This window comes from Callithrix jacchus, chromosome 3 (genome assembly GCF_049354715.1).
Source record: "Callithrix jacchus isolate 240 chromosome 3, calJac240_pri, whole genome shotgun sequence".
Lineage (NCBI taxonomy): Eukaryota > Metazoa > Chordata > Mammalia > Primates > Cebidae > Callithrix > Callithrix jacchus.
The window spans coordinates 120,788,100-120,858,322 of record NC_133504.1 but is presented as its reverse complement, the minus strand read 5'-3'; the positions used below and the strand labels follow the sequence as shown (position 1 = coordinate 120,858,322).

The 70,223-nt window shown below is 47.2% G+C and overlaps 2 protein-coding genes and 3 non-coding genes across 34 annotated transcripts; 1 reads left to right on the top strand and 4 right to left on the bottom strand.

Moving 5' to 3' along the window:
- Nucleotides 1-47,626: 47,626 nt before the first annotated feature.
- On the bottom strand, nt 47,627-51,006 carry LOC100392033 (large ribosomal subunit protein eL8). The gene is made up of 7 exons (XM_078367029.1): nt 50,072-51,006; nt 49,413-49,562; nt 48,989-49,129; nt 48,726-48,805; nt 48,311-48,441; nt 47,963-48,032; nt 47,627-47,775 (listed from the first exon to the last, which is right to left on the bottom strand). Exons 5-7 carry the CDS (start codon nt 48,406-48,408, stop codon nt 47,671-47,673), a joined length of 273 nt encoding a protein of 90 aa, XP_078223155.1. The 5' UTR covers nt 48,409-48,441; nt 48,726-48,805; nt 48,989-49,129; nt 49,413-49,562; nt 50,072-51,006; the 3' UTR covers nt 47,627-47,670.
- Nucleotides 48,518-48,590, bottom strand: LOC118152567 (small nucleolar RNA SNORD36). Its single transcript, XR_004741314.1, has one exon. It is a non-coding gene; the product is annotated as a small nucleolar RNA SNORD36 (small nucleolar RNA).
- Nucleotides 48,875-48,946, bottom strand: LOC118152568 (small nucleolar RNA SNORD36). Its single transcript, XR_004741315.1, has one exon. It is a non-coding gene; the product is annotated as a small nucleolar RNA SNORD36 (small nucleolar RNA).
- Nucleotides 49,643-49,715, bottom strand: LOC118152582 (small nucleolar RNA SNORD24). Its single transcript, XR_004741327.1, has one exon. It is a non-coding gene; the product is annotated as a small nucleolar RNA SNORD24 (small nucleolar RNA).
- A 207-nt stretch (nt 51,007-51,213) lies between the features above and the next one.
- Nucleotides 51,214-69,704, top strand: LOC100391669 (surfeit locus protein 4). 30 transcript variants are annotated; one of them, XM_078367022.1, is made up of 10 exons: nt 51,214-51,330; nt 52,588-52,748; nt 55,017-55,222; nt 57,549-57,665; nt 63,844-64,030; nt 64,406-64,482; nt 65,054-65,097; nt 65,686-65,780; nt 65,902-65,977; nt 67,620-69,704. In XM_078367022.1, exons 5-10 carry the CDS (start codon nt 63,877-63,879, stop codon nt 67,768-67,770), a joined length of 597 nt encoding a protein of 198 aa, XP_078223148.1. In that variant the 5' UTR covers nt 51,214-51,330; nt 52,588-52,748; nt 55,017-55,222; nt 57,549-57,665; nt 63,844-63,876; the 3' UTR covers nt 67,771-69,704. The 30 variants fall into 30 exon arrangements, with proteins under 30 accessions (XP_078223148.1, XP_078223146.1, XP_078223149.1 ...); XM_078367020.1 differs by having other exon boundaries at nt 63,744-64,030; XM_078367023.1 differs by lacking the exon at nt 57,549-57,665.
- Nucleotides 69,705-70,223: the final 519 nt, after the last annotated feature.

Genomic DNA, 70,223 nt, shown 5'->3' with positions numbered 1-70,223 from the left:
GAAAGCTTAAAATCTTTAGGTTAGAGAAAGGGTCTGATGAGTGATGCACTTCTCTTTTGGCTTGAATCTCACCTCTTCTGCCTTTTTTTTTTGAGTCGGAGTTTCACTCTTGTTGGCCAGGCTTGAGTGCAATGGCGCTATCTTGGCTCACTGCAACCTCTGCCTCCTGGGTTCAAGCAGTTCTGCCTCAGCCTCCGGGTAGCTGAAATTATGAGATTATAGGCACACACCACCAGGTCCAGCTAATTTGTATTTTTAACCCAGGGTTCATCATGTTGGCCGAGCTGGTCTCAAATTCCTGACCTCAAGTGATCCGCTCATCTCGGCCTCCCAAAGTGCTGGGATTATAGGCATGAGCCACCATGCCCGGCCTCTTCTGCCTTTTCATGATAATTTCGTTTAACTTAAAAACAGCTGTGAGGTTCTTAGGAGCGTGCCTATGTCTTGTTCATTGTTGTTATGGCCAGCTCCTAGTAAAGAGCTTGTCACAGATAGGTGCTCAATAAATAAAGTTTGAAATAACAAACACATGAAGCTACCCAAGGGTTCCCCAGAGGAAATTATGCTCTAGAATGGATGCTATTTTAAAAGACAGTATAGAATGGAAAGGGGTGGCAGTGATGCTCCATTAGAACTCTGAGAATTGAAATTATAAAGTCAACACACTACAGAAGAAAGCAGATATTTGGAGTATTCTCCTTAAAGCAAAACAAAACAAGCAAATAACTGACCAAAAAGGAAACAGAATGTCTTCTGGGCCCAAGGTGGGAAAAACAGGGCTTGATTGTAGTGTACTCTGTGGAATCAACATGGCTAAGAAGGCACAGGCCAACAGAACTGGGATGATTTGACCAGAAACAGAAAAATGAGTCAGAGAATCCAAGACCAACTCTGCCAGTGTGCACAAGTGTGAGGCTGGGGGCATGGATGTCCTTTCTGAAGTAAGAGAGAAGAGAGAGCAAATTAGGAGACCCTTATGGTAAGACTGGATTACTTATTCTCACTTGTTTTGATTCTATGTGTGTGTGTGTGTGTGTGAGACAGAATCTTGTTCTGTTGCCCAGGCCGGAGTACAGTGGCACAATCACAGTTCACAGCTGCAGCCTCCACCTCCTGGGCTAAAGTGACCCGCCTGCCTCAGTCTCCCAAATAGCTGGGACTACAGGCTTGTGGTGCCACCATGATTGGCTAATTTTTCTTTTTTAGCTTTTTTTTTTTTTTTTTTTTTTTGAGACAGAGTCTTGCTTGGTCGCCAGGCTGGAGTACAGTGGCGCGATCTCGGCTCACTGCAACCTCCGCCTCTCAGATTCAAGAGATTCTCCTGCCTCAGCCTCCCAAGTAGCTGGACTGCAGGTGCATGCCACCACACCCAGCTAATTTTTTGTATTTTAAGTAGAGACAGGGTTTCACCATGTTGGCTAGGATGGTCTCAATCGCTTAACCTCGTGATCCTCCTGCCTGGGCCTCCAAAAGTGTTGCGATGACAGGTGTGAGCCACCACACTCAGCCCTTTCTTAGTGATATTTTGTAGATACAGGATCTCATTATTTTGTCCAGGATGGTCTCACACTCCTGGCTTCAAGTGATCCCTCCACCTCTGCCTCCTAAATCCCAGTTTGTGCTGGAATTACAAGCATGAGCTTGTAATCAAACAATGCTCTTGCTAAGAGAATATAGGATCAGAAGGCCTGCACCGGACTGTCTGATCCTATATTCTCTTAGCACGGGCATTGTTTGATTTCTGTGTTATAGGTAACTAACATGTTGATGTTTCCCTTTACTGTCAGTTCAACTCCTCTAGGAAGCAGATGCTGAAATGGAATTAAGAGTACAAGAAATTTATTGGGAGCTAACAGCCATGACAGAAGAAGGGAGAGGAAACAGGATTGGGCAATGAAAGCCTTTGAAACTGTGTTGGATATTTTCCATTTGCTCTTCCAGATCTGACCCCCTCCTCTCACCCCACACTCATCCTCACCCTGCTGCGTACCCAGGGAGGATGACCCACGCTGACTGCATCATTGGCTCCTTGCCTTTTGGTTTCTTGTTGGTTTGGCCAGTGAGTGTCCGTAGCAGGAGACTGCAGGATAGAGAGTGAGTTCAGGATATTTATCACCTCAGATCCCATCTTGCCAGGTCACAGCAGGTTGGACACATCCTCTACTGAAGGCCACATCTCCTGTCAGTGGGTCCTCCCCTGAAGTTACCCTCTCTCTTTCTAAGAGTGACTCTTTCTCCTTGTACTTTCAGGCCTAGAGGTGGTCATAGCTCCTACCGTAGCTGGCCCAGGGATGCTATATTACTTCTTACATGTTTTCCTTACTTGTCTGCACCTTCATAAATAGTCCCTTTATTAAACTCTCCTCAATTACACCATTTAAGTGTACTGTCTATTTCTAGTTACAGCAACCTAGCCATTTATTTAACTCTTCTTCATTCCTTTAAAAACCATGATTGAGTTACCATTTCTAGCCTGGAACTATTGTGGGTACTGGGGATACAAAGGCGAATAATACATTCTATTTTCCTTGAGCTCACTGCTGGCGAAGGACACAGACAAATGAACAGATGGTGACAATGGAGCTGTAATAAGAGCAGTGTTAGCATTTTGCTGTGAAAGGACATGAGGGAGGTCCTTAATTCTCTTTAAGGGCTAGTTATGGTCTGAATGTTTGTGCCCCGACCCACCTCCCAAATTCACATGTTGAAATCGTTACCCCCAAGGTGATGGTATTAGGAGGTGTGTCTTTGGGGGGTGATGAGGTCACTGTGGGAAGCCCTCCTGAATGGGATTAAGGGCCAGAGACCTCACTCGCTCCTTTTACCATGTGAGCACACTGCAGGAAGGTGTCATCTATGAGCCAGAAAGTGGGCCCTCTCCAGATACTGAATTGTCACAATGATCTTGGACTTCTCAGCTTCCAGAACTGTGAGACAGAAATGTATCATTTATAAGCTATCCTATCTATGTTATTTTGTTATAGCAGTCAGAATGGACTAAAACAGGGATCTAGCAGAGAAATGGTTTCTAAAGAAGAAAAAAACTTGGCTGGTTGCAGTGGTTCACACCTGTAATTCCAGCATTTTGGGAGGCTGAGGTGGGAAGATTTCTTGAGGCCAGGAGTTTCAAACGAGCCTGGGCAATGTGGTGAAACCCCATCTGTATGAAAAAAAATTTTTTTTAATTAGCCAGGTGTAGTGGTGCATGCCTGTGGTCCTAGCTACTCTGGTAGCTAAGTCAGAAGGCTCACTTGAGCCCAGGAGGGCTGCAGAGCTGTGATTGTGCCACTGCACTCCCATCTGGGCTATGGAGTGAGACCCTGTCTCCAAAAAAACGACAACAGAAAACTTTGCTTTTGCTTTGATCTTTGGAATTCAAAGTGGAAAAGTGGGAATTAGCCAGGGTGGGGAGGATGACAGAGATGAGAGTGTACTAAAAGCGGGAATAGCACTGGAAACATACTAGGAGGTGGAACAACTGGGGGTCCGAGCAGGGATGGAATTTGAAGACTGGTAGAAGACAGGCTCACGCAGTACATGGCCTTTTTCTCTGCTATTTTTGCAGGAAATTTGTCTTTACCCTGGACCTGATGGGGAGCCAGGGAAGGCTTTTGTGTTTTAGAAATGTCTCTCTGGATGCAGTGTGCAGAAGGATCTAGAGTGGGCTCTGAAGGTAGTGAAAACAGTTGGAGGGCAGAGCAAGGCAGTAGGTGAGAAACAAGGGCTTAAGCTAGGCTGCTGCAGGGTGGACACTGATGAGGCAGAACTCGGGAGAAGGTCTACATGGGTAGCCTTTTTCCCACAGTACTTGCAGCTGCTTTCTCATTTTAAACTGGGGATATATAAATATAGCCGTGGCAGAGAATTGGAAAGTTCTAGCTCAGTATTTATTCTAAATTAGGCTTTTACATTTTGGAGTTCAATATCATATTAATGTTGTAAAAGACCAAATACATACTATTACATGCCTGTCTACACAGTACCACCAGCTCCATGCAAATAATGAGTTAGACAATAACAAATCCCACATTCCAAAGGGCAGAGCACCAACACAGGGGGTTCTTCCTGCTGTGCTGGCATGGAGTGGCCACCTTTCACCACCTGTTCCCCTGGATGCTTTTGTTGTTCTGTGCTGGCAGACCTAGGATCCAGGCAGGCTTCACAATGCAGCTAGCGTGGCTGATAGTTTTGGCAAATAACCTACTGGAATTAATCCAGCTCAGAATATGAGTTCAGGAAACTGGAACTAGAATTGTTCTTTGCACAAACCTCATTACCCCTCCCTGTGTCCACCTCCACAGACTCAGGTTGTGGTTGTGGGGAATCAAGAGACAGAAAAGAAAAGGGATGGGTGGGTTCGGATTCGGAAGCAGTTTGTCTTGGCTCAGAAGTGATATAATTGAAATAAAGCTGTTGAAAAGAAAAATTGGAGTGTTTTCACCACATCTCTTCTCTCCCTGCCTCCACCCCTAAGGATAGCGCGTGTGGCAGGAGGAGCATTTTATATTTCTTCTCTGGTGGGTTTCAGGGATGTGTCACTGGAAAAGGATATGAGGGTTTGTCAGTGGCCCAAATTTTTCATCTTCCTGTGGCTCAGATTCCTCACATGGAACATAAAGGCCAATAACAGGATTGTCATGAGAACCCTACCAGCCCAATACATGCCTCTAAACTCACTTTTCAGACCCTCCTAGCTGTAGCACTTATCGCTCAAGAGCAGAGCCTTGGAATCCAAACAACCTGGTTTTAAATCTTGACTCTGACTATTCCTCTTGCCAGCTGCGTATCTTGGGGAAAGTTGCTTCATCCCCTTGTAGATAAGTTTTCTCATTGATAATATGGGATTATTAAAGCTATCTCATAGAAGTGAATGGGGGATTAAGTAATCCAAAGTATGTAGAGTACCTGGCTCAGAGTAGGCAAAAAGTGATAACTTTTTTTTTCTTCCTTTTCTGAGACAGAGTTTCCCTGTGTTGCCCAGGCTAGAGTGCAGTGACACAGACTCGACTCACTGTAACCTCTGCCTCCGTTCAAGCAATTCTCCTGCCTCATCTTCCCGAGTAGATGGCATTATAGGCATGTGCCATCATGCCTGACTAATTTTTGTATTTTTAATAGAGATGGGGTTTCACCATGTTGGCCAAGCTGGTCTCAAACTCCTGACCTCAAGTGATCTGCCTACCCGGACCTCCCAAAGTGCTGGGATTATAGGCATGGGCCACTGTGCCCAGCCAAAGGGTGGTAAATTTTAATATTTGGGCCATAAATTAGAGATGGGATGGCCAAATTAGGAGTCTAAGCTGGGCCTCCGCTTTTGTATTTGCCAGCTACTTAGGTTGGGGAGCAGTGGGAGCCTGAAGATCACAGCCTCAGGCACGGTCCAGGGCCCCATCAGCTGGCCTTGAAGAATGATGACTAACTGTGGAATGTTGCCTGGCTTCTCTGAAATGAGGATTGTTATGTGTCTAGTTTTGAACTGGACTATCAGGTATTTGAGCTTTCTGTCCAGGAAGTCAACTGAGAAAACACTGGGATAAGCATGTGGGGAGTGGGTTTCGCTTATTCATTAAGCTTTATTTTTAGTGTTATTGTATGACTTGTAGATAAAGATTCTCACTGACTTTTGGGCCTGCAGAAGCAGGTACTTCCCTTGGGGGAAGATGACAAAAATACCAGAACATGAACTTGTTCATGAACCCACTTGAGGCCCATAGTTAACTAGGGGCGTTACCTTGGAAGCTCCTGTGCTCTTCCCCTCGCTGTGCTTTCTCTATATAACAGATTATTTGTGACTGATATGGAGGGTAATGAAGAATCTCAGATACTGTTTGGCTTTGTTGTGCATGACTTAAGTGAGCCAAATACTTGAGCCCTTCTGGCAAGTGCTTTGCTTTATGCAATTAGCTTGTATAATAGACTTGGCTATCTTGTCACTTGGATTTAAATCTGGAAGAGTTGTTCCCCTCACCTTGTGAGCCTCCTCCAGCAGTTTGCCTTCTGGGGAAGCAACTAACACTTCATGATAACTGGAACGGTGCTTCCTACGACTCATCTTGGTCTCAATGTTACTGTTAAGCAGAACTTGCTCTTTGTTTCACTCACCAAGGAATATTTGGAAAATTTGTCTCGGAATAAAAACCAATGGTTCCTTCAACCCAGCAGCAAAGATGACCAATGTTTTACCCACACTAAAGTTTGGCCGTTACTCCAGCATAAATAGCACTTGTGCAAGATGAGTCTGCATACCAGTCTGGTCTTGAGCTAACGCAACATCAACACGACCAAAGATGAGATTGAGACTGGCCAGATGTGTGACCTAATGGAAGACAGTTAGTATGCTGGGGTGCCTGACTCCCTATCCCAAAAGCTGAAATGGCCATGACTCCCCTTCCTATTCAACTTAAAGCAGGCTGGAGTATGCTTTAAGTCTATTGAAATAGTCTTGGCGGAAATAAAGCCTAGCAACAAAGGACCCAATGCATGGGAAAACTCACTGGTTTCCATTTGGATTGACTCAGGCTGGAAGAAACAACATGCTGAACTCCCAGCTGTCATGTCACCTGCCATGTCATAGTTGGGTGACTATCTTGCTTGTCCAAGACTCCATAGTCTCTGCACAGGTGAAGACCCTCCCTGGTAATGGAAGCTTCTTCCAGTAGACAATTGTAACCATGATTCAGAGGGCTTTTGCTTGATGTCCTAAATGTCAACATGTGGAATTGCATTTTAAAAGTGTTTTGCTTATGACCAGGTACTAAGTGGATTGACTGCATTTTTCAGCTTGACTGGTGGTAGGCATGCCCTCAGTTCTATGGGGACACGTACAACTTGAACTAATGGATCTGTTCAACTGGAGTTCTCACAAGTGCTGGCTGTTGCTTGCTGTTCTGTTCTCCACCCAGGCCAGCTATTGGTGGGAACTGGGCATTCAGAATGTCTCTCAAAGGTTTCTGTACATCTCACAAGGTTAAAGACTTGTCGGATCAACAGATGACACACGTTCCCAGATGAACTTGGAAGTAGAACTTCAAACAATGTCATGGGTACCTGCAAATCTATGCCGTGTAAATGTTTTGAACCAACACAGCCTCTTTAGATTGAGGAAGCCACACTTAGCAGTGTACTTCATAGCGAATTCCCCAGTGCTGTGAAGTTTCTGTTCAAATTTCTACAGGATGGTTTCACACCACTTGGTTACCATGCTTCTGGTCAACTCAAGGCTTTTTAAGAACACCCTGGTTCCCTATATGGCCGTCTCCTTGGGTTCTCAGTATTACGGTTCCATTCTCTTGTTCATACTAGTTACTCCTACCTAATGATACACCATTTCCCACCCACCACTTGTCTTTCTGCTAGGGTTATATTCCCTACCCTTAATTCTTACCACTTTAAGTTCTGTTGGGTAGTGATCCGATTCCCTCTTAATGTTGAGGGCATTTAAGTCCATATACATTTTCATGAATATGTGGGACCATGGTGACCATGAACAGACCAGTCATAACTCATCTTGGAAAATACCTGTAAATGTGGACAAGGAATAGTATGTAAGTCACCCAGACTTCATGCCATTGTTCCTTATAGAGTAACTACCTCACAGGGTTTCATTATATAGAGGGGAAAAAAATCTGAGGCCAGAGTGTCACCCTTGAAATTTCTCAATCTCGGAAATTATCCATTTTAGGTTGTTTTGAAGTCTTTGCATATACATTTTCTCTTAGAGTGACTTGCTATAGCTTGCCTTGAGAACAAATGTCTCAATGGTTTGTGGTTAAGGGTCAGGTATAACTCAGATCAATAAGCTAAGCCTCTAAATTAAAATCAAACAGTGGGGTGGGTGTCATTCTCACTTTGCTCAACAGAAAGCTAGATGTCTTAAGACCAAGCATGCTCCAGGAAATGATTGTTCCACTGTGCTTACCTGGCTCTTGAGTACACTGACTCAAATGTCAACGTATGTAACATGGAGCCTGTATGAAAAGCTTTTGGTGTGGCAAGGTGTAATGGGTTAAATGTCATGAGCTTAGTCATGTACGTGATTGTCTGACTAAATCAAATAGACATAAAAGGGTGGAGTAAATCTGTCAAAACTTGGAGCATATCTTGGACAAAGTAGACAGTCGGTATTCAAGAAGGGTTGTCTTTTTCTCCTTTTTTCCTTGGCCTGTGGCTTACTGCACCTAACAGATTTCTCTGGAGTGCCTTAAAATCAGTTAAGGACTGCATGTTGTATACAAGCAATGCATTCATATACCGTCCTGTTAACAGTGAAAATCTAGACTAGCATGACATTTGTCTAATTAGGCAATTAACATGTACCAGACAAACCAGAAATGATGGAAATCTTGGAGTTGTTACCATAATTGGTTTCTATTTAAACTGATGTATCTGAGAAAGCATTTACGGGCCTGATCTGCCGGGAACAGGACCTCTCAACTATGCTGTCCTTGGTGGTTATCAGCTGTATAATGCTCTGAAGCTGATCTGCACAAGGTCTTCCTTATACAAATTGTATTGGGATCTGAACTCCAGGTTTGGGTCCACAACCAGATACTAGTTCTGCAAGAAGAGGTGATGGTATGGTTGGGAAAACCTTCCCCATCCCCTGACGCACCTTGCTGTCACCGGCTTCCTACTCTAATTCCTCATGAATAGGTGGTTGACACCTTGTACTCTGTCCTAAACAACCCAGTTGTCTCACTCACTGCCCCGTCTTCCTCTCCAGACTGTTCAAGTCATTCCACTTCTAGGCCTACTAAAACTAGCCTTGATACAAATCTCCAACCCACAGACGGCCCTGCTTTCTCATTCCAGCTATTGCCTTTATTTCCTTGTTATCATCTTTAAAGACCTCGATGTTTCTGGTAAATCTCAACCATTCATGAACGCCAAGTGTCTACTTTGTTCCAATTATAGAAAGGTAAGGCTTGGCTGAGTTAGACTATAGTAGAACCATGTCTCTAACATTGACTTCTGATATTTTTCTAACTCCCAAAGATGGGAGAGAAACCAGAAAATATGTTGGGCATTCTTAGTGAACTTGGACCCTTCTAAACATGTAGCTTTTGCTTCATTCTTACAAGTTTCCCCTTTCAGATAACTAGAGTAAAACATGTGTTATATCCACTGTTACAAAATACTGAGCATATGATAGAATATATTTGCTGGGAAGAACAATGGCAAGGAAAGCCTAGCTGCCCCCCTCCGCCCCCAGTAGAAAACTATCTGGGGTATTCTAAAGTGGCAGGACAATATAAATATACAGCGTAGGATATCTGACTGTCCCCATGGCTCCCTCGTGGAGAAGACTTGTTTGATCAGTGGTAAGTGGGCACCAGTTGCCTACCTGGTATATTTTTGTGTTCTGAGAAAATGCCAAATATTAACAATAACCTGTTGAGAGAATACGTGGGTCAGTCTGTTCCAGGCCTTCACTCTGGAATGCTGTCGGCCCTTGAGTGCTCAGCTCGGAAGGCTGTGGGGGCCCTCCCCATAGACTCAGTTTGCTGTTCTATCTGGGTGTCTGCTTTTCAATTCCTTCAATGCCGCCTGGTTGTGTAGAACCATCTCTATGGCCGAGTGGGTTCTCAGTATCCTACAACTCTGCATAGCAGGAGAGTTGATGAATTTGCTTTGGTGTCTTGTGCTCACCAACTCCTCCATATTACGCCCAGCAACTTCAGTAGCTGTCCTGCTCTAAAATGGCTCCACCCACTGACTCCTTTCTGAAACAGTCCTTCTGTTGCCTCTGATTGCTAGAGGCTAAGTCCTGTGACTGTGTCCCTAGCAGCAGCAGGGACTCTGGGAGAGGGCCCTTGGGGTAAATGGGAGAAACTCCTCAAACTGGGGACGTGAGGTCTTTGAATGTGACAAAGTTCCACAACTATGCTGAACTGGTTCTAAGAAAAACTTACACGTCTACATATCTAATCGGGGCAGCAGATAGCCTTGGCTCACCTGTGCTTTTGAAGACAGTATGAAATTGAGACCAAGTAGCTTATCTGCTTGACTAAATGTCTCAACCGTGTCTATGCCACTGTGGTAAACCATTCACTCTCCAAACAGGGAGCATCCTTACTTGCAGCTCAATTTTCAAAAGTTAGCACAAAGTCATGGCTTCACAACTGTCAAGGTTTTTTTATGGTTACTAAGCGCCCCTGTTGGCAGATGTGTTTAAAACTGGTTGTGCCCTGTAATGCTTCAAAGCGGTAAGACTGTATCTAATCTCTGAACAAGTCCCAGGCTCCAAACATGAGGGTAGGCCCCGTTAGCTCCTCTCATGGCAGCTTTTGCCTTCACCTTTGCTTCATTGTTTGGGCCTCTTGCCTCTTCTCCTAGGATGCTTCTAGGGTTGGCATTGATGATCAACACAATCCCTCCATCCCTTCCACCCAAGACTAACTGCTTTCTTGTCATTTGCTCAAGGTATTTTAGAAGATGCATAGTTGGAAATGTTGAGCTGGTTTTGAGAAACCTTTTTCCCTAATAACACTTTCTTGTGCTTGGATGGAAGGCTTAGGACCTGGGCCCTGGTCCCTAGAAATGACTGATCTTCTAGTCAATAGCTCTCAACTACAGTTAAGGTTGAAAAGGACCCTGGCTAGCTTTTGAGACTACTTAAAGACCAATGTGGTGTTCTGATCTGCCACGGACCAAGATGTTATAAAATGCAATAAAAAGAAAATGCCAAATCTTGTTAAATCCACATTCTAGCAAACAAAGTGGAAGAAATACATGGTTTGTTGGACGAACATACAGGTGACAGGTCACTACAAATGTACAGTGAGTTATCTAGAGGTAACTGAAGTACATCTTAATGTTCTTACACAGAATGACTATTGTACATACAGAATTTAAAGTACTGAGGTCTTGTGACAAATGAGCTTGTTTCACCTGAATCCTGGTTGGAGTGATAGCAATGCTACTCGTAGAGGAAAACAACCAAAAGGCTTTGTTCTAATAGCTTTCACAGTAGAGGCCAATCTCATACCCCTCAAAAGTATGTTGACCAGAATGGAAGAATTTAAAGCCATGGTAGGAGACTCAGGGTATATTTACCTTAAAATGAAGTAATGCTTCATTTTAAACTCATTTCTAATCCTTCATCACCAGCTAGTTACAATGGCTTATCTTAGAAGGCTACAGTTAACTTACTGAAAGATTCCAGATGGGAATTTTTCCTATACATAGATCTTTTGATGGAAAGCAAAATCCAGTGTTTTAATTCAAAAGGGTAGTCTTGTAAATGTGTAATATCAAAACTCACTGATACTTTGTGAACTTATGTAACTTTGTATTTTTGAAACACTGAAGTTCTTTAGCCTCTGCTTCTCTCCCTTCAATTTTACCCAAGGGAAAGGAACTTGGATGGGTGAATGAGACTAGGAACAACTCACAGGGCCTATGTAGTTAACCCTTCTAGAGAGATCTGCCATCAGGACTTTTATGGTACTTTGAATTTTTTAGCTCATGAATGTGTATGGAAGGGTTACTTTGATGGTAGACTTGCTGAGCCTAGTGCAGGGGCCCACTTCCAACTTTGGTTCTGTGATCCAGCATAACAAAGCTGGTCCGATTGATTTCAGGTGTAGTTCCGAGGACTTTCAGAACCCCATGGGGAAAGTGAATGAGTGTGGTACTTTAAATATCTAAGCTCTGAATTTGTGGCTCCTTCCTAGGTGGTCTTGCTCTGGCACACGAGCTACATATTGCTGCTGGTTCTGTATCCAGGGCCCCCCACTGGCATTTAAGAGGTACAGGTAAGTCTAAGGGTCCTCAAAGGCTTATATGTTCCCTGACTGCCATTAGGAGCAAAAGGATCAGAGTTTCCCTGGCCACCCTTTCAACCCCCCCCCCACCCCCGACACACACACTATGGAGAGGAAAACCAGTATCTGCTGTGAGACAGAAGTGAAACTCCTCGGCCAGGTCCTACTGTGTATGGAAGTGAGTGTCTTGAGCGATGGGCTCTCAGAAGCCATTTGACAGAATCTCTGGGTAAGCATCTCCTCCCACACATGCCAGTTTGGCCCACAATGGTCCTGACTTCCCGAGACAGATGAGTGACCATAATTTTGGTCTAAGCAGAAGGACTGGGACATTAAGTACCTTCAGGTTTCGTAGAATGTTGAGAAAGGCTGAGTGTATAAAACAAGAACAGTGGCAAGGAAAACCTAGCCACCCCTCTGCCCCACCAAGTAGAAAACTACTTGGGGCATTCTAAAGTGGCAGGACAATACATAAATATTATACACCTGTTAAAACAAGCGCAGGACATCTGACCCTGCCCCCCACCCATGGCTCCCTCGTGAAGAACACTTTTCAGTTTGATCAGTAGTAAGTGGGCATCAGCTGCCTCTTTGGTATGTTTTTGTATTATGAGAAAATACCACACACTTGTTAACAGTCTGTTCAAAGCCCTTGAGCCCAGAATGCTGTCAGCCCCCTGAGGATCTCTGCTCGGGAGGCTGTTGGCCCCCCGATAGTCCCACTTTGCTGTATATCTGAGGTGTCTGCTTCTCAGTTGCTTCAGCGCTGCCTTGGTGGGGGTCTCTACGGCTGAGCTAGTTCTTGGTAATAGAATTGCAGATGGTGTTCACAGCTTTCCCATACGATACTTAAGGCATCTGTCTAGACGTACCCACAGAGTCCAAACTAGGGATCATTTGAGGGAAAGACCTTCTCTAAGATATTCGTTTGGTGGGAATGTCAGATTGGGTGGCTTACACTGTGGGAAGAAAGGAACTGATTCTAGCAATACCTCTGTGGCCCAGTGTGGGGAGGAGAAATTAGAGTGGGATGATAGCAGTTGGAAGTCTCTTGCTGCTTTCCTGGAAGTAGCAAATGTTGGGGGTTTAGAGGAAGCTCCCAGCACAGGGTTAGAGGAATTCTTAAACATGGGTGAATTTCGGGAAGCTTTGTGAGAATCTGACTATGGATTGTGGCTGGATTCTTGCTCAGCCCCAATATTAAACACAAGGTAACCCTTTACCAGTAGGGCCTAGGGAATATTGGCCAAATTCGTTTATCATTCTGACCTGGAGCATAATTGTGTGTGGGGTTTTCCAAGGTATGTGGATGAGTCTGCCTTGGATTAGATTCTGCATCTCAGCCTGTGGTTAGGGGAGTACTGAACGTAGGCCCAGGGAATGCATTTAAAGGCAATTGGTACTAGCAGGGCTGTAGGAAGAACAACGTCCGTGGTGTCAGTTTGGATCTTCTGCAGCGGTAGCGTTAAGACTTAACGGGGGTAATATTAATACTTGGGGTTGGGGTCGGAGGGAGATAGGACAGGAGCAGCAAGGGAGAATTACACGTGCAAGGAACCACGAAAGGGGAAGAACAGGTAGAGCCCCGGCCTGCAATATGGGTCTGCAATACAGTCTGAGTCGGGACAAGAAAGTACCTATTCCATGATGGACCCTTCCTGGTGGGTGTTCATGTGAGACAGCTCCACACTTCATAACATCCTTACTACGTCCATCCACATTCCTCTACCCGAATCTCGCCTGACTGGTCAGTCCTTTGTTCCAGGCTGCTGACCGGAAAGCTACGCCACTGAACCACCTATGTATGTGCATTCTCACCCTGGGCCATTTATCTGACACAAAGTAGATGACCAGGTATACTGCTTGTAAAAACCCTACCCACTGGGAACCAGGCCAGATACTTGGTTGACCACTTGCAGGTACTTTAACCCTCCTGTGTCTAATTTCTTCATGGCTGGAATGCAGAATAGAACAGATGAGGACCACCAACCCTATTTGCTTGATACTTAAGCATGGCACTAATCTTCATCCTCCACGGGGGTGCGATACTTGTGATTTAATATCTTGGCTGGGGTAGGGACAGTTTAAGAAACCTGCAGCTGGCCTTACTTGCTGGGATGCTCTTGACTTACATGCCATGGACCCAACTTGGAGATTATTCCAAACAGGCACATCAATCTCAACTGTATACTCAGAGGACACACTTCTGGGCAGGTCTTCAGACCTAGTAGACCGTCAGCCAAACAGCTGCAAGAACTCCATTTCCCCAGTCTCTACTGGGGTATAGTATTTTCAAGTTTGAATCTACCTCGCAAATGAAGGGATAGTTATAACCCCTGTTATGTCTGTACTTTAACTTGTGGCCATAATGCTTTGGGTGTCTAGATAGCAATGTCAACTCAGATTCTATGCCCAGTGGTTAATTTCCTTAGTTCAGTGTATGTTGACGTGAATGTCTAGAGATAGACTTGCTAAGGACCCTTGTCTGCTGAGCTAACTGGATCCTCCAGGTATATCTCAAGGTCTTGACACTAGAACCCCTGCTTCTGGGAGCACTGAAAGGTAGAACTGTATCTGAGTAACTTCAGTGCGGCAATAACAATGTGGTTAACACTAACGGTGTTACCAAAGTCGGTAATGGGAGTAGAGTCAGGGAAGGAAAGTGTAACGCAAATTTCACTGCTGCTCAATGGGAAAGGGGAAGGTTTAGAAAAAGTGTCTTCTGTACAGATGGAAAAAAGCTTAAGAAAAGTCGCAGCTTGGTTTTTCCCAGTACCAAGCTGAGGGAGGGGAACAGATTCTACAAGAGCGTCAGCACATACCTAATGTGTTGGGAAGACACTGGGTAGTGTCATACAAGACAATAACATGGTCAGACTTGCATGTTAAACATAGCAACATCTCAAGCCGGAAAACTGACTTTGGGCTTGGAATATGTTTCCTGCTTGAGATAGTCATAGTAATAGACATTAGCTTCCAGGTTTCTGGTATGGGCACTGCTGTGTGTGGTGGTGCTGCCACCTATTGAGGATACAACGGAAGAACAAATCTGGGAAGGGGAAAAGTGACTGGTTACTGTCCTACCTAATGTGAGGATTTGGATTCGGTAAAACTTAGCTTACGATGGAGAGCTCCAGTTGGGATATTACTTGATGTGAAATGTTCAGGACTGTCTCCCTTGGTCTGATAGTTCTAAGTCATGATCTATGTCTCAAATGGAGGCTAGTTCCATCAGATGACTTGCTGTAGAAACCGTGTTTGCCAGAGATGTTATGGCATCTTCATGCATCACAAGCACTTCCAGCACCGTGTGTTAGATCACCTAGCCCAAGCAGTAGGGCACCTCTACTGAAGATACGCTTTTCTCCTGGACTTAAGGATCAGTAAGCTCACTAAATGCTTTGGGAACCATGGCACTTCTCAAGGCCTGGACAGCATTCTCAGGATGAACCCTTTGCATGGTGCCCCGATCCTCATGAAGAAAATTCTTAAGAATCCATGATTTTTCCCAGAATGTTACTTTGGCAGTAGATGCTTCCAGGCATCTGCCTCTCTTCCAAACATAAGGGATCTGAATAATTCATTCTTTAACACGCTGAGGGCCATGGAGTCCCTGCTTTGGGTTGGCGCTTGCCCTGGTGTGCCCTTTCAGGTGGGTGATCCATGTTGAGCTACTGATAACATGGAACCCTTCAGAGGCTGTCAGGGTGTGGTGCTTCCTCCTAGAATGGAAGGAAGAACCTAGAGAATGTGTACAGGATTGGGAGATTTTGGGTTGGAACCATGCAGGCATGTAGAAGGATAATAGCTCCAATGTGTCTGAGCAAGTGGTTGGAGTGCCCAGGAGCAGTGAGGTTGAACATCTGAGCCAGGGGCACGCAAGCTGTAGAACTGCAAGACTATAGTGATCCTACCTGTAGCTTCATAGCTATCTCGGACTTGAGTGCCATGTCATAGGAAGTAGTGAGACGTAGCCCTAGAGTTCCCCTAGAACTTGGAGGTAACTGACAACAGTAGGATTTGCAACTGGCAGGCTTGCCGAGTACCTAATATACCTCCAGGCATCTGTCCTGTACACGTATTCTGACTTCTTTGCCTCTAGAACTCAAGTCAGCTTTTAACCAGCTACCCTCTTCAACTGTCAAGATTAGTCGAGTCACTAAAATGTAAGCAGATTGCTTGTGGAATTCTTGACAAGGCTGTTATTTGTTAGTGGTGGGATAGGCACTTAGTCTTAGGCTCACCAAAAACGGTTCTGAAGTTCATTCGACCTAGTTTTAAACACTACGAGCTTTCTTACTGAGGCTTTTCCTATTAACTATTTCTACTGTTGGCCAACATGGTAAAACAGCCTGGAGATGAGATAGATTGAGGCAACTAAAAGGATCCTCTGCCCTGAGAGCCTACCATCCTTGACTACCCATTTGAATAACCCATCAACTTGCCAGTTTCTCCAATATGAAATTGGAGGCTGGATATTGACATATTGGGATGGATAATTCTTGTGAAGCGGGATGATCTGTCCTGTGCGTTGTGGAATGTTTAGCAGCACCCATGGTCTCTACCCACTAGTTACCAAGTAGCAGCCCCTTTTCTCTGCTGACAACCAAAAATGTCTACGGACATTACCAAATGTGCTGTAGGGTGGGGGTTGGGAAAGATGGTCCCTGTCTGAAATACTGCCTTAGACGGTTAGTGCCAACTATCTGCACCATAATTCACTTGGATTTAATCCTTGTCCTTCTAAATGTCCTTAAACACCTAGGCCTCTGACCTCTAGGCCTTGGCTATTTCTCCCCCTCCAATCCCTGCCTTCTGACTCCACTCACTTTCCCTTGAGTTTTCTTGACCTCCAGTTTTAACTTCTCCACATCTTGGCTGACTACACATTGTGAAGTATCCTGATAAAGCAAACCGCTACTGCAAACCTGGTGGTAACACTGAAGCCAATACAGGGAATCTACACTACTACGTATGTGCACTGTGTCCTGCCCAGATACCCCTGCTAAACGCTGAGCACCCAACCAGAAACTTGGCTGTAAGCAAACCGACCCAGCACACCGTATCCTGACTGTCAATGCTTTCAGCTAGCACTGTGGAAATGTGCTTTCGACTGTGAAGATCCCAGTGAGCCCCTGAGACGGGCTCTTCCTGGAGAGGGAAAAAGGCTTCTTTCATAGTCCAAGGGAACCTTTTGCTAAATTACCATTCCCAAGGCAATATCAGCCTGCTTTAGAGCCCAAGTAGTCATTGCCTAGGTTGTAAGTGTCTGCTAACTGAGGTCTGGTATGATTACTTAGTCTCTACCCCAGTGCTTGCCGGCAGAGTATCCCCCAGATTGTATGGGGCGCCTCATGTGCTGCTAGTCTTTGTGCAGTAGACCTGTTTCTAGAGCCACCTGGGTTCTTAAACCTTAACTTCTAGATCACAAAACCTGCAATGCCAGCTGTGAACTTACCTCTCACTTGAGACTTGTAGGCTAGTGACTCTGGGGACAGCTGTACTGCAGGAAAAAGATAGGCATTACTAATCACTTTCTATCATGTTGTAGTTGGGTTCTACTAGCTTCAACTGGCGTAAGCATATTGGGGCATAGTACATGGAACTGCTGAAGGAATGGCCATGTCCATGACCTTGAGGCATCAGGTTGTCCCATCAAGGGAATGCCAGACCAGAGAAGACTAAGATGACAGCCAAGAGTGAGATTTCACTTCCCAAATGCCTTTGTAGCCAGAGTCAAAAAGGGAGTGCCCTTAAGTCCCTCAGTCTGTAAGAGGCAAGCTCCTTGTATCCTCAAAGCGAGTGTTCTTTCCCAGTTAGGGTAGGTGCTGTTCGTCGTGCGTGATGCTGCTTCCTGACCGTGGGTTTCAAGACTGCATGTCAGGTAGGATCCAGCAAGGCAGAGGGGGAAATGCAGCCCATCCAAGTATTAATAGGCATGACTGATGGATTCCTTCTAATATCCAAAGGTGTCAAAAGTTGAACTGGTTGATAAGGTCCTCTAAAGAGCCCTGAAAATTAAGGTGGACTCAGCATGTCCAATTACTCCATGAAGCCACACATGAATACCAGTAGTTTTGCTGACAGTCTTTTATTTTACTAGTATTTCTATGCCAAGCCAGGACACTCCTCTGCTAAACATAGAAAAATCTGAAGATGTGTAGCTTGCTTGTTTTGCGTTATGCATTTTGTTCTCGTCTCTACCACTCCTCATTCTTTAACCAGATCTGAACACACTTGGATATTCTGAAACCACAAGCTAGTCTTTGCTTCTGCTGACAAGGTCCTTGTGGAAAAAATGGCTTATTTATCATACTTGTATAACTTCTGCCAATCACATGTATAGAGAAAAAAAGAACCCGCAAATCTTGCTGGGAAGTGCCCAATGTGTAAGGCTCCTCCTCAGACATCCAGATTTACTGAAGTATAATAGGCAAATAAAAGTGGCATTTAAGATGCCCAGAATCACTTTGGGAGGCTAAGGCAGGTGGATCTTTCGAGGTCAGGAGTTTGAGACCAGCCTGACCAACACTGTGAAAATGTCTACTTAAAAATTAGCTGGGTGTGGTGGCACGCACCTGTAATCCCAGCTACCCAGGAGGCGGAAGTAGGAGAATCCAATTGAAGCAGAGGTTGCAGTGAGCCGAGATGACTTCAGCTTGGGCAACGAGAGAAACTTTGTCTCAAAGTACAAAGTGTTTCAATATATGCTGAGGTGTTTACCATGACTGAACTAACCTGCCCATCACCTCGCATAGTTTTTGTGGGGGACACGATCTATTCACAGACATCAAGTATAAGACACAGCTAACCACAATCACCATGTCAAGTCTCCAGAACTTATTTGAGCCCGCCTTTACTAGGGAAGGTGACTCTGAACTGGAGCCTATAAAATCTTAGGAGTTGAATCCTTAGTTGTGCAAGCAAACCAAGCTGGACCTGCTGGGAGGCTCTCTCTCGGGTCTCAAAGCTTTTTGGGTTAGCTGACAAACTGAAATAGCATGTCCAACTGCATGTTGCCTTTAAAGCAGAAGAGATTGGCCTAACATTGTTCCCTTAGCAGTAAGCCACGTTTGGTGGCTGAGTAATGAGAAATGCTTCACCCTAATCAAAGCTCTCCCTTGAGTGTTTGTTACCAAGAGATGTGCGGCTTCTGGCTCCATTTGGGCCTGCACTTAAGGAGGCAAGTTCATCCCACTTGTCTTCCTACAATTTGTGTAGGACCTAGGCTGATGCTTGCTCCTCTTTAATATTTTATCCCTCCATTCTTCATGCAAGCTTGACTGCCTTTGAAACAGACAGGAACATGACATGCCCTAAGAGCTAGGTCAAGTGGTTTGAGCCTTAGAATCTGATGCCTGTTACTTCATGAATACCCTAAAAGCAATTAAATGGTTTCATGACAGACTCCTTAGTCACTCAGGAAGCTAGTGTGAAATGGCCTGCAGTGGCTCCTCACAAGCCTCTTAAAGCTCTTGTGTTCTAGGAGGTTGACAAGGGTGTTCAGCCAAGTCTGAGGTCATCTGTGCTTCAAATCATGCCTGTGGCCAGGGCGTTAGGTGCCACAAAACTATTAGTCTGTGTAGTAACATAACTCATGTACAATGCTGAGAGCTGTAGTTTATTAAACTCAATGTTTAGTGTTCATATCTTAAAGCTTTAAGGCTCTTCCATGTTTCTTCTACACTTAATTTTTCAGGAGGGATTCGATAGAACATCACTTTACATGAACTACCAAGGTGGATGATTTATCAAATGCAACAGTAATGGACAGGACTGAAGGAAATCCAGGTCTGATTTCATAAAACCTGTGCTTTCTCGCACTTTGTCCACCTTCCGTTTGCATGGTTCTGCTTCCAAATCATTCCCTTACTGGTCCCATCATTAAGGCAACTTTTGAAAGAGTGACTTGGCAAATGGTAGAGTGACTTGGCAAGTGGTAGCAGCCATGGCCTAGTCAAGGTGAAGTAGCCAGGGGTTTAGAACTCTCGGGGATGAAGGGTTTAATTTACTACCCTGGGCAGGATAATACCTAGACCAGAAGTACTGCCCCAGGGTAAGCAAAATCTGAGTGTGAGAACAGAAATGTCAACAGCATCTTAAAAATTATGAGACTTCAGGCCAGGCATGGTGGCTTACGCCTGTAATCCTAGCACTTTGGGAGGCCGAGGTGTGTGGATCACCTGAGGTCAGGAGTTCAACACCAGCCTGGCCATCATGGTGAAACCCCAACTAAAAAAAAAAAAAAAAAAGAAAGAAAGAAAGAAAGAAAGAAAAAAGAATTATGAGACCTCTGTGCTGCAATTTTGACTTTTAGCTTTGGTTTCTCCACAGACAGTTCTGGAGACAGGACTAGAATAATTTGGGATGATCACAGTGAACATGAGTTGAAGGAGTTGAAAGTGAGACAGTGGACTAAAAGGAGCTAATAAGGGTACTCTAATGAACTCCTATAAGCACCTGGGGCACAATCCCATTGGGGACTAAAACAGTGAATGTTGTACGCGTGGACTTGTTCCACTGTGGAATGGAAGAAAGGGCACTAATCACTGATTGCTACTTCCTGTTCACTGGTTGTCTCTGCAAGCAGGCTGTCCAGCTAGCAGACTGAGGAAGCTCTTCATGGTGGTGGAGAAAGCCCGTAAATACACGATCAGACATAAGTGCCTGAAGTGAAGCTTGCACACGCTGGAACTGTACTGCAGCTGTAGGTGAATTTTGTCGAGGAGACTTGAGATGAAAACATGCCAATGGATTGATCATCCATGTCCTGCCTTGACTTTGAGTAAACTTATGCACTGTCAAAGTGGTTCCCAGCCACAAACCCTAGAGTGACAATGATACGGTTGGTTCCAAGTTATACTCTGCTGTTGGGCCAATAGATGTAATTGACATGTCTGTTCTCATACTCGTAGGTCTTGGTTATCTGTGGCTAGCACTTTTGATCTAGATGATTTCCCCAGTGGAATACATTAAATCTTCATCCCTGAGAGGTCTGAGCCCTTGGCTACTTCACCTGGAATAGGCCATGGCTGCTGCAGTTTGCCAATTCAGTGAGCACCAAGACACTCTCCTTTAAATCCTGAGTTGTAGACACGTTATTTCCTGCTGCCACTCAGTAACAGCAACTCAGACTCATGATGGGGCTAATTACTGTGGGTAGATTTCTTATAGATTCTTAAACTTGTGTCATGTGGGTTTGTACAGATCTTGGCACCCAGGTACTAAGCCTAGTACCCATTAGCTTTCCCACTCCTCTCCCTTCTCCACTTCTGTAGGCCCCAGTGTCTGTTCCCCTGTGCCACGTGTTCTCATCACTTAGCTCCCACCTAAGTGCAAGCCTGTATTCGTGTATTTGGTAATCTGTTCCTGCCTCAGTTTTCTAAGAATAATGGCCTCCAGAGCTCCATCCATGTTCCTGGAAAGGACATGATCTCATTCTTTGTGGCTGCACAGTATTCTATGACCTGTGTACCACATTCTTTATCCAGTCTACCACTGAGCATGTAGGTTGATTTCCTATCTTTATAAATCATATTTTTATCAATACCATTCTCACAAACAGCATACTTGAAGACACTTGAAGTGAACAGCCTGCTAATGTAGTATGTTCAGATACTGTTGCATAGTTGGACATCTTCAGTTAATGATACAGCTTTTCAGAAACTCTCAAACTCCAAGTGGATTCTCATATGTTAGCACCTTTCAAGTGACTTTTGTCTCTCAAACTACAACTCACCAGATGTGATGGCGTTTTTGGTATGTTGAAGTAGACGGATTAGTGTCTGTATAACTGGGCACTAGCCTGTGTTGCTTTGAAAGGATTTTACAGTGTAGCTGTATCTTGCAGATGTAGCTAAAGCCCCAGTAATCTAGCTTTTACTAAGAGTATCCTGGACAGCCAGAACCCAATGCAATCATCTGAGTCACTGTGTAGCAAGTCACTGTCTAGCAAGCAGGTGTGATTAACTCAGATGTGTCAAGGCTGCCTTTATGCTCCACCTTTGGCCAGTGGCATCACCTGCATCTGGATTCTATTCTGCTTAGAAACAATAGCTTTTTTGAGTTGATGAGTTTGTTTGCTCATGATTGATAAGCATGTGGATGTGTCTGCAGGTGAGCTCTGGATGCACTTAGCAAATATGCAAGAGAAACTGCTCAGCCTACCTTGTACACATCTGGACCCACTGGGATCCAATGTTGAGTTCACTGTCTCCTCTTGACACATCAGTATCTGAAGAACCCCCCTTTCCAAACACTACAATAACAGTATGAGAAGGTACTCTCCCCACAGCTGCCACTAATCCTGTGACTAATGGATATTCATCTCTAACAGTGTGTTCTATACTCCCTTCCACCCTCAGCCAGCATTTCTGCTGGTTGAGATTCCTTACTCAGTAGGTCACTCAGCCTTATTCAAGAGATCTGGGCACCTGCTCATCTCTGATCATACCATATCTTATGTTGCTGCAATAACTGTTTTTGTCACCACTAATGCTGGCACTAAGGGGCATCCAGGTGTATTTCCCTCACTTTGTAGCAGAGACTGATTTCATCATAACCAGGATTGCTGACCCCTACCAGTAGAGTAACTTCTGTCTGCCTTCTGGTCTTTGGTACAAAAACCCTAAGTGACCAATTAAAGCTTTTGATTCTATGAAACCCACTCTATCTTCAGAGGACGTGTTTCTCTTGAGGGGATCAGAAGCTCTAATTCTGAAGATGCCAAAGCTGTGGGACACTCACTTCAAGTAGGTCACAGGTACTGGCAAGGGGCCATGTTACATCTACAACTTGGTTACTGGATCCTGTATCTTAACTTTTGGGGACAGCAGTATATAGGAAGCTTCTTCAACTTGAAGTATAATTGGATGATATTCAAGTTCAGGACTTACCTGAAAGCACCTAAAACATACCCTTAATCACTTTGAGGCATAAAAGCAGCAGGACTCTGGGTAATGGCTAAAGATGGAAAAACTGGTGTTGAAAGCGTGTGAGCTCAGGTGGCTTTCACTTGTGCCTGAGGTAGAGTTTTTCTGAAAAGGTACCTTCTAACCAGGGGCCACTTGTCTGCATTGTAAGGTGATCACTTTCCTAAGGCCTCTCAAATCCAGGAAGTTGATCACAGCGATGGATAGCTGCATAGTTCACTGAACCCAGAACATGTGCCTCAGTAGCATCTGGTTCAGATCTTCTTAGCACTGAACCCACATTTATTCTTGGAAGAGAGTACAGCTAGATAGTAACTCTGGGATGCCTTTGGATGTTGACAAGCTTTTCCGTCAGATCTAGAAAAGTTCATGCTTTCTAGGGCCACATCCTTGTGGCCAAAACTAGAAGCAAGCAGGTGATAAGATATAGATATTCAGATGAAAGTTGGCCAGGCCAGATATGACACCATCCTCTACCTGGATGGAATGAGTCTGCTGTATATAGAAACTTGGTCAGAAGCAGGGTGGCGGTCACAGAAAATGTGGCTTGGTCAGGAATTTGGAGTGGTTCATACTTTTTCTAGAAGCAGACCTTAAGATGAGAGTTTGAGTTGCTACCATATGACCAAGTAAAACACCATGGAGTGACAGAAGGGTGGATGAGGTGGTGACTCGAAGGTGTGATACCACAGTCTGATAGAGGGGAATACAGCTTACCTTGGCAGAGGCCCTCTGGAGACAGTACAGGTCACACTTCAGCTTTTAATCTGCTGTGGAGCCAGAGGTATTTAAACCTCCTTACCCCATCTGACACGGGCTAAAGCCAGCCATGGCAGGGATATAAATTTCCATGCCCAATCATAGGGCAGCCTCAAAAGACCACAGGCACTGGCAGTTGCATTCCTGTTCCTTTACCGAGAAGGGAGTAAGTTCGAGTGGGGAGAGGGGCCTAGGAAGATGCTGGCAGAGCACTGAAGGCCTCTGATGGAGGGTCCCCCAGAAGCCTGGAGCTCACAGGGAAAAGCCCAGTCAGTTCCTTTCACTGAAACCAACGAGCATATCCACAAAATGAAGTGCCTTGAGTCATGAAGTGCAAGTGAGACCAAGTACCATATTGGGGCGCTTCAGAACAGTCATGTGGAAGTAATGAAGGAAATACTTCTAAGAGACCAGTAAAGGAGTGAGGAGGCACAACTGGGGCTGGTAAGAAGCCAAGCAAGGCTGTGACGGCAGGAAAAATCCTGGGCTTGGCAGGCCCCTTGCATTCCAAAGGGAGACTATAGGCTGAGTTGCACCTTGGTCGTGTGCATCCTTGCAGCTGACAGTCACTTGTTAATAGTGGCACTGGTTCTGAGGGGGGTGTGTGTAAACCTGCAGGTACTTCTGGCTCCTTGTGAGTGTGGGAAGGATGGGTCCAACATTCAAAGGACAGTCCAACAGCAAAAGTGTAGGTGCCGGCACTTGTAGACATGTGAGGACCAGGAGGTGAGGGGGTAGAGTGGTAAAAAGGAATTTGCAGGATATGGTGGTAACCTCCATATGGTTCCCTAATGACTTCAGTGGCTGGAGGAGGAAGAGTAGGTCAAATAGGGCGCTTGTGCTATTTTTTTCAAGTAATACCTTTGCTACAGGCATGTCTTTGGAATGTGACCCCTCACAGCTTGCAGGCTTGCCTCTTGGCTTTATCCCAGCAAAAGTTCTTTCAAAGCAGCCTTGCATGCTTTCCTCCCAAGACCCAGTCCAGCATCTTCTGGAAAGTTCTCCCAAGTTTTGCCCAAATAACTGCAGGCTGAGAATTTCCAAGAACCCATAGCTGGATCAGCCACTACCGGGAGGAAAAAACTTCAAGGTTTGGCCAGGTCATGAGGGTGAGGTAGATGGACCGGCATGGAAAACACTTTGTCTTGTTTCCTAACACATGTTGCTGATTCCTAGCACTGTCTTCTGGCAGGGATGCAGTTTAGTCTCACCTCTGATGTTCCTTCTGAAACCTGTTCTCTAGTGAATTCCATGAGGCTCACTGGAGCAGTATTGAGTCTCACATGAGGGACCATTTGGCTGAACATAAAACATATGGGTCACACTTTCTTCACTGTTTTGTGGCTTAGGGCTGTTATTGAAATTGGTTACAAATGATTTGGTCTTTGCATTAAATACTCAGAGGATTTTTAACTTTGAAGTTCGGTATATACATGCATTAGCCGTTATGAGTAAACCTTCTCTGGCTTAGGGTTTTCCTTGAGTTGAGCAAGAAAATGGTGTCACCCTGGTTCTGTCCAGGTGTGTGGACCATATCAGGCAGGGGATCCATAATAGATTAATACAATAGAGACAAAACCAGTGTGTGACGCTCCTATATTTGAATATTACTTCAAGCACATCTCTTAGATCAGGTGGCTCAGGAAATGTAACCTTGCTAAGAAACAAACATAAGCAATTGCTACACCTCTTAAAATTCTTGTGTCAGAATCTAAAAGGAATTGGGCAGACCATTGTCTGCTATAACATGATAGGACCCTCTGCGGCCCCCTCCGCTCTGCATTTATATGGGCACAGGATAGGGGTGTGGCAGACCAGGGTGGTGTTGGAAAAGGCAACAATTGGGCGTGAAAACAGGAATGCCTGTTCCCATTTAGCACCATGGGTTTTCAGGCGTGAGGGTGGAGCCTTTGCCAGGGAACCACCCTCTTCTCTATTTCTTTGCTTTCTGTCTGTATCAACATCACTTGAGATGAGAATCTCATCCATCATCATGATGGGTGATGTGGGATGTGGATCCACCTGGTGATCAGTGAGAAGTTTGCCTTTGTGTTCTGTGTGGATAACAATCTGACTGAGTGTAACTCTATGCTCTGCCATCGGCAGGTCTAGGAGACCCTCCTGGTATCAAAGGGAGGAAGAGGCTTTGACTAAGTGATTCATTCTAGTTCCCTTCATTCTGAGTGGATACTGCTGCCAACTCTCATTTAGTCCTTTTCTGTATGCTGATCACCAGGAACTCCTTGTGGACATGGATCTGCAGACTTCTGAGCAAGACAGGAAACAAAATTGTTGGTGTCTTTGTGACTTTGATCTCATATCTGAAACTGATTGAAGCCTCATTCCAATAATCTGGACAATCCTGTGCACCCAAGAGTGGGCTCTTGGGCTAGGTCAGCTTGGGTTGTATTTGGTGTAAGGCAGGGACTTGGTGAAAACTGAAAGCTACAAAAAAGCTCTCAGAGGGGAGCACCTAAATGTGGACATTAGGGGAAGTTTAAGGGCCTTGCTATGTTCTAGGGCCTTGATCCAGGGTTGGGGAAAACTAAGTTCTTGGGTTGTGTCCTGTGAGATGCAAGTGACTACACTGGACTGGACATGTGGGAACTCGCCCCATATCTTACTGAAATGGGCTTGCCTCAGTATTCCTGTAATGGCACCTCAGTTAGGCATGGCAGTCAATTACAATTCCCACTGCAGGTATCTAAATGCAGCTGCAATTCCATGGCCAGCAGAGTTGTACCGGAGAAGCTGTACAATTAGAATTTGAGTTATCTCAACCTCTCAATGTCTGTAACCTCACTTATGTGTGAGCCAGGGTATGGATACTCATTAGCAACTATAGATCTCACCTGCTTAAGTGGTTTTTTGATCCCGGGTGCAAAAGCATTGGGACACTTTATTACCTGTATGTCTGAGTTCCACAAGTTATAGTTCACCCAGCAGGTCTTTCGTGAAGCTGGTCAAGTGGCCTGACTGGGTTGGAAAACTCACTGTGGAAATGTTAAAACTACCTTTTGCTTGGATGTGTTGCAGAATCTGTCACCAGGGCAGCTCCTGTGGTACAGAGAATGAAAAGGGGTATCCTCAGGTAATTCTTGACTATATCCATAACCTTCTAAATAGCTCTAATGAGCTGTTAAGATCACTGATGTCTGAAATGGATCGGGAGCAGAACTTCACATTACGTCACTCAACACTAAATTGTTATGTAACTTTTGTAGTTACCAGATTTCTATCAGGTAGGCCAAAATCGCAGATCTCAGAGGGTAACAGCTGAAGTCGGAGCTGGACCTGGGACACTTTGGGTAGATTCTTAAACTTCAAAGGCCTATTGATGACACTGAATTTTTCTTGCAGAAGACACTTGATGCTTCCTTGACATCTGTTCCCACACTGTCAGCACACATGTTCCAAGGCTGCTTCAGCTTATTGCAGATTGGGTGGCTGACAGATTGAAGTGGAGTTGACGTGAAGACGACTTAGAGAAACTGTTCAAGGGATGGGAAAGAACTACATCAGGAGTTAACTGGTGCAGGTACAAAAATGCTTTGGCCAGTCCCAAGAGCATTGGTATGCATGTGGCCCATCAGTTACTCCACGGTCGCTTAAACCAGAGACCTTCATACAGCCACTGTGATCAGTAACTAGATGAGGTCTGCTGGGAGAAGGGAATACCCTTGGAGGTGATGAACTCAGAGGTGACTGCTGACGGTGCTCCCAGCAGCCAGGGCAACAAGCCCTAATTAAAGAGGGATCTGAAAGTAATCCCATGACTTCCAAACCCAGTGATCTGGTGAACTTGACTATGCTTTCTAGTCCCTGGCCTGTTCACACACATGAATGGTCTTGGCATAGCTTTCCTAGTAGGGCCACTGCCTTTCCTGAGCATGCCCCTGGCCACCCCCTACCCAAAATAGAACTGAGCTTACCTGGCAGCAGAAAGAAGCCATGACGACTAGTTTTCTGACAAATTTAAGTTGGTTGAAGTTTCCTTTCAGAGTTTAATTGAACAACGAATGACTCACAAATCGAGCAGCCTCCTGAGCCAAAGTATGCTCCAACTCCAGTGCAGCCACAGGGTAGACTTAGACAGAAAAAATGATGTAAAGAAAACAAGTGAGGTACAGAAACTGCCAATCAGTTGCAGCTTGGCATTTGCTTATTTGAGTAGTTTGAAGAGTTGGAGGAGGCTACGTTTGATTGGCCAACTCTGATTGGCCCAAGTGTAGGCTGTGGTCAGCTTATACCTCCACTTACTGCAATTAACAATATACAGAGAAAACCTTTATGCTGAACTCAAGGAGGCAGCTTTAGGCTAAACAACTGCAAGTTGGATACAGTGTGCAGAGGCTACTACACTACCAACATCTGTTAAATATAATATAAGAATCAAACTTTTCAGAACCATCATAGAACACCTACCAGTAAGCTCAAATCAGTGGGGCTGGGTGCAGTGGCTCATGTCTATAATCCCAGCACTTTGGGAAGCTGAGGCGGGCAGATCACTTGAGGCCAAGAGTTTCAGACCAGCCCGGCCAACATGGCAAAACTGTCCCTACTGAAAATACAAAAAGTAGCCGGATACAGTGGTGTGCTTCCAGCTACTTGGGAGGCTGAGGCCTGAGAATTGCTTGATCCGGGGAGGTAGAGGTTAGTGAGCTGAGATCACCCCACTGCACTCCAGCCTAGGCAACAAAGTGAGACCATCCCAAATTGGTGTACAACGTAACTATAGCTCGCTCTCATGTTACACATTAGATCTCCAGACTTACCCCGCATGACTGCACTTTATACCCTTTGACCTACATCTTCTCACCTCCCCTGTTCTCTGTAAGCACTGTTTCAGTGTTTCTATGTATTCAACTTTTGGTTTCCTTAGATTTCACAATAAGTGAGATCATGAGTTGTCTTTCTGTGCCAGGTTTATTTCACTTAATATCTTCGAGGTTCGTCCATGTCACAAATTAAAGGATTGCCTTCTAAGGCTGAATGATGCTGTAATGAACATTAGAGCATAGGCACCATTACAAGGCGGTGATTCACTTCCTTCGGGTATAGGTAGTTCTTCTTTTGAGGAGCCTCCATATTGTTTGCCATAACACTTGAACCAATGTAATTCCCACCAACAGTAGACAAGAGTTTCTTCCCTTCTCTACATGCTTGCCAACACCTTGTTTCCTGTCCTTAAAGTCATCCTGACGTGAGATGCTTTATTATGGTTTTGACTTACATTTTTGACCAAAGATGTGGAGCACCTCATATATATTTGGTCACTTGTCATCTCTGGAGAAACATCTATTGAGGTCCTACCAACTTTTAAAACTGGGTTATTGCCGGGCGCGGTGGCTATGCCTGTAATCCCAGTACTTTGGGAGGCCGAGGCGGGTGGATCATGAGGTCAAGAGATCGAGACCATTCTGGTCAACATGGTAAAACCCCGTCTCTACTAAAAAATACAAAAAATTAGCTGGTGGCGCATGCCTGTAATCCCAGGTACTCAGGAGGCTGAGGCAGGAGAATTGCCTGAACCCAGGAGGCGGAGGTTGCGGTGAGCCGAGTTCGCCCCATTGCACTCCAGCCTGGGTAACAAGAGCAAAACTCCGTCTCAAAAAAAATAAAAATAAAAAAAATAAAACTGGATTATTTTATGGATATGTGAATTGACTAAACCTTAACACCTTGGTGTTATGGCTTGCACTGTATGTTTTGCAAACCATACACATGGTGAACTTGACTGTGAGTATATGGTTTGCAAATACTCTGACAAATCCATAGTCTGCTTTTCATTTTGTTTTCCTTGCTGCGTAGAAGGTCTTCAGTTTGCAGTCCCACTTAAATTTGCTTTTGTTGCCTATACTTTTTGGTATCCTATGGAAGAAATAATTGCCAAGACCAATGTCAAACTTTTACATGTTTTCTTGCAGAGGTATTAGTTGCAAGACTTGAATTTAGGGCTGCAATCCATTAGTCACTTGTGTATGATATAAATGTTCAACTTCTTTGCATGTAGAAATCATTTTCCTAAAGCCACTTATTTGAAACATCTCACCTTTCTCTTTGATGTCATCTTGGTACCACTGAACCAGTTGACTACATATGCTTGAGCTTATTTTTGGACTTTCTGTCCTGTTGCCTATTGGTATGTTTTTATATGATTATCTCACTGCTATGATAACTAAATTGGCAGTAGACTAAGACCAGGTAGTGTAATGCCTCCAGGTTTGGTCTAGCAGAAGTTCCCTTTGGCTATCCTGTGAATTTTAAGACTCTTCTTCCCTATTTCTTTTCTTTCTTTCTTTTTTTTTTTTTTTGAGAGAAGGAAAGAAAAGAAAAAAAAAAAAAAGAAGTGAAGGAGAGGAAGAAAGAGGAAGAAAAAGAGGGAGAGAGAAGGGAAATGTTGCTTTATCAAAAAAAAAAATGGGTATTAATAATGGCCAATCAATGTTTCATTTAAACCTATGAGTGGGTGTGATGTGGTATTGACAAGAATGTGTATTTCGTATATTTAAAGTGGAGAGCTCTATAAATATTTATTAAGTTTACTTGTTCCAGATCTGAGTTCGAGTCCTTGATATCCTTATTAATTTTCTGTCTAATTGAGTCTAAGTCTCTTTATAGGTCTTATGTATCTGGGTGTTAGGATCATTAGCTCTTCTTGTTACATTGATCCTTTTACCACTATTATCTTTGTTGCTTTAAGATCTATTTTATCAGATACGAGAATTTCAACTCCTGCTTTTTATTTATTCATTTATTTTTGCTCTCCATTTGGTTGGTAAATCTTTCTCCATCCCTTTGTTTTGAGTCTTTGTGTATCCTTGCAAGTGAAATGAGTCTGGATGTAACATGCCGTTGGGTTTTGGCTGTATCTTTTGATTGGGGGATTTAGTCGATTTAAATTTAGGATTACTGCCATTTGATGTTAACTGGCTGTTTTATCCATTCATTTATGTAAATTCTTCTTTATGTTGATGCTCTTTACTTTTTGGTATATTTTTAGAAAGGCTAATACTGGTTGTTTCTTTCTATGTGTAATGCTTCTTTCAGAAGCTCTTGTAAAGCAGGCCTGGTGGTAATAAAATATCTGAGTACTTGCTTGTTCATAAAAGATTTTATTTTTCACAGATCTCTCAGCAGAAACTCTACAAGCCAGAAGACAGTGGGGGCCAATATTCAACATCCTCAAAGAACAGAACTTTCAGCGCAGAATTTCATATCCAGCCAAACTAAGCTTCACAACTGAAGGAAAAATAAAATCTTCCCTATTTCTATGAAAAAAATTTGCATCTATAGGTTGCTTTGGGTAGTGTGGACATTTTAATGTGTTTTATGAGCTTGGGATATAATCACATTTGTCTCAAGTGTCAAAAGATCTTGATTCTACAGAAAGTAAATACTATCTCTCCAGTTAACTTACTCCCAAGTCTTTTGATTAAGGGGGATTGTTCTTATTGGGGCAGTGTAGTGCCCCATAGAAATGTTACATTCATGTATGTTTGTATCCTGCAACACGACTGAACTTCTTAGTTCTAACTGTGGAAATTCAGGGTTTTCTACATGATGTCTGCAAGCAGTGGCAGTGTTAGTTTGTCTGATTTGGATGCCTTTGATCCTTCTTGCCTACTTGCTCTAGCTAGGACTTCCACTACTGCATTGAACAGAAGTAGTGAAGCAACTCTCCTGTTGCTGATCCTAGAGGAAGTGTTCAGCTTTCTACTGTTGAGTATGATGTCTGTTGTGGGCTTGCAATACATGGCCTTTTTTTGTGTTCAGGAACACTTCTATACCTAATTCCCTTTTATTCCATGAAAAGATGTTGAACTGTAAAATGCCTTTTCTGCATCTGATGATTGGGGCTTGGAGGTCAATATAAGTCTAAATGGTTTGGACCACATGAAAGACTTTTCTCTGCCTTGGTCAAAGGTAGCCTGAGGCTTCAAGACCTCTTGTCCTAAGGCCATTCCGTCTTTACCCTCTGCACTCTGCCACTCTGAAAAGCCTATCCAAGGAAGAACAACCAAGCCAGAACTTGTCTATCACCCAGAGCAAGGCTTTTCTAGGTACCTGTTGCAGGTTGCTCGAGACTTCTCAGTCAGGAGCAGTCCTGTCCCAGTCTTCTCACACATAAGGAGATCAAATGTGCCTCTACCCATGACGGGGGTTGGGAATTTTAACTTGTTTTTGCTTGCCTGATGTGTCGTCACCTTTGACCATGTTGCTTTTAGAAGAGTCGACAAGAGCTGCCTGGAACAGGTGCTAGTATAAACACGGAGGCCATGGAGAAGCAACATGAGCTGTGTGGAGGTATACCAAAGGGATACGTTAGAGCATGGATCTTGTAGGTATAGCCTTTATTAGTAGTAACAGTCTAAAATGGCTGAATCGGTTATTTAGTTTATGATGGACCCTGGAGTTCTAGGAACTGCCTGTTACTGCAATGTGGAAAAACCAGCTCCTGGCCTCAATCCCAAGTGGTGTCCTCCCCTTTGTTTTGAGCAGGACCTCCATTATGCCTTGACTTCAGAAGAAAACTTTTATGCCCCTCAATAGCAGATGTCAAAACTAAGAGGCATCCAAAAACAACTGAGCCATGAGGCAAAGTACAAGATTACTGAGTGATAGGACACAGATGGCATGGCCCATGTGGTGCGGTGCGCAACCTGTGAGAGCCCCAGTGATCCTCGCATGTGGTAAGCACCCTACTTTCAGAGTGGATGTAGTGACGTGACCTTGTGATGAATTGTTAATGGAAGAAATGCTGGTACGTTACTTCCGGGGTTGGGCTATAGACTGGCTTCTATTTCTCTTTGATAAATTGAGCAGATGCAAGCTGGTATGTTGTGAGCCACCCCATGGAGGATGTAAGTGTCACATTAAGTAGCCGAAACATTCAGTCTAACTGGCTGTAGGCTAAAGCTCACCACCTGTGAGTGAGTTTGGAAGTGGACATTCTGAGGTGGGATAGCTACCATGAGTACACATGGAGGCAGATCCCCCTGGCACTGAGCCTTCAAATGGAAACCTAACAGCTGGACTGCAACTTCATCAGAAAACACAAACCAGAGGAAGTTATCTAGGCTGTGCTTGTATTCCTGACCCTTGGAAACTGTCTTAAGCTGCTAATTTGGGATCATTTGTTTGGCAGCAACAGACAAGCAATAGCTTATGTGAGTTAGGCAACTGCCACTTAGCTCGACCCAACTATTTTCTCTGGTAGAATAACTCTGGCTAATAAGAAACAATGAATTAGAAGTTTAGATTTCTAAATCATAGGGCAGAGGCTACAAGATACTCTATGTAGTCTTGTTTGATCAACATGACATTTTTAACAAAGTAATGCCACTTTCTGAGTCCCCCTGTGGGAGGCCAAGTGGTAAAACTGAGGCTGTAAATCTCAAGTGAACCTGCTGAGATGCTACGAAAGTCTGTCTCCTACCATCCTCTTACAATTACCCAACCCATCTTCTGGTTGATGAATAGAGTAAGGCTGTGGATCAAGATATTGACAGCCTGAATGAGTTGAGAAGTTTGGTGCATTCTTTAAAAATGGTAATGGAGTAGGTATAATCGGAGAGCCTTCCAGGATCAGACCAGAATGGCAGTTAGCAGAGACGGCCATGCTGAGGGCTTAGAGCATCTGCACCCTTAGATGGCTGCCCTTGCGTGCCACACTAGATATCATCCTTCTGAGATTGCCTCTTCTCACTGAGCACAGGGACCTACCTACTGATAGCCTGGGGGCCAGCGCTGTCCAACAGAAATAGTGTGAGCCACCTGTGTAACTGGAACTTTCAGTAGCTGCATTAAGAAACAAAGCAAGTGAATCTTAAAATGAAATCTAGTTGTGCTTGTAGTCAATCAAAACTAAGTTGTATCTGGATCCTAACAATTTTCCTGCCCACATACAATTCCTTGCCTGTTAACAAGGGGGAATGTATTAAATGACAAGCGATTCATGTTTCCCTAAAATGTTCTGGCTCTCTGAGAATGTGTTTTAAAACGAACCATGAACTCTAAGCATACCAGTAGTATACCACTAAAGGCTTTTTGGTGCCTGCAAAGTTCTAAAATGCAGTCTGTTTTCACTTTTCTCTGGTACCTCCTTGAGTAGCTTAATAATCCTTCTGAATTCTCTTTTCTGGCAAGTCAAAGATTGCTTGGTTTCGATCCATTGCTAGAGAGCTAGTGTGATATTTTGAGAGTGTTATAGAACCTTTAGTCATTTCTCCAGAAGTACTTTTCTGGTTCATTCTCATTTGGGTAGACTGTTGCAGTGGGAAACCTTGGAACTCAAGGGCTGATGTTCAGATTCCTTTGTCCCACAGGGTGATCCCTTGATGTAGCACTCTCCCCCTTCTAGGGATGGGGCTTCTGAGAGCTAGACTGAAGTGATTGTTATGGTCCTTCTGGGAGTAGCAACCAAGCAAGGCCTGTGGACTCTGGGCTGGTGCTGGGGAATGTTTACAGAGTCCTATGATAGCTGTTTTCAGATCTGCCAGCTGTGGGTACCAGCACCTGCTCCCATGGATGTAGCAGGGGAGTGAAGTAAGAACTCTGGAAGTCCTTGGTTAGTTTGTTTAGTAAGCTGGTTTTCTTAATGCTGGTTCTGCAAGCAGTGAAGTTGTCACGTGGACAGACTTGGGACCTCTGGTCAGCCAGGGTGTTGAAGTAATGGAATGACTGTTTTCTCTTCCTTTTGGAGCAGGGTGGATCAGTATGAGTTTCTGTAATGGGTTGTTGAGTAGCCTCTAGCCAGGAGGTAGCACTTTGAAGAGGGCCAGCTGCAGTGGTATAAGGGGGATATAATGTTGCCCTGCACTGGCCAGGATGAGACTTGGGTTTCTCTGGTGTTGGATGAGGCCATAGAGCTCCCAAGAGTTTGTCTTTGGCTATCAGGGCAGGTAGAAAAGACATCAGGTGGGGTCACAGCTAGGTGAGTTTGAGCTTGGACTTGGGGTAGTGCTTCCTGCAGCCACCGTGGGAGGGAATGGGGGGTGGTTCTCAGGCCAATGGATTTGCTTCCAGGGGAATTATGGCCATTCATGCTGTGTCATATAGGCTTCCAGGGAAGTGGGAGGAAAGCTGGCAGCAACAGGCCTTACCCAGCCACCGTGTAGCCAGCACAGCCAGTCTTGCTCCTCTTGCTGTGCCCCACCAACAGCATTGAGTTTGTATCCAGGGAGTGGGTGTGCAGGGCTGAGAACTTGCCCCAGGCTACAAGCCTCCCCCCAGACAAAGCAAGATAAGCCTCTTGGGCACTTCATGAACCATTAACTGTGGCTTATACTTGTATCTGCACTGCCTGTTCACCTCTCTGGATTCTGCTCAGGAAAATTTGTGCTCAGGTACTAAAAACTTCAGCTAGAACTTCCTTCACCCTGTGGCCCCTCTCCAATTTCACTGGCTGCTTTCCCCCAGGACTGAGGACCAGGAATGCTTCCCTGAGTTTGAGCTGGGGACTGGTGGTGCCTACAGGATTATTCCAGCTGCCTCTTCTATTTTCATATTTCACTCCACTCCCTAGACCAGTTTTGGCTCTAGGAAAAGTTAAATCCTTCTACTGTAATCTGGATTTTTGGATTCCCCAGCGGGGATGTGTGTTCCCCTCACACTTGGGAAACTCGTTTTTTTGGCTGCCTTTGTGAGTGTGCAGCAGCAAGCTGCTTCTTTCAAAGGGTCTGAATTGTGTTCCTGGTATGTTCCTGCCATGGCTCTTGGGGTAAAAACTCATGAGTCTCCACTCTGTTCTGCCTGTTGGAGTGGGCGCTAGACATTAGTGCTGTCTCCTATCTGCCATTTTCCTCTAAAATCCTACAGTATGGTTCTTAGATTGGCTGAAAGTGAACCATTGATTCTTATACTATCTGGAGGAAACTAGTCTCATGCATGATCCAGAGGGGATGGCAGAGTAAAATCAGCTGTGGGAGTAGACAGCCTCAGAATAGGTATCCCAGCCAGAACTGGGGCAGCTGCCATGGATGTGCAACCTTTCGGTCCCCAGAGTAGGAAGGACTCTGGGATGGCAGGCTCGACTGTCCACCTCCCTCTGAGGAAGACTCAAGCTGAGCAACCTTAGGGGATGAAGGTTGAAGTGTTCCCTGTGAAGTACCCATCAACCATGGGCAGTGTCTGCTGAAGGTATTCAGGATGGCATCTGATTCTCTGATCTTGGATGTAGAATGCCTGAACTGCTTGTTTAAAATGGAGGTATATTTGACTAATTGCCAGATGACTTGAAACCTTATTTTCTACTTCATATTGGGGACTTTGAAGACATGATTCAGAGTTGAAAGCTCAGTTGAAAAACATGGTAGACTGCCCCCACACCCTAGGTATCTCCCTCTTCATGTCAGGTGTTAAATGAGGCTTGTATACTTGTATGCTTATGAGACAGAAGCTGTGATTTTCTCCTGACTCTCATTGCTAAAGACTTGGTTGGAGAAACGCTAATAAGCTTGTAGGACATTCTTGTTCCCTTTCCTTGGAAAAGGCAGCTAGACCTTGAAGCAACAGGCCAGGATGGCATCATCCCAGTGGAGTGTAAGCAGAAGTATAAAAGCACTTAAAGTACATTCCTGAGAAGTATTCACTGTTCACTGCTCAAAGAATCTTAGGACCTTCGGAGCCCCATGTCCTGCCTGGGCCCATCTGTGAGTTGATCAGTCTCCACTGGATGAAGGGCACAGCTAGATTTAGAATCTTGGCTTTTCTTCAGAGTATATGCTCCAAGTTTCCTGACGTACCTTGGAGCCAAGACTTTGATAGCTGGGAATTCCAGTCCAATCCATACCATAGACTAAGTATCTCTGAGGCAATTCTGTGTACTGCATACAGACTGCAGAGCTGCGTCTCATTTACCTCTTCACCTGCCCCCGCCCATTACCCGATGATCCTCTCCTGACACTTCTGTAGACCACTGCCACCCATGCCTCTGGGCTTGGTCAGTCATCCTCAGATCTGCTATACTGGGCCACCAGAGCTGCTGGCCAATTTGGGAATTTCTAGACATGGTTCATGTTTTACAGCCTACCTTGCTTTAGGGTTGAGGTTTCTTGCTACCCCTTAGGTTTAAGCTCAGCTGTTAATGTTTCAGTCTTTATTTCATCTTCCCTCATGGCTGGTCACCCCTTGCGCTATCCCTACTTCATGACAATTCATGACCATGTGTTCATATGTTACCTTCATCTCACTAGACTTGGCATCATGAAGATAATGTCTCCAAGATGCGCAGAATCTTCACTTCTAGCTCCAGGTTTGAGCTAGTAACTTGTACTTGCTGAGCCTAGCAGAGGGGAAGGGGAAGCTGGGCACTAGGTGACATTCTTGCTGGTCCTGCCAAGGATTTTAGATGTGACCTGACCTGTAATAGGGAAGCTCTTAAGGAGTTACAGGTGATTTGCAGGTGTCCCTGATCAGACTTAATTTTATAAACTTGCCATTCTGTAGAAAAAAAGATGTTAGGAATCGTGGGCAGGGGAAGCCATTTTGAGTGTCCAAGTCTTAGTGAGAAATGGAATAGAGTGGCAGGATTGGAAACGCAAATCAAGTTAGAGCGGCACAAGAGGTATAATCAACAGGATTTGGTGGTTTCTGAAATTCTTACCAGGAATACAGGTAAACATAAAGACAGCATAATGGAGGGGATCCGGTCTTCGGGTCCAAAGATGGCCATACTCAGAAGTACCCAATGATGGACACCTGTGTAGGGGACGTGAGTAGCCATGGTAGGACTCGGCCAAATGAGTCATAAGGTAACTCGGCTCTCACTGGCTAATGCTTCAAGGTTCCTTTGGCTTCAGTTTTAACATTAGGCCCTCTTTTGTGCTGGACTAGCTCTCTGGCATTGAGGGGTTTTACTTCACCATTGCAGCAGTGTGACTGGGATATAACTACCCAAACCTGAGTTGCAGAGTAAAACTGTTACCAAAACCATAAAATACATATTTTTCCAAATGCAAGGTTTTCAAAAATGGTGGTTTAACATAATGTAATACAACATAGGCATGTAGCTGGAAGTATAGCTTATAAAACTATATCTGGATATTGGACTAAAACAAGATGGAATTCTGAAAGGAAATCATAAAGGTGAGAACTAAAATGTGATACTGCTAATACTTAAGTCTTGTAACCTTGTACAGATTGTAACCCTGGCCCTACCTACCATAATAGGATGTATATGTTGGCAGGTTAGCTTCTACCAACCTCAAGTGTCTTACAAGTTGAGCTCGTGTCTACTTGTGTTCTGGCTAATTGTGGGGCAAGAGCTCAGTACTTGCAAGAGGGATCTTGGCCATCACCAGTAGTCTGTACCACCTAGTATTTACCGGGAGCCCTTCTGATGTGATGCCAAATTCAACTACACCTGTAATACGCTAGCTTACCTGATCAGATTTCCTCTGCCTCACCCACTGTGGGGTGAGCCCACCATACCTAACCCTTCTAAAGTTGACCAGCTGGCTTAGACCTCAGTCTGGCTTTGGCGTAGTGGTCAGATGTCAGCTACTGGCAGGTTCAGCTGGAGTTCTGTTGAGGAAACTCGTGTGAGCACATCACCAAGAACATGTAGGCCCATGAAGCGCTTACCACATTGTGAAGGGTCTGGCCCCCCAGGCTGGTATATTCAGTACCTCACCAGAATCCAGGTAAAGTAGCAGCTTGTTATCCAGCTGCTTGGCCTGGGCGAGATTAACAAAGCCGTTTGTATTGTCTTGGATCTTTGGGCTAGAGATGTAAATACAGGGCTTGTGTATGAGGTTACTTGAGCCGCCCTGGTAAAGGGTGTAAAAGTAGCAGGAAGTAACTAGCTCTTGTTTCAATGACCTGGGTTGGCCTCGGGTCCCTGGGGTAGACTCAGTAGTTGCACACCTGATCCTCAGGCAATATTACATGGACACGAAGCTTGCCACTTGAGGTCCCAGTTGCATGATGTGTCTGAGATCAGTCAAGACAAAGCAGGGGTACAATAGCACGAAAAGATCAGGTTCCTACCTGGTGTCTTCTGGGCAAGCATTTCAAAACCGATCTGAGTGGGGAACTGTCGCTTGTGAGTAGGTAGGTGTGCGGTTTTTGCCTTAAAAAGTGACAAAGCCATGACAGTAAGACTGGGCCCTAGGAGAAGTGAAGCTCTACTTTAAGACCTGGCTTTTCATATTAGATTCAGAAACTATGGGTGTACATTGGTTACCTGACCCAGTACCCACATGTAACCCCGTGGCCGTCACCAAAGTAGCTGTGGAACAAATACATTGCTAAATCTAGCCTCTGGAGAGGGTGAGTGTAAGAGATAAGATACGAGGCTGGGTGTGGTGGCTGATGCCTGAAATCCTAGCACTTTGGGAGGCTGAGGCTTGAGGAATCACCTGAGGTCAGGAATTTTGGACCGGCTTGGCCAATATGGTGAAACCCCATCTCTACTAAAAAATACAAAAAATTTAGCTGGCTATGGTGGTGGGTGCCTGTGATCCAAGCTACTCAGGAGGTTGAGGCAGGAGAATTGCTTGAACCCAGGAGGAGGTTGCAGTGAGCCAAGAACATGCCACTACACTCCAGCCTGGGAGACAGAGCAAAACTGTCTCGAAGAAAAGCCCTACAAATGTAAGTCTGCTAGTGAGCTTCTGGGAAAGCTATTTCTGTGACTAAAAACAGCATAGCAGATACTGCTCTACACTGTATTCGTACCTGAAGTATCCATGATATCTGGAGCTTAGCCATGTTAGGCCTCAGGTGCAAACATGCTGACAAATATCCTGAAGATCACAGGGTATAAAAAGGACCCGGTGACATCACTGTACAGTACCAATACCAGTAATTGCCTATCTTCAGACTTGACACATATGGAAAACAATTCTTGATCAAGCCAACAGTTACTGTGTGAGACAAAATACGCAGCTGAAACGCTGGATAACTCTAAATTTCAAATCCTGATTCATTCTCTTTCAAAGTTTTTGTAGTCCAGAAAAGGAAGGAGGCCAAGCTTCCTGCTTGTGCCGTAACAGTTCTCCAGACTGGTCATTGAGACATGAGGCTAGAGCAATAGTCCTAAATACCCTTAGTCTAAAAAGCACAACGATGTACTCCCTTTATTTCTTTACCTAAAGTGACTTCAGTTAACCAAAAAAATAATTCAGGTTTGTTGAATTTCAGAATTTTCAGGTAAAACCAGTTGACTCACTCTTCACATGTGCTTAGCTTTTCTTCTTCTGAAAGCAGATGCTGAGACAAGGGCTTGGGTGTAACTAATCATGGGGGTGATGCCAGAGCACACTGGGGGAGTTACAGAAGTAAGACAAGGCAAATAAAACCTTGGTGAGGTGAGTCCAGAGGGCAACTGGCCCAATCCTGCCAAGGACACTCTGGGACAATCCTGAGAAACGGTCGAGGTGGACTGGTAGCAGTGGAAGCTACCCATCCTGCCCCTCGCTGGCTGAAGGTCCTTTCCAAGGACTAACTGCAAGTTCTCTTGTCCTGTCCTGCATGCAGGCATGTGAGGTCCTATGGCAGGAGAGCTCAGGCAGACAGATGGCTATCGGCATGTGTCTGTAGGTGAACTCTGGGAGGCTGGAGCAAATACACAAGAGGAACTGAGTGTTTGGTGTAACTTGCATCCAGATGCACTTGTGCCTCATGCTGAGTTCACTTATTCTCAGCTTGAATGGTCACCGTCTTGAAGAACCACCCATTAGAAAGAAAGTGCAGTAAAAGTGGCAAGCTATACTCATCCTGAGATGGTGAGGATGCCTATCTCTTCTGACCACACAATCTAGATTCTTTCCCATGCTCTGCCAATATTTATGCTAATTTAGATTGCTTACTCAGTAAAGTGACCTTGACAGTGACTCATGAAGGGTCTGAGCACCTTGCACTTCTCAGGTCATCGTAACTGCATACTCTGGTTCCTCCCCTCATGGTGGCAACAAAGTACTGTGGTGAACCCTGGGTATCTAGATATAATCTTTCTTTACACAGCACCTGCTTGAGCACATACAACCTACTTGAGCATGATTGGGGTCAACAACCCCTGCCAATAGAGTAACTCCTCTCTGCTTGCTGGTCTGCTGGGATGAAATGCATAACCCATTCTCCCGCTCCTAAAGGATGTGTCTGCCTGTAGGGAATCAGCAGTTCTGATCCTGTGGGGGTAAGTTTGTGAGGTAGGAAGCATTCCATCTCCATGTGGTCAGTAGTATGTGACAGAGGTCATACGTCTGTCTATTCCTTGGCTATTGGATACTGTACCATAGTTTTGGAGGCCAAAATACTGTTATGGCTGTTGATTCAACTTACAGTACAACTTCATATGATACTGGGATATTTGGGGGTTGATACAAAAAGGGGGGAAACATCTCCTTAATGGAGGTGCAAAAAGCACTAGGTCTCTGGGTAAAGAGCCAAAATGGGAAAACTAGTATGGAAGGCTTCTGAGATCAGATAGCTCCATCTGTGCTCGAGCTTCTCATGTTTTTTGGCTCATCTGGGACTTACTGTCTGAACCATCTACTGGGTGGTCACTCATTTTCTTGGTGCTTTATATGTCTCAGGAAGTGATTATCCATGTTCTCACAGGGACGAAGATTTGCTTGCTTGTGAAGCCCAGTACATGTGGACTCGGCAGAGTGGTTTGATTTCTATGGTTGGCCTACTGAGAGTGAACCCCTGTCACTCTGGGAAGAGGGTGCTGCTGATTCAGGATGTCTTTGGTCCTTTCACAACTTTTCATTGCCAGATAGTGGCTCATGCTTTCCGGGAATAGGGTAAGTGCAGCTAACAGCAGTAACTTAAGCATATCCTAAAAGTGACAGAGTGTGGCAGAAGCACCTGAATGTGTTCAGATCTAGGGAATCCAGGAGAGGCCAACTTTGGGATTTGTTCTTGTCTTTGAGGAACATCAGAGCCCCTGGCCTTTGGAGCATGGGCTATATGAAGTTATGGAGGCCCTGAGTTTTGGGTTAAATGAAAGTTGCCAGGTGGAAGTCCTTAAGGGGAGGATGCTACATGAAAGTGCTCCATAAACTGCATGCTGCTGGCGAGTGGTTGTGGCTTTCTTAACCAGGTCGCCATCACTTGGCTGTGTTAACTTGTCCAGCCTCCTGCCACTGGACTACAGGAAGGTGGATCTCTTGTCCAGCTCACCATCACTGGACTGTCTGTAAGGCAGTTCTGTGCAGCCTGCAGCTGCTTGTTCTCCTTGTGTGTAAGCCCCCAGTGTAACCGTGTCTTGTCAGCCGGTTCTGCTTCTCTTACGCCGCTTGAACATGGCATCTTCCCTAGCGAACATGTTAATAGAAGTTCAGCACAATACAAAGGCCACATCCTGGTGGCCAGAATGGAAGCCCAGAAACCTCATAGGGAAAGGGGGTACTCAGACACAAATGGGCCAAGGGGCTGACAGCATCTTTGATCTGTGTGGACTGATGCTGGGTGCATGGAAACTTGTGATCAGATGCGTGTTATGAAAGACTGTCAACAATTTGGGGTGGGTTTTTAGTCTGGGCTCTCAAAGTAGACTCTAGGATGAGAATGTGAGGGATAAAGACATATGGTCAAGTAATGTCCATGTAAAAATCCTTAAGTTGGTAGAGAAGGATGAGGGTCAAGAGGTGACCAAAGTGATACTAAGCACAGTCCCATGGGTGGTAACTCTAGTTCATCATGGCTGAAGAACCCTGGAGCCAGAACAGCTCATACCTCACATGTAAGTGGCAAGGGAGCAGCAGTACTTACACCCCCTCTCCCTGTCAGTGGACAAAGCTGCTCACCAGGGGGATGCACCCCAGGCTCATCAAATTCTTTTTGGGCTGGCTTCCCGAGAGGTGAAACTGTGCTAGCTGTCGGCAGTAAAATCACCAGGAGCTATTGTCCCCGAGATGGGAGAGGGACCTCCAGAGGTGTTGGGAGAACACTGGCAGCCTCTCTGGGGGGTCTTGAAGCCAGGAGATTGAAGGGAGAAACCCTAGTCTGTTCCTTCCAAATGCTAAGAAATCAAACCAGTTCTCAGAATGAGATGCCATGGTTGTTATAAGTTTATAAGTTCTGGGATACATTGGCAGAACATGTAGGTTTGTTACCTAGGTACACATGTGCCATGGTGGTTTGCTGCACCCATCAACCCATCATCCACAGGAGATGTTTTTCCTAATGCTATCCCTCCCCTAACCCCCCAACCCTCCAACAGACTCCAGTGTGTGTGATGTTACCAAGAGAATCCTGAGCAAAAAGAACAAAGTTGGAGGCATCACGCTACCTGACTTGAAACTACTGCAAGGCTACAGTAACCAAAACAGCATGGTATTGTTATCAAAACAGATATATAGACCAAAGAAACAGAACAGAGGCCTCAGAAATAACAGCATACATCTACAACCATCTAATCTTGGACAAACCTGACAAAAGCAATGGGGAAAGGAATCCATATTGAATGGTGTTGGGAAAACTGGCTAGCCATATGCAGAGAACAAACCGGACCCCTTCCTTACACATCATACAAAAATCATCTCAAGACTAAAGGCTGTCATGAATTTAGAGTGCGAACAAGCAATGTGGTTTCAGTGTGAACTTCCCAGAACCTGAGTCATGTAAAACAAATGAAGAAAACATTCTCAGGAAAAATTAGTGGAAAAAGGGAGGCAGGAGAGGGGTTGGTAAGAAGCCAAGGCTGTGATCTCTAGCAAAAATCACACAATGTACAGGCTCTGCAGACTCCTCGGATTCCTCAAGGCAGCACATGACTGCAGGATACACCTGGGCTGTGTCTGGTCTTCATACTGACAGCCATTTGTTAGTAACTGACCTGGCGTGGAAGGTTTGCAGTGGGCGATTGTGTGTGCAGGCAAACAGGCCTAAGAATCGAAGGGCAGTGCCGCAAAACAGCTGCAGGTGCTGCTGTTTGAAGTCATACAGAAGCTAGTGCTGAGAAGGTAAATGGTAAAAAGGATTCAGAAAATGTGGGCATGGCTTAAACATGGTTCAGCAGTAACACCATCCTTAGGAAGAAAAGAACAGTAGTAGGTGGCAGGTAGAGCACTCTTCCCTTTTCAACACTTCAATAGTTTCTAGAATAGGTGGTTTCTAGTCACATGGATGAGTTCTTCAGTGGTAATTCTGAGATTTTGTGCATCTGTCATCTAAGCAATATAAACCATACCCAATGTGTAGCCTTTTATCCCTCACCCCCTTCCCTCGAGTCCCCAAAGTCCGTTATTCTTACTCTCTGCAGCATGCCTGCCTGTCCTCAGAACATCCCACAGCTTACAGGCTTATCTTTGGGCTTTATTCCACGAACAAGACAACTTTCAGAATGGCCTTGTCGGAATGTTTGCTCTTGTTCCAAGGCCCAATAGGGAAGATAATGATGTGGAAATTCCTAGGAGTTAAATCCTAGTGAGTGCCTGGCTAAGCAACTTAGTAACTAGCCGCTTATTAAATGCATTTTGAGTGGATGAATGGTGCATCTTAGTCCAGTGGAATGCATCTTAGCATATACTTGAGTAAAAAGACATGAGTTACCCAGGGTCCTGGTTGGTGGTCAAGCCAACACTGAGCCCTAGATCTCACTTATTCAGTCGGCAAGCATACTCAGTGTGTGCCATGTCCTGGGCACTGGGTTGGGCTGGGCTGGACATAGGGGCTGCTAGTAGGCTCCAGGCAGCAGGTTTTGTTCCTTCCTGTGCCACATTCTCTCAGGCAGTACTGGAGTCTTTTTTGGAACTGGCTGCTCCAGGTCTCTGTTCAAGGGCTTCTGCCTCCATGTCAGTGTTGTGAAACTTTCTCCAGAGGTGGCCTGGAGGCCAAGCAGGTGTAGCAGTTCTGCAGCAGATGCATCTGCCATAAAAGCGGAAGACGACTCCTTTCTCCAGTGGGTCCTGCTCCTCATCCCTGTGACTGCCTTTGGCTTGGGGACATGGCAGGTAAAGACTGGCACCTGGTGGGGTAACTCTGGGCCCTTGACCCTGCTGCCATGTGCTTGGGTTTATGCTCTGTCACTTTAGGTCCAGCGTCGGAAGCGGAAGCTGAACCTGATTGCAGAGTTGGAGTCCAGAGTTCTGGCCGAGCCTGTCCCTCTGCCCGCAGAGTAAGTGTGTGGTTGTGCCCCTAGGGCTGATCTCACTTGAGTTCACCAGTGGAGACCTGGCTTCTGCTGGGCGGCCTGCCCCTCTTGACAGGACTTTTAGTCACTTCCTTGACCTCAGATGAGAGCTCTCAATATCAGTCATCCTGTGGGGCTTGTTGTTGACACCTGAATGCCCTTCTGAAGCTACCTGAGGCCGCCTCCTGACATATGGAGGAAAGTCTTATTTGGGGTCCTGCATGTCACTCTTTTTTCAGGTGTCGTGAACTTATCCTCCCCAGGGCCAAAGGGTCTGTAGGTCTCACTGTGAGGGTGGTCCTTTGAAAAAGTGTCCTAAATGATTTGACTGCCCTCTCCCTAGAGTACACCCTCAGACAAGTGTATCCAACCAAATGTTCCATTTAGCGCAGCAAACAGTAGGCCAGATTCGGCTTGTGGTTGAGGTTTTGGCCAACATGTTTTAAAACATTTCACGTAAAATATTCATGGAGGAGTCCAGATTTTTAGCTTCTCTTGTAAAGTTGGACTCTGGGAGTGCAGACCCACATTCCCACATGGCATCAAAGGGCCAGTTTCCCTTTAGAGAGAATGCCCTCTACCTTTCTCCTCTTCTTGTCTGGCCCTGGTGGGCTGTGTAGTCTGCCACCCTCATTAGGGGATTCATTTTCCAGCCAAACCTTGCTCGGGCACTTCTTGTCTCCATGCAGGCCAATGGAACGGAGAAATCTGGAGTATAGGCCAGTGAAAGTCAGGAGCTATCTATGATGCCCTGGACTATGGTGGACCCTGCCTGGGAGGCCGGCCGCATCTCCTCCTCAGCTGAGACTGGGGCCTGTGTGGTTACTCCCTTCCACTGCACCGACCTAGGGTGAGTAGGGTATGTGGGAGCTGGCTGTCCTGGCAGAGGCAGTCAGGGTTTACTAATTTATATCACTATTTCCTTCACAGTCCCTAACCTGGGTGAGACCCTGGGAAACCGAAGATACCCAGAAGATTCGATTCCTTGCATAGTTTTTAAAATCCCCAATTGTGACATGGACTTAAACTTCTCAGCCAGCTCATTTATGACCGAACAATTTCCGTATGTTGACCTCTCAAGGGGAAGGAGGGATTCATGAAACGGGGGCCCCTCCTCTGAACAAATTCTCTAGTGCCCCACACATTAGATGATGGCAGGGTATGAGGAGGGGCCAACGAGAGGAACTGGAGAAAGGATCCCAGCCCTACCTTGAGAAAGTGGTCAGGGATGGCTCCCTAGGGGGCTATTTGGGAGTTAAGAGACGGGAAGAACATTCCAGGCAAAGCAAATGACAGGTACAGGAGCACCTGTGTGAGTCATTGAGGAACTGGAGAATTAATGTACAAATGGAAATAGCTGGGGCTCTGGTTAGCTCATGGGTTCCTGTTTTATGACTGGGATGGGTCGGTCCCAAATGCTCTGTCTCCAGCAGGCTGGGTGCCAGGGCTTCTCCTCATGGCTGCCCACTTTATGAGGGATTGGAGGCAGCCATTGCTAGTTCAGGGGAGAGGTGTGGGGTCTCAACTCTGGCATGGCAGTGTTGGTCACCCGTTGCATGTTGTAGTGGGTAGAGCACAAAGAAAGCAGCAGCAGATAGAGGGGTGGTGAGGTGGCAGGGAAGCTTTTACCAACCAAGGGGCCTCAAGAGAGGAAGACTGTGTGTGGGACTGCCAGGGCTCCACTGAGTCAGTCCTGTTTTAAAAGTCTTCCTTGGTGTGACAGTTGTTCCTGTGGGTCCCTGAGTAACCATAAGTGACCGTTTTTATTCAGAAACCCTCCCCACCTGGTAAATAGAGGGTTCATTCCCAGGAAGCAAGTGAATCCTGAAACCCCGGCAGAAAGGCCAGATAAGGGACATAGACTCTTCCTACTTTAGGAAAGGCTCTGGGAGTCAGCCAGTCTCCATGGTCTCTCACATTCCTTTATAGATTGAGGGAGAAGTGGACCTCGTTGGGATGGTGAGGCTGACAGAAACCAGGAAGGCTTTCGTCCCCGAGAACAATCCAGAAAGGAACCACTGGCATTACTGAGACTTGGAGGCTATGGCCAATCACAGGCACAGAGCCCATCTTCACTGATGCTTACTTCATTATGTTGTGACCAGCTCACCCTAGAACAAGTAGCTTTTGTGAATACTGTCCTTCCTCCTCCTAATCTTCATTACTCAGGCTCTGCTGTGGCATACACTCTCGCACGTGTATACAGGGGAGGTGGCAATTCGGCAAAGGGAACCTAGCTAGGCAAGTACTGAGGGGTCAAGGCCAAGGTAAAAGCCACACAGGATTTCCAATTAAAATGATAGCCATGAGGAAGTGGTGCAGAGGCTGGCAGGCAGCACAGGGTGGACTTTAGTCCACTGTCTCTGCAGAAAGCAGTCCCTGGAGGACCCATTGGAGGGTAAACCAGTCACTCTAAGGAACAAGCATTTGTAGTACATCACCACCTGGTGAGTCCCAGGTAGCCCTCTGGCTCCCTCCCCTTCAGCCCACTAACACTCTTTCAACCCCAGGTATGGACTGCAGCTACATCATACCTGTGTTTTAAGAAATTTGTATGTGGAACACCTGGTGTGAGACCAGCTGCTAAAGCCCTATCCCTTTATGACGACGTATTTGCAGAGATTACCTTTATGCTGGATCATGTGCTACTGGGATAAAGAAAAGTTCTGCGTCTTCTACTTTGCATGAGCTCATGACTGGTTGATCATAACACCCTGGCTTTGTTTCAGTCATTCCAAAGAACATTCCTAAACCTTAACATGAAAAGTACATCTCTAAGGAGCAAAATGCCTGGTCTAAGAATATATGAGGGTGAGGACTGGGTGCAGCAGGTCACTTGAGGTCAAGAGCTGAGACCAGCCTAACACTGTGGAACCCCAACTCTACCCAAAACACAAAAATCGGCCAGGTGTGGGCCTCTAATTCCAGCCACTCGGGAGGGTAAGGCACCAGAGTATCTTGAACCTGGGAAGCAAAGGTTGCTGAGATCATACCTCTCCATTCCAGCCTGGAAGACAGTGAGGCTCAAAAAGCTATACTTGCTAACCCCAAGTAAGATTCAACCCAAGATACCAACAGACACTGGCTGAAGGAAAATTTTCATTGTTTTATTTTTATTTACAGTGTAAATTTAACCCAGTTTCGTGGCAAGCTCTTTAGCTTTTGCCTTCTCTAGCTTTGCAATGCGAGCCACAGACTTGGGACCCAGGACATTGCCTCCCCAGTGACGGCGGATCTGAAAAGACAAAAAGAGGGAGTCAGCTTAGCCTCTTGTTTTCTGAGATTTTTAAGGTTATTAGTTGCATTGTTCTGTTTGGCTCTTCCAAGCTGACTGCCAAATAGAAAAGCTAATGAGTTAAGCCAGCCGGTTGTTTGGGAAAAAGATTAGCACACGACAGTATTTTGTGTAAAGCTGCTCTTACCTCATCGTATCTGTCATTGTAATTGGTGCGGATGGCTTCCACCAGCTTAGCCAGGGCACCTTTGTCTTCCCTAATAAGGCAGGAGGGAAAACAAAAGTGGGTTTTTAGCCTCTCAAGTTTCCCTTTCAGAACATGTTAGTGTCTTCATTTTTAGCTCAAGACAATCTTTTGCCTGAGATGCAATGTGACCACATATTTTATTCAGGTGAAGAAATTCTTAACCATCACTGGCAAAAGTTCAGGTAAATGCTATCTCTTAAAACTAAAAGACTGCCCTTAATAAGGGAAACAATGGTGAGTCATGGATTAAATGCACTGGGGAAGTTTGGGGCCAGGCTGTGTACTTACGCGTTAACCTGTGTGAAGGCGACAGTAGTGCAGGTCTTCCTGTGGACTAGACGTCCCAGTCTTGCCTTCCCCTTGATAATGCAGTAAGGGACTCCCATTTTTCGACACAGGGCAGGCAAGAAGACGACCAGCTGGAAGAAAGCATTAGTTGAAAAGTGTATTTTGACCAAAAGCAGTACATTTCATTCAAAGCTAGCTCGGTAGCCAAGTGCTCAGGGTTAAAAAGCTCATCGATTTGTACTTCAAGGTTAAATTCAGTGAGAGATTCACATCATTGCAAGAGCCACGCATGAGTTGGATCCCTTGTCAGTACCGTCCTCACCCACTTCGATCTCATTACTGACTCGCCATTAGGCCTACTCTCTTCCTGGTACTGACAGAAGCCCTTGGATTAGCAGTCAACAGGCAAACGCACCTCAATGGGATCCACGTCGTGTGCAATCACCACCAGCTGAGCTTTCTTGTTCTCCACCAAGGTGGTGATTGTGTTGACTCCTAGAATACACAATGACTGTGAGCATTCATGGGGCCTGCTCTGGTCACAAGAAGCTTCTGGGCCCAGCTGTTGACTCAGTGTTAAAAAGCTCGGTTTTACTCTTCAGTCATTTCAGGTGAAGACATTCTACATCACTGCAATAACCTGCCCCCAGTCTTCATCTTAAGGTGGGGTCTACTCACCTGCTCGAAGGACAGGTGGTCTCTTAGTGGGGACGTCCCCTTTGCCAGCCGCTTTCTTCTCGGCCCGGGCCAACAGCCTCTGCTTCTTCTCTTGCTTTGTCTCTGGTCTATACTTGTGGGCCAGCTTAAGCAGTTGAGTAGCTGGTAAAACACTCTCGGTTTAGGCTTATAGTCAAGGTTCTAATCTTTATCACTTAATATAAATGCTAGATCGCTGTCCTGGTATATAAGAACTATAGTGTAATGACAACCGCAGTTCAAGAAACCAAACCACTCACCCTCATGTTCTGGAGGAAATAAGGAATCATTGATTTTAATGAACTCATCAACTTCAAAAGGTCCCCTCACCCGAAAGCCTCAGATCTAAAACTGTCAGAGTAGAGTCCCTGCCTGAGAAACTCCTTTCCACGCCACAGAACCTCACCTGTTTGGCGGTCCAGGGCCTGGGTGAACTGGTTAATTGCAGGAGGCACTTTCAGCCGCTTGTAGAGGATGGCTCTCTGCCGCTGCAACCTGATATAGCGGGGCCATTTGACAAAGCGGGTGAGGTCTCTTTTGGGCTGGATGTCCTGTCCTGAGAAGTAAAGGGCGACATCGACCGAGGCTCAAATTCCGTGTCAAGTTCCTGTCTGGGGCCACTCAGAAGCGTGTTAGTGCATCAGCGATCTTGGTGATTTAAACGTATCCACATCTTACAAATAGCAAATATTCTTTTACATCATCTGTACACAAACACCTGAGAACACGAGCTCTCGAGAGCACCATGCCCTTCCTAACAAGAAGCCAAGGTGCCACCAAGTACAGCAGAATTGCAGTCCGAGGGCCTCGCTGGGACACTACTGTGCTTGTTTTCGGATGGCCAAGCTGAATCCAAGGCCACTACCCTACTGAGCAGAGTGCTCATTCAGCAACTCCCATTAAAAACAAGAGACACACCATCACTGCCCCCGTCTCCAAGGGACACAGGTTAAAGGACTAAGACCACTTCACACCCACTAAAACCTAAAATATCCGACTCAACCCCATTACCACTTTTCCCGGGGAAAAACATAGACCGTTTTCATTCTACCGTTTGTTACTCACCAATACCAAAATTTTTAGGCCGTTTTTCAAACAGGGGATTTACCACTTTCTTAGCCTCCTGCTTCTTCACGACAGCAGGGGCCGGAGCCACCTTCTTCCCCTTGGCCTTCTTTCCTTTCGGCTGGGCAGAAAAGAAAATCCCGATTAAACCGCCGCCTCCTTCAAAACAAGGGACACCGACGGCCCTTGCCCGAACCAGGCCGGCGAGCTGCGTCCTGAAGTCCCCCCGGCGCCACCCCAGCCTGCGTAGTTGCGGCCTTGGTTGCTGGGAACGTCCTCGCCATTACTCGACAGGAGCGTCTCCCATCAGCCGCACGAGCACGCAGTCCCCGGAATCCCGAGTGGCCGGAGCCCGGCTAAGGCCGAGGCCACGCTCTCTTCCCGTAGCCCACCCAGGAGACGCCTGGGACAGGACTTACGGCGGCTGAGCCGCAGCCCCGGAGGTTTCAGAAGCAGCAGGGGCGGGCTCGGAACTCGTTGGTCAAAGCCTCTGGGGCGGCCCTCAGAAATACCACAAGCCGCTAGTGTTCCGAGCGCCTCGGCCCATCCGAGCCCCGCACCGCGACGCTCCTGGCCCTCCTCCTCCAGCCCAGAAGCATCGGGACCAACGCATCCCGCTCCCGGCCGCCCAGGGCTTTAGTCCGTCTCAATGTCTCCGTGCCACACCGGTTACGGCTCTCCTACAGTTAGGCGGAGCAGGAGGCACTGTGGGGCCGCGACTGGAGGAGGCATCCCGTTCCCGGCCGCCCAGGGCTTTAGTCCGTCTCAGTGTTTCCGTACCACACCAGGAACGGCTCTCCTACAGTTAGGCGGAGCAGGAGGCACTGTGGGGCCGCGACTGGAGGAGGATGGCAGCGGATAAAGCCGGGACCCGGCTACGGTGCCGGGGAACTAAAGCTTACTCACCATCTTGAGCAGCAGAAAGAAAGAGAAAGGAAATGGAATTGTGGGTAATAAGTATACTTCCTCGAAGATCGCGAGATTTGATGCTGCCGCGGGATTTCATTTTTAAAGCAACAGGACTCCTATAAACCTAAAAATCGACACTGGGTGGAGAGCCTGCGGCGGCGGACTCGGTTTTCGGACTGCGGCGCAACCGGAAGACTGTCCGGGCCGAGAGACTGCGGCGCAACCGGAAGACTGTCCGGGCCGAGAGACTGCGGCGTACGGGTCCGGCCTGGGGAGAAGCGTGGAAAAATGCGAGTCCCGGAGGCACTTGTCCACCCCGCCACAGGCCGACCCCGCGGATGCGGCGTCTGGTGAGTGGGCGCTGGGTTGGGGGTGAGGGTGTGGTGGGGTGGTGGGGTCGGAGGTGTGCCGGGGGTGGGAATGGAGGTGGGGTGGGTGTGTGGGCTGGAGTGGGGGGTGGGTCGGCTCTGGGTGCTGACGTCAGGGGCCTGCTTTACTACTTGTGACTTACTTCCCCCATCACTGCAAATATGAACGCAAACAACGCGAGTGCGTCCAGGATTCCTCTCGGAGTTCCGTCCAAGCCCCGAACCTAGGGGTTCCCAGGCCCTCCCGAGCACCGTGCGCAAAGACCCGGCCCGAGGGTCAAGCCGGTCCAGCGCCCAGGCCGCCCAGTGCGGCTGCAGGGCAGAGGCCAAGAGGCGCGCGGAGCTGATCCCCTTGTCCCGGCTCACCGAGGAGCCATGACGGCTGTTAAGCGAGGGAGTGGAATCACCGCTTTTTTTTTTCTTTTTGAGACAAGTCTCGCTCTCACCCAGGCTGGAGTGCAGTGGCGCGATCTTGACTCACTGCAGCCTTCGCCTCCCGGGTTCAAGCGATTCTCTTGTTAGCCTCCCGAGTAGCTGGGATTACAGGCACGCCCACCACCACGCCCGGATAATTTTCGTATTTTTAGTACAGATGGGGTTTCACCATGTTGGCCAGGCTGGTCTCGAACTCCTGATCTCTCAGGTGATCCTCCCGCCTTTGCCTCCCAAAGTGCTAGGATTACAGGCGTGAGCCACCGCGCCCGGCCGGCCGGAATGACCACTTTTTAGGACCTCTTCCCTGCTGTGAGGAAACTGGAGGGAGCAGGGTCTCAGTACAGGGATGAGGTCAGGAGCCAAAGTAGGAGTGGAAGAAAACGTGGATGCAGGTCGGGCAGAGGGGTCGGATGGGAAGGACTCCTCAGATGGGAGGGCATGGCGAGGGTGGCAGCAGGCTAAGAAGTTATGTCAGGGCCAGGGACAGGGAGCTGGTGTTGAGCTTTCAGGCCTTCCTGGGACACGCTGTGGGTCTGGACATGAAGTATGGACTGGAGCCCTGGACAAAGCTTGGAGGGCTGGCCAGGAGTTCTAGGATGAGCTTGCTCTGGCAGAGGCGGGGCCGGAGGAGAGTCCCGGCACCCCATGTGGCGACTGCTGATGGAATGAGTTCATCTGTGTTTCAGTGATTGACTTTATTTGGCAGAAAGGGAATCCCTGGAAATCTGGGTGTTTTGCTAAGGTGGGGGCATAGATGGTGGCTGAGGGCTCTGCCTGCACTCAGGGGTCTGTCCTGCACTCTAGGTCCAGGTCTCCTCCCCTGCACCACCTGAGGCTCTGCCATGGCCTAGCAGAGAGCCCTGCCCCAGAGCAAGGAGACACTGCTGCAGTCTTACAACAAGCGGCTGAAGGATGACATCAAGTCCGTCATGGACAACTTCACTGAGATCATCAAGACCGCCAAGGTGGGGCAGGGGGCACAAAGGGGAGCAGGGTCTGGGGAGGGGTGGAGACAGGAGAGTCCAGGGACTCAGCAGTGTGAGTGAAGAGTGTTCTAGGCAGGAAGCACCCAGTGCACAGGGAGCCGGTCAGCAGATAAATCAACCAAATAATGGCATGTCCTGGCAGAGCAGCACAGGGAACTCTTGCTGGACTGCCGGGGCCTCACGTCCCTGTGGGTTTGGATGGAGATTTCACTTTTTAGTGCCTCAGTTTCTCCTGCATGGTGGGGTCCTGCATTGGTGATTTTACCTGTGTTAAACAGTTACCTCGGGGTTTGGCACAGAGCCAGTGAGCCGGAGACAAGCAGGCTGAGGGGAGACAGCGGGGCCACTCCAGACAGGTGGAGCAGTCAGCACTGGGGCCTGCAAGCCTGCTGATCGTTGCAGCTGCACCAGATTGGGCTGTATCCCTTCTGGCTGCTGCAGACCTGACAGGCTCAGTAAGCAGTGATGGTAAGCCTGGAAGCTGGCATGTACTTTGTGCTCACCATGTGTCAAGCCACTTTGTGTGGCTGTCTGTGCCTGTTCCGCTGAATCTTCATGGGGACTCTGAGGTGGGCATAATTGTCCTCTCCGTTTCGGGAGGAAACCCAGGCCCAGGAGACTTAGTGACTTGCCCAAGCTCACTCAGCTAATAACTGGCTGAGCCAGGATTTGAACTCACCAAGTCTGGCTCTTAACTACTGAGGGTACCTGACACCCACCCTGAGCTGAGCCCTTGAAAGGCCCGCTGGGAAGCCCTGTCCAGGTTAGCTGAATGACTGGCTGGACTCCTGGCCCCTCTGTTCATCATCTGAGACTCCTTGACTGCACCAGTTGTCCCAGCCTCGCTTGTCCACCTATAAACCACGGGTGGCAGGCAAGGCTTCTGTGAGAATGTCATTGGCTAATGGTGGTCAAGTGTACATGGTGACTGGCACCTGGGAATTGATCAGGAAGTGGTCACTGAAAAGAAAAATACATCATCCCTTCACTCATCCATCTAACGGTTGACCAAATGCCAAGCATGTGACAACAGTTCCTACTAAACAGGGCTCCCACAGCCCAAAATGACCGGACCAAGCTAAGAACCCATCCCTGCACCGAACACAGCAAGTGGCGTGGGTCAGCCTCCATTTGTCTTGAGCAAGGTGCCTGTTGTCTCCCATGGCCAGAACAAGAGAGGGTGGAATTGAACCTTGCCAGAGGTTTGGCTGACAGTGCTCAGGTCTGTAGAAGGCAGCACAGACAGGTTGTGGCTAGTGTGGGCATCCCGGGCAGATGACAGTTACCATCAACTGGGCTGGGCCGAGCCAGGGGTGGGATGCCTTGGCTGGGTTGGTTCTACATTTTCTTGTTTACCCCCAGATTGAGGACAAGACACAGGTGTCACAGGCCACTCAAGGTGAACAGGATAATTACAAGATGCATGTGCAGCCGCCAACACCGAGAGTGGCCAGGGTGGAGGGCACAGCCCAGGCTCCAGGAGCATCAGTCCCCGCTGGGGTTTCCTGGGTGGAGGGTAGGGGGCTCTGGGTCTGGTCTGCTCTTACCCTGAGAAGGAGCAGAAGGAGGCGAATGTAGAGATGCTTTAAAGAAGGAGGTGGGGGCAAATCGTTTCTCAGGAGACTGTCCGCATGTGGGGCACCTGGAGGAAGACTGGGCAGAGAGCCAGCCATGTCGTCTTGTAGCTGTGCAGGTGCCCGGAAGAGGGCAGCCCTTCCTGCTAACTCACAAGTTCCTAAGGTCTGTTGTGAGTGACAAGGCAAACAGCCGAACGGAACTGTAGATGCCATTGGATTCCTTCGGATCATGGGAGAAACACAGCAAGCAGATATTCCTGCAGGTTCACGTGCAAGGCAGAGAATGCACTGGAAAAGGTCCCACAGGAGCCCTGCCCAGCTGGCAGCTGTGCTGCCCCTACCCCGGGGGCAGGAGGCAAGAGGGATTGCAGTTTTATCTGTGGGGTTTGCGTTTGTAATGAGCAGAATGTGCACCTGTGAAATTGGACTGGAGACCAGTCCTGCAAGAGTGGAAGCCAGAGGCTGAGGGGAGGGGAGCCCTCTGGAACTGACATCCTAGTTTTCTCACTTAATTCTCACAAATGAACCTGTGGAGGTCAGGAATTGAGTCCCACTTTGCAGATGAAGCAGAGGCTCCCAGAGAGGCCATCACTTGCCCATCATCAGCCACCTGAGGGCAGGGCCGCTGCCCCCCCTCACCCTGTGAACACCCTGGTTCTGATGGCCACAGGTCTGAGCCGGTGAGTCCCTGATGCAGCTAGTGTCCGATCTCAAGCAGTTCCTGATCCTCAACGACTTCCCTTCTGAGAACGAGGCCATCAACCAGCGCAACCAGCGGCTGCGCGCACTGCAGGAGGAGTGCGACTGGAATCTCATCATGCTGCGGGACGAGATCTCCATTGACCTGTACGAGCTGGAGGAGTATTACTCATCCAGGTACAAATAGTGCTGGACTCCCCGTGCAGAGTGGGAGCCTGCCTACCTGGGCCTGGCCAGCAGGCAAGGCTGGCCGGACTCTGAAGGGCCTTCTGCTTTTTCAAATCCTTGCTGGCAGTGGAGCTGTGCTTGGGTTTCAGAGCAGAGCTCCTGGCCAGAGCATTTGATTGACAGATAGTTGACAAGCATCTGCTGGGGCCCTGAGCCTTTCCCACAGTGCAGTGTGATAAAAGCCACAGGACTCACACCAGTTACATAGGCCAAGTATGGAGAAGGGAAGGCCTGGCCGGCATCCCCTGCAGGGCCTCTTCCTGAGAGCCTCCCTCCTTGGGTAGTGCCTCTGGGCCAGTGCTGCACCTGTTAGCTTCTGAATCCATATTCAGAAATTTTGGTCAAGGCTAGGCCAGCCCCTCCTGGGCACTCAGGTCCATACCTATGTCCAGGGTGTCAGGGATGCAGTTCCATGTGGATGTCACCAAACCCCAGTGTGGAGGCAGGGACAGTCATGGGACTGTCGGGGATGAAGCCCAGGCAGGGAATGGCCTTGAAAGCTGTTGGAGTTCCAATTTCTGACACACTCAGCCTTATCCACGAAGCTGGAGCCAGCCTACGTGCCAGGCCCATGCTGGGCCCCAAGGATGCAGAAGGATCAAAACTCATCATCCTGACCCTCTTGGGGCCACTTAAGAAGCCGGAAACCTGAAACCTTTTGAGCTGGCAGGGCTTGAGAAATCAGAGTCCATGTGTTTTTTACCTAGGGGGAATCTTAGGCTGGAGACAGGGAGGCCTTCTCTGACCCCATTAGCTTAGAAAATCAAGGTTCAGTCCAGCAGACGTGAAGTCCGTGTCCATCTTGTGCCTTCTCCTGGACAAACCTTTCCTTCCTGGTGGTGGATTGAAAATGTCCCTTTCTGCCCAATGGCCATGCTGGGAGCCACAGATATCTAGAGCCAGCATGGCCTGGGCTTCATTTCCCTGCCCTGGGCTCAGTGGCATTGCCAGCTGCAGCAGTTCTAGAGTTTTCCAGGGCGTTGTAGGGGGAGTCTTTGGCCCCCAATACTCATTAACTCAGCAGACAGGAGACAGCATTTCCTACATTAGCCAGGTGACCTCTGGCAGGCGTCCCAATCTCTAACACGGGGAATCCTCACGGCAGCCAGGATGCAGGTGAAGGGCACAGCTAGCCCTTCCCATGCCCGTAGCTGTGACAATCCATGCCTGCCTCCTTCTAACCTGCTGGCAGGGGCACTGGCTTTCCTGCGTCCTGCCTCCCTTGCTCTGCCCTTGTTCAGTCTCAGAACCGTCCTGGGCACAGAGTAGCATCCTGAGGAGAGTGGAGGAGGAAAGACAGAGCCAGAAAGAGCAAATAACCAGCGGCGGGCACAGAGGCGCAGCTCATGCGGGGTGGGGCGGGGAGCGGAGTGCCCTTTGGGGCACCAGCAGGCAGGGGCAGAGGAAACTCTTCCCAGCCCTGGCTGCTTAAAGGAGATGTACAGAGGAGGGGGCAATTGCCTCTGCCACAGGAGCTGTGTGAGGCCACCAGGGGGCGCTGGTGTGGACAGGATGCCTGCGGAAGGGGACACAGGCTGGCCTGGAAGCCCCTCTGGAGGAAGCCCAGGGGCTATTGGGGAAGCCCAGGGGCTATGTGGGAAGCCTGACACATCTGTCCTGGGTTTGCACCCTACTCTGCTGCAGGGCAGTGGGCAGGTTCCCTCCCTCCCTACCCCAAGGCAAGGCAGGCTGAATTGTGGCCTCACAGCTGCTCTGTCCAGGGGCCCTCAGGGATAGTGGCTGCCCCAATAGCATCAGCACCAGTTTTGCCTCAGCTGTGAAGCCAGCAGCTCCAGGTCATGTAGGGAGTCTATGCCTCAAATATTCATTGCTAAATGCAGGTGCTGACAACTTAGAACATCTGTTCCCAGAGAACATAAAGTTTACATATTGGGCCAGGCGTAGCGGCTCACGTTTGTAATCCCAGTACTTTGGGAGGCTGAAGTAGGTGTACTCCAGCCTGGGCGACAGAGCAGGACTCTGTCTTAAAAATAATTCATGGTGAAACCCAGTCTCTATTAAAAACACAAAAAATTAGCTGGGCATGGTGGCACGTGCCTGTAATCCCAGCTACTCAGGAGGCTGAGGCAGGAGAATTGTCTGAACCCAGGAGGCGGAGGTGCGGTGAGCCGAGATCATGCCATTGCACTCCAGCCTGGGTAATGAGTGAAACTCCGTCTCAAAAAAAAAAAAAAAATATGAATAAATAAATATTAGCCATGTCCCTAGGTTAATCTGCCAATAACTTTTTTTTTTTTTTTTTTTTTTGAGACAGAGTGTCGCCCTATCACCAGGCTGGAGTGCAATGGCATGATCTTGGCTCACTGCAGCCTCTGCCTCCTGGGTTCAAGCGATTATCCTGCCTCATCCTCCCAAGTAGCTGGGATTACAGGTGAGTGCCACCACGCCCAGCCAATTTTTGTATTTTTAGTTGAGATGTGGTTTTGCCATGTTGGCCAGGCTGGTCTTGGAACTCCTGACCTCAGGTGATCTGCCTGCCTTAGCTTCCCAAAGTGTTAGGATTACAGGTGTGAGCCATTGCACCTGGCCTTTTCTTCGTGTTTTGTTATCATTATTATTTTGGAGATGGAGTCTCTCTTGCCAAGGCCGGAATGCAGTGGCACAATCTTCAGCTTACTGCAAGCTCCACCTCCCAGGTTCAAGCTATTCTCCTGTCTCAGCCTCCTGAGTAGCTGGGATTACAGGCACCTGCCACCATGCCCAGTGAATTTTTGTATTTTTAGTAGAGACAGCTTTTCACCATGTTGGCCATGCTGGTCTTGGACACCTGACCTCAGGTGATCCACCCCCCTGGCCTCCAAAGTGCTGGGAATATGGGTGTGAGCCATCCCGCCTAGCCGCCTTCATGTGTTTTGTTTTGTTTTAAATGAAAGAAACAGTAGCTTGGAACTGGAAAGGGGCTCTTGAGGGGGCACAGGGTTGACCTCTCCCAGGTTACTGAGGAGAGCCAAACCTGCTCAGCCTCCTGGACTTGCCTGTGGGCCACTGAAGAAACCCTAGGTCTTGGTCCCCAGTTCTCCCGAACCTGGTATTCCTCTTCTGTCCCAAGTCAAGGGAAGAGCACTAGCAGGTGAAGGGGTGAGCGGCTTGTTGACATACAAATTCCAAGTGATTAGGACCATATCTGTCAGGCAGTGCAGGCTGCTGATATCAGATGACCTCATTAGAGTCTGCCTGGGTGGTGGCAGAGCATGGCGACTGGAGTTTCCATGCCCCTTTGTGGGCAGCTTGGGAGGGCAGTGACTTGTATTTGCCCAAACTCCAATCAGACAGACTCAGGCAGGTTAACAGGTCATGACGTCACAGTGTGGCTTCTTGTGGACAGAATCTGATGAAGCCCAGGTGGAGCTTTGTTTCTTCTATTTATCCACGTAGTACTTAAAGCTCCCAGTCCAGGCCTTTACATGAAAATGACCTGATTTGAACCCAATGGGGAATTACCATGGAAGTCACTGATCAGATAAAGTAAGAATCCAGTTTTTCTCATCTTCAGAAAACAGAAGCGAAACCGAAGTGACAAGATTTGACTAGAAAGTGTGGGCTGCTGAGAGCAAGACCTAAATAAGCTTAGTTTCCCAGGCCCAGTGTCCTCTGGTATTATGAAAGTGACATTAAGTCTTTGAGTGGGCCAGGTCCATGATACACATTCCTTGTGTGACCTTCCTGACTGCAGCAGGTTGGCCAGATCGTCTCCATCTTCAGATGGGCAGAGGGAGGTTGGCTGGCTGCACTGGCTCATGGTGGGCTGGAGACTGAGTTTGCATCTTGTTCCTTGCTCCTTGGTGGACTGTAACCTTCTGGTCTGCAGAGCCTGGTCCACGGGGACGAGCAGTCTGGCTAGTTTCTGCTGGCAGGGGCTGGCAGGCTCCCCCCAGCTGCATCTCTTGTCTCTCTATCGCTGGCATCAAGCTCCTTGCCCTGGCAGCCAGGGTCAGTGTCCTCTTGCTCCTGGGAGCCATGCTCTGTAGAAACTGCTGAGATGTGCTCTATGCAGGAGCTAGACATTTGGAAGCTATGGGAAGAGGCCAGAAACTCTAATGAACTCAGCAATCCAGACTAATGTCCATGCCTGCAGCTGCTCCTCACTGCCTGTTAGACACTCCTCAAAATGTAGCTTCTAAGCAATTTATACCCGTAAACAGCAATATTGGCACTTAATGGGTTTTGCCTGGCAACTCCTCACCAAGGTAACAGAAAAGCTTCATGGTGGCTTCCTCTCCAGTGTGGCCTTCGGTGTTTTTAACCTCTCCTCAAGAGTAGCAGAGCTAGTCCTGGGCCCTAGGAGCTGGCCTTGGCCCTAGTTGAAGTGCTGGGGAAGTGAGGATGGTCCTGAGGACACCTGAACCTGCTGGTGGACAGGCACTGTGAGGCTCCTGATGAACATCGTGAGGGTGGCAGTCTGGTGTGGTGGGGTCCTGGTGACAGTGGCAGGCCTGTCATACCCTACTCTGTACTATGAAGGAGCAAGGAGAGAAGGCAAAGAGGAGCTGACTCACTTTTCTTTGTGTGCTGATCTTAATGGGAGGTTAAAACACATCCACTCCACTCTTTAGGGGAGTGTGGGGGAGAAGCAGGGGAGGTTGTGGTTAGTGGGGCTCCTCCCAGAAGATGGGGCCCAATTGTCCTCAGTTACTTCTTTCCTACAGTTGTGATTTTGATCACACAGTCATTTAGTAAAGCCAGGCCATCATCTCCCACGTTGGGCTGTGCGACACCTTCTCTGGCCCTGCAGGGTGCAGTGTAAACCTCTAGAGCAGCACGGGAGGGAGGCTCGGGGAAGTTCTGGAGCTGCAGTGAGCCACTGAGGTGGAGCCAGCCCTGACAACCTGATGTGAGAAGCCGCTGGGCTGCTTCTTTCATTCCCGTGGTTGCTTTTCCCCGGGTTTAGATGAGGCGAAGGCCCGTGTCCTCATTTCTAGGATGTGTGGGACCTGAGTTGGGCCTTGAGCAAGGCGGCCCCAATCCTTGGTGATCAAGGAAATGTGACCTCCCTTTTTCCTCGATGTTCTCATTCACCATGAATTTGCAGGCTGCTTTTCTTAATTGCTTTTTGTCCTGAGTGTGAAGAGAAAGTGTAGTTTTCTGTGTGGCGTGGGAGCTGCAGGTGGCTGTGATAGCGATCACTGTGTGCCCACAAAGTCATCTCTCAGGGTGGATATAATTATGTTTCTCAAATCCCCTTCAGTTGTTTAAAATAACCACCCCTCTGAGAGGAATCTCAGTCTTCCTATTAAGCTCTTGAGATGCTGTCACTGCTTACGAACCATATCCTGCCTGATGGCGCGGTTCTCGGAGAGACTTAATGAGAAGCTTGGCCACATAGGTGAGCTAAGTGTGTCATGTCTTACAGCCTGCCAGGTCAGCAGCCACCTCTGGCTCTGCTGTCAACAGTTCTATGATGTGGGGGAGGGGGACTGTCACGGGTTTTATGTGCTCGCCATGTTTACACAGGTCACCTGTGTGCTGGCTACCAGCAGTGGGCTGAGTGCCTGCAGTGTGGCTGCTCTTGTCTGTCCCGGGTGCTGTGTGTCATGCCTGAGTTGGGGGCTCTTCTCTGCTGTGCTGAGAGAACACTGGCTTTGGGACGTGTTCTAGAGTGGCATGACATGGGTCCAGTGGCCAAGCTGAAGAAATTGTGACCAACGTGTGTGGGGAAAGAGGTTCATGTCGGGCCTGGTCTTTAAACATGGCTTTTTCAGTGTTAAGTCCAAACAGTCCCCCATGTTAGGGGATGCTCATTAGCTGGTGGCTGGTTTAAAGGAGACTGCATCAGCCTTACAGCTAGTCAGCCTTCTGTCTGGACCAGGCTTGCCTTTGAAGACCAGAGCAGCTAAGTGGTAGATATGCTCAGTTCACAGTGCAGTACCCAAATTTTTGCATATTTTTCCCCAAAGCCAAGAGCTGTGTCTGTCTTGTCACCACGTGACAAGGGAAGGAGGTGTGAATTGGCTGCCCCACCTTCTCTTTTTTGTTCTTTAATCCTCTTGACCGAGACACTCAAATTAAGAGCCGCAGACTCATCAAAGAGACCATTAAACACCGTCTCAGTCTCATGGGCTGTACATGTAGCAGATGAGCATGTTAAATGCGGGTCCTGCAGCTAGGGGAGGCTTAAGACTGCAGCCCATGGCTGGGGCTGGTTTGCTCATCTGAGGTCAGTGAATGGCTCACAGCTCTCATTTTAGAAGCAAGTCAGAACACCTCTGGTGTCTGTCATGGCTGTGGATTACAGTATGCTGCTGTTGGGGTGCACACCCTAGGAGTCCCGCCACAGCTCCATGCCATCTCAGAGGTCTACACAGCCTCTTGTTGAGCTCTTCCTTCCCTGCAGTTGCTTTTCCCCAGGTTTAGATGAGGTGAAGTTCCGTGTCCTTGCCAGGGCTTCCTAGCTAGGCCGCGACACAAAGGCGGTTACTTGAGAACAGTGGCACATCACGTGGCAAGGTAGTGTACTTTATCCCTTCCACGGAATATGGGTGATTACACTGTTGCTGGGCATTTAGAAAGCAACGGGGCCGTGAGGCAGAACCTGGGGAGGGTGTGTGGTGTCATGTTTTCCCACCTCCCAGTGTGATGTGGGCATCTTGTGCTGGTCCTCTGCATTGGCTCTGACATTCACAGGGGAGTATGTGGGGTCTTTTAAAAAATAAAATATAGAACAAGGTCTTGCTCCTAGTGAGGTTGGAAAGAATCTTAGCAACCATTAGTTCATCTGGCCTCACTCTACTGTAGGATAGTAGAGATGCTATCTCAAACGGCTTGGTGATTCCCTGGGTATCTGTCGGTCACTGTGATGTCCCCCATCACTTCAGTGGAGGCAAAGGTTGAGTAAAGTTGTGTAGAACTGACACTGCAGAGTGCAGGCTTACTGGGTTTGGGGAGAATGGCCACTTGGCTTTGTAATCTTCACCTCTACCCCCCTACCACACAGGAGCCAATTTGCAGTTCTGACCTAGCCAGGGCCCCACTTGACAGGCTGGAGGGTGATCTGAACAGCCAGGGCTTGTTAACTGAGATGGGAGCCTCAGCAGTGTCTAGGAGTTTGAAGCAACTTGAAAGATGGTGAAAAGTAAGAAGCACCTAGGCACATCTTCTTTTATTCCAACAGTAGGTTTAGTCAGCCTTAGGAGGGACTGTGCAGCTGACGTTTGCTCGCCTCACCTGCGGGGGTCAGGCTTTCGGGGGCTCTTTAGACTCTGGCTTCCCAACTTGCATTCGGGTCCCCTGATCTTACTCCGAAGGACTTGCTGTGTTACAGGATTTCTTTCCCTTGATATCTCAGTTTTGCATGAATGATAAGAGTGCATGGGGTAAACCTGTGTGACGTTTGTACCAGGCATCCAGTAGTGCATGTTGGCCACCGAACCCAGCGGTCATAAATGACCTGACTCACAGGACAGCAGGAAGTCATAAATGTTTTCTTTGCCTTTGACCTTTAACAGCAATTTCATACACTTGCATTTCATTGCTGTTGAAACAGCTGTCCATCCCATTTGTTAATGTGTATTAATTTACTCAAGATTATGCAGGCTTTGACAAAATCCCAGTGCTTTCTAGCCATTAGCAGTACCAGCTCCATGCTGCGCTGACAGTTGCCGTGTACACTTGGGGACTGTCAGGATCTGACATGCACTCTGCAGAACCTGGGGCTTCCTCCTCCTGCTCTGGAGATTTTTGGCTAACAGCAAACATGTGATCTTACCATTCAGTCAACCATGTGGTCCTCTAGGCCTGGGACCCTGGCTGTCACCTAAGCCAATCCTTGTTCTGTCGGGGTGTTCTGGGCATCACCGGGCAGGCTGAGAGGTCCAGGCCTTGGCACCTCAGCCATGTATGACCTGCAAGCTGAGGTTAGGTCTTGGCATTGCACCGTCAGGAAACCCCTTCCCGCTGGGCTTAGTATGCCCATTTGTAAGGTGAGGGGTTGGACCAGAGCAGTGGGGATGCCTGGCAAAGTGCAGTGGTGCCTCAGTAGGGAGGGTGCTGCTGGCATGTCACGGGCAGAGGCCAGGCTTGCTGTGTCATAGCCTGTAGCACCCAGGATGACCCATGGCAAAGAGTGGCCCAGCCTCAGATGCCAGTAGTGCCGAGGTGTGGAAACCCTGGATAGATGACCTCTAAGTGCCTTTTCAGATGTCATTCTGTGATTCCAATTTGTAAATGCCCTTGACCGAAAAGAGAAGCTCTGTGTCTTGTGGCAGTGCCAACTCCGATGACTGTAGTTTCCTGCCAAGGCACTGGAGGAAATCACAGTGGCAGAGTGTTAGGGCTGCTGCCCTATGGGGCCTGCACCAGAGTGCTCAGTGCTATGTCATGCATCGCTGGGACTGATACTTGGATTGTCATCTGTGTCCAGGCTCATGGGGTAGCACTCGGGAGCAAGCACTCAGAGCCCCCTAGTCTGTCCTCAGAAGGGGCCGGGACTGACCAAAGCTCTTACCTTCCACAGCGTCTGTTCCTCATGCACATCCTGCCCAAGAATGTGCCCAGCTGCGGTCTGGGGCTCCCTGTCACAGTCACCTCACCTTTGAGTTTCTGTGGCCCTGCAGTTCCTCCGTGTCATAAAGCAGTACCTGCCCAACATGGTGCGCCTCTATCTGATCGGCACTTTCCTGGAGGATGGCATCCGCATGTGGTTCCAGTGGAGGGGCCAGTGCGGCTACATCGACACCACCTGGAACTGCAGCTACCTGCTGGCCTCGTCCGTCGTCTTCCTCAACTTGCTGGGACAGCTGAGTGAGTGGCTCTCAGAGTGGGCAGGATTCACTGGGCTTCTTATTCCATGATTGTTAGCAGTTGGGAGGCTATGTGTGAACTCTCCACAGTAGAGCAGTTAATTTTCCACCTCAGGTGGGCGGCTGACTGTGGGAAACAGCACATTCTTTATTACAGCAAGGGCTCCACTTTCTGTGTTTGTGTTAAGTCCAGTCAACTTACCATGTGTCATCCTTGCGTATCATTAATTCTCCCAGAAGTTGCTTTTTGCTTGGGTAGGTGGTTTTCCTCACCTATCTCTGGACCAGAGGGCCAGGTGAGGTGGCAGTGTATCGAAACAGTGCTCCTCCCCCGGAACGCATCCTCAGACCCCCTGACCCTTTTCCTTCTCCCCAGCTGGCTGCGTCCTGGTGTTAAACAGGAAGTTCGTGCAGTACGTCTGCTTCGGCCTCTTTGGAATCATAGCTCTGCAGGTACACGGGCGTGTGGTTGGGGCTCCCTTCTCTTTGCTTTGGTGGAGCAGAGCTTCTGAAAAGATACCCTTTTGGGTTCAGTGTCACTCCCTCTTCAGCCCTCTGCACGTCTCTGTCTGCCTGGAGCTCCTTTCTCTTCTGGGGAAGTCGTGAGCCCAAGCAGGGCTGTAGAGGTGGGTCATTAGGAATGGGGCCATCTTTTGCCCCATTCCTGTGATTATTGTGACAAGGGAAAGTCCTGAGCTTGGCTGCAGTCAGGATGCTGTCTTGTTATCACGTTGCTTCATAAAGAAGAATACCTGGTTATTCCGAATGAATTGCTGGGAACGGAATATCCGAATCCACATCAATGGTCTCCATCACTTTGTTCTCCGAAACATCACATTACATTTCTTGAGAAATGCAGAACCACATTTTTGAGCCTAGATCTGTGCTAGGTGTCCTATGTTGGTTTTGTGTGTTTTAGACTCCAGCTGACACTGGAGAGACATTGCTTCAGGCTATTAAGAATTCCGTGGAAATGCCTTTGGAAAGGCTGAGTCTCAGGTGTCTCTCTCTTTTTCCCCCCCAGACGATTGCCTACAGCATTTTATGGGACTTGAAGTTTTTGATGAGGTATGTACATTCTGGTTGGTGAGTTTTAATATGCGCTCCTCGTGTAGGCTGAGCATTGCAAATCCAAAGTCTGAAATGCTCCAAAATGGGAAAATCTTGGGCACTAACGTGATGCTCAAAGGAAGTTCTTGTTGGAGCATTTCAGGTTTTGGATTTTCAGATTTGGGATGCTCAACCGATAAGTATATAAATATACCAAAATCTGAAACACTATGGGTCCTAAGTGTTTCAGGTTAGGGATACTCAATCTGTATTTCTAAACTCAGTTAACGTGTTTGGGTCAAAATCAAGCTTGTCCAGCCTGTGGTCCATGGGCTGAACCTGGCCAAACACAAACTCATAAACTTTCTTATAACATTATGAGAGTTTTTGCGATTTTTAAATTTTATTTTTTTAGCTCATCAGCTATCATTAGTATTAGTGTATTTCATCTGTGACCAAGCAATTCTTCCAGTGTCGCCCAGGGAAGCTGAAAGATTAGCCCTCTGGTCTGAACTGTGCCTCTTAGAAGCAGGTTCTGAAGAGGATGCTGCAGAGCCCCTAGAATAGTAGTGACTGAAGCCATCTCTTCTGCCCCTTATTTCACAGGCGTGGGGACTCAGGGTCTGAGTGGAGGACATGGCTGCCCACAGGGACCCAGCTGGTCAACACTGAAGCTGTGACTTGGTTCTGCATGTGTTCAGGTAGCCCATCGCTGTCAAGTTGTAAAGATACCTCTGTCTCTTGAGCTATGTAAGGTTTTACATGGGTGTAACTCAAGAGTCTGACGCCCTGTGCTCATGCCTGCCTGGTCCTGCTTTGCAGATCGCTGGGTTTGGAGAAAGGGAAGTAAGGGCCTTCCTCTATGGGCACCAAGGTCTCCCTGCACCTGGTCTGACAGGTAGGCCAGATCCTGGTGAGGCTTCGCTTCAGCCTGCATATCTGTTCCTCAGGAACCTGGCCCTGGGAGGAGGCCTGTTGCTGCTCCTAGCAGAATCTCATTTTGAAGGGAAGAGCATGTTTGCGGGCGTCCCCACCGTGCGTGAGAGCTCCCCCAAACAATACATGCAGCTTGGAGGCAGGGTCTTGCTGGTTCTGAAGTTCATGACCCTCCTTCACTTTGACGCCAGCTTCTTTTCTATATTTCTGTTTGCCTGAATGGGTCTGGTTTCCTGTCCTACTAGAGAGAATGCTGTCCCTCCCGCATGCCCTCCCTGTTTACCCCTCCCTGGTTGGGTACTAACCACAGCCTGGGGGAGCTGCTCAAATGGAGCAAACCTTTTGATCACATTAAAACAGACCAAAAAATTACCAATCCCTTGTGTGTCAAGCCTTCTTTCCAGCAAGTGAAGGCCAGAGCCTCTAACCTCGGTGGAGTGTGCTTGGCCCTTGGTCGGCCAAGGCTCTCCACCCAAGCTCCTCTTACATCTCGGAAGATGGTGAAAAGGGAATTCCTTAGAGTTAGAAAGAACGTTTGCAAATAGCCTATCCCTGGTTTTCCTCCTCAAGGATAAAAATCCTCAGCATCGGTCATGTAATGACTGGCAACCTGTGGCTACCTGGCCTATCTGTGCAGGGATCCTGTGCTGCATTTGTAGTCACTTAAACTCCTAGGCACAAGTTCAGGACTGTTCTTTGCAAATCAGTCAGTGGATCTTCTGCAGAAATGGAATAGAATTCTGGAGATCCTACTGAAGACACTCCTGTGCTTGACCTCCATTTCATGTTAGAACACAGCTTGACTAGCATGTTAACAAGTGAATCACATGTTCTGTAACTGTCAGAGGATGGATAGATTTTCCAGGAAGCAGATCCTCAGATGGAGGTGAGCTCAGGAAGCTAACCAGGGTTCCATACTTGTGAGAAAGGGAATGTAAGTGAACGTAAAGGAAGAAGTTGAGCTGTGATGCCTTCTCCAAAGAAGCTTCAGCCAACTCTGGGGTCAGTTCTGAAGCTGAGGTCCTTTTAATGAGGGGTCTGGGGTTTTAATCTCTGCGTTATAATGAGGGGTCTGGGGTTTTAATCTCTGAGTAAGCATTGGATGCCAGCCACCCAGGAAGAGGTGTGACTTCTGGTGAGCCAAGCCCAGGAGGGGCTAACTGCTGACATCTGCCTGCCTGGGGACATCCAGTAGCTGGGAGAACAAACCTTTCATTACTGAAAGGTTTATATAAACAAAGCCACATGGCAAAAAACACACTGAACATATAGACCTAATATGAGCCTCAAAAGCAGTAATAAGGATTTTCCTGCTTTCTGTAGTCAGTAGGAAGTCACAGGCTGTTCTAATCAGAAACTGGTTTTGAGGTCAAGTCAACCTCATCTTAGTTCTGGAATGCTTGTACCTTCTGGGGCTACAGGGCTTCAGTGTTTTGACTTGGAGTGGAATTAGAATTGTCAGGAGGAAACCCCATGACTGGATCTCCACTATCTGAGGAAGTTGCTTGAGGGCTCAGCTGGGTCATGCAGGCAAGGGTGATGGATTTGTGTAGACGCTCCTTCCTGTTGCTGAACACTGCTTTCCTTCCACTCCCTGCTGCTAGGAACACTGGTCTTGATCGTTATCTTGGCAGTGGATGTGAACCTGCGCTCCCACGGAGGCTACATGCTGCTGCGCCTGGCTGTGCTACTCTGCCACGAGGATGCTGTTGTGCTGCTGGTGGTGCGTCTGGGTGCCCAGGTGCACGTGTGTGACCACAGCGGGTGTCGCGCTTACCAGTACCTGAGGCCCAGCTCTTCGTACATGCTGCGCCGCCTACTTGGCGATCCAGGCCTGCCAGGCACCATGGAGCTAGATGTGTACAGTGGTGGAAGTGGCAGTCTTGCTGCCGGGTGCCCAGTGTAGGTGGCTGCCACCATCCTCAGTTCCACCACCAGTGCATTTCTAGGCGTTCTGGCCGACAACCTCATGCTCCAGGACCTGGCCTGAGGCTTGAAGCTCCTTCTGCAAGTTCTTCAGTGCCTTGCCCCTGGCTCCACGTTAAAAGACAAAGATCCGTTGTGGTCTGCCAGCCTTCTCAGAAATCTCTCGTTGACCTACTCCAGGGCCTTTAGCTGGTCTAGTGCCCCGTTTGCCCCCAACCATCTGAAGGTCCCTGCGGCTACCACCTGGGTTGATCTATTGTGGCCTGTTCCTCGCAGTCTAAGTCCGCCCAAGACTGCAGCCCAATCAATGCCTGCAGCCTCGTTCTGTTTCCAATTTTGCCCACTGCAGCCTGTTTTACCCAGAGGGGCCTGCACTTCCAGCTTCTCTCTGAAGCACGACCCATCTCCAGAGATTGTATTTGAGAATTCATTGAGAGCCTCCTATAAAGAACTCCAGGAGACAGGCCTGAACGCTGGAGGAAACTTGAAATCCAGGATCAAAGGTTAGGGGGCAGCAGCTGGTCTGGCCCCAAGTGGTTAACCGATGCCTCTGCATCTACACAATGCCAAGCCAGAACTGGAGCAAGGGTCTCTTTAAATGTTGGAAGATGTTAGGTTGTCAGCTTTAAGATATGTGGTGGTTTTGTGATTTGATGCTTTTATTCTACTTTTAAATTGAAATGAGGTAAAGTAACTTTCATAATAACGTTTTGAAATTATATTTTTCCACTTTTAGGCAAAGTGCTCAGACATTTTCATTTTTTTTGCTAAATATTTTGGAATTCCGTTTAAAAAATAGATGATCAATATCTAAAGGAAATTAATTCCAACCAACAAACTTAAACGTTTATCTACCTCATTTTAGGCAATTAAGATTCTGGAGAGTCTTGAACACAGAATAGTGATTGTGATCATTATGAATGTAACTAATTCAGTTGTACTGTGAATGCTAAATATTTGCAAACAGGTACATCTTAAAAGTAAAGGTGACTTAAAGAGAGAAAAGAGACATTTTGGCCGATACTTTTAATTTGTGGTTGTCTCCATATGAAATATAAACGTGTTTGACACTGGTGGGTGGCTGTTTTGATTTGGCATGAATACTTAATTCTTTTAAAAAATTGTGGTTTGTAAATTGCACCTTTGTGCCATGTTTCTGAATCTGTAGTTTTGAAATCCAGCAGAGCCTTTCAGTGCAACAGGTGAATATTCAAAGAAAAAAAGTTATAGCATTATGACAGAAAAATAAGTGGATAAATAGTAATGGATACAGTTCAAGAGCAACTATTTTATATGAATGTTCTGTACAAACAAAAAGTATGTGATATCCATTTTAAAAAATCATTTGAAAGGAGACAACTTATTCCAAAATAGCAAATGCAGACTCTTATTTGCTCAGTGAACTGGGTTGAGTGGCTTAACTTCTCTGGGCCTTTGTTCCTATCTGTAAATGAGAAGGTTTGTAGATATTGCCCAGATTTCCGATGCTCAACACAGTGTAATTTTTTTTCTCATTTTAAAGATATGGAATCTATTTACTCAACCAATTTTTGAAATATTATATTGTGGTAATGCTCTGCTTTTGCAAATTGTGTTTGCATGTCATTAGTTATATCAAATAGTTTTGTGGCACCGGGTAGTAGAGCTTCCCTCCCACCCCCATATGTATTAGTGAAGTATGTGAAATTACATAAGTCAGTCTTCCATGGAGTGTTTTGATTGAGTAATGAAATAAATGGTCCTCCATTTTGGAAAAAAAAAAATAATAACCTTCCTCCACACCCACCATCTAAATTTTCTTAGCCCTCAGCTATGACCTTGGCTGAGGGCTAGTTATTAGCTGGTAGTAGGATGAAAATCTTCATACTAAGGGGCCTGAACCACTAGTAAACCTCATTTTTTCAAGTTGGGTTGTTAAATGAGTTAGTGGGTCAAGGGAGTACTGGGAGATGCCCAAGTAGATCACCTGGGTTTCATTCATACTCTGACATGTCAGTGTGCAAACCATCTCCTGTTAATCCACAAGAATAACTCAGTGACCCAGTGGCTCATAGGGAATGATAGAAAGTGTGACTACACTTCATTTCTGCACCCATGTAGTCTCCCAACGTGGGATGCAGTACCACAGGTGCCTCTAACGCACTGCCTTGTAAAGGATGGCATTCCAAAACGTCTGCTTGTTTACTTGGAGTCCATGCCTCTGTTCCCTGAAGGCTGTGCCAGCATTCTGAGACTCCCTACTTGTAAATGGTTTTGTGATATGACCAGCAGACCTTGTGATC

Coding starts and splice junctions, on each gene's coding strand:
- LOC100392033 (XM_078367029.1), bottom strand. CDS start 48,408: ATGGGAGTCCCTTACTGCATTATCAAGGGGAAGGCAAGACTGGGACGT. Junction 48,033..48,310: donor GCCTTCACACAGGTTAACGC/GTAAGTACACAG, acceptor CTGCCTTATTAG/GGAAGACAAAGGTGCCCTGG. Junction 47,776..47,962: donor ACAATGACAGATACGATGAG/GTAAGAGCAGCT, acceptor TTGTCTTTTCAG/ATCCGCCGTCACTGGGGAGG.
- LOC100391669 (XM_008993113.6), top strand. CDS start 52,713: ATGGACAACTTCACTGAGATCATCAAGACCGCCAAG. Junction 64,483..65,053: donor TTGGAATCATAGCTCTGCAG/GTACACGGGCGT, acceptor TTTCCCCCCCAG/ACGATTGCCTACAGCATTTT. Junction 65,781..67,619: donor TTGGTTCTGCATGTGTTCAG/GTAGCCCATCGC, acceptor CCCTGCTGCTAG/GAACACTGGTCTTGATCGTT.